Source organism: Schistocerca cancellata, chromosome 2, assembly GCF_023864275.1.
Source record: "Schistocerca cancellata isolate TAMUIC-IGC-003103 chromosome 2, iqSchCanc2.1, whole genome shotgun sequence".
NCBI lineage: Eukaryota > Metazoa > Arthropoda > Insecta > Orthoptera > Acrididae > Schistocerca > Schistocerca cancellata.
In genome coordinates, this window is record NC_064627.1 from 237,681,307 (window position 1) to 237,753,395 (window position 72,089).

Sequence of the window (72,089 nt, forward strand, 5' to 3'; positions counted from 1 at the left end):
GTAAAAACGGACAGTCGGGACCTTGCAGCCAGCCCAAGTGTGTACCACTGCGGATACCGCTAGCGCCACCGCACCACAATGAGCGCACATAGGACTTCAAACACTCCGTGGACTACAGAGGGATTACACAAGGCGCAGCGGTGGCGCGAATTCCAAATTGTTGAGGGAGGAGGCCAACTAGCACAACATGCTGGGTCGTAATGTTAGAGTCTTACGTCATAAAATTACCAAGATTGACCATGTTCGATTTTATACTTAGGACAAGCGGCAATCTTTGATTTTTTTTTAATTTCCCGTCAGTAGGATAAATGCCCATCTCGAATTGTTGAATTTGCCACCATTTTAAACTTAGGACAAGTAGGCCACTTGCACTGTGATGTCAGAGGTGTGAGGGAAACCCCGGAAGCTTGACTGGGCTATTTTGAAATTCTTGCCATTTTTGAGCTATTCAGAATTTCTTTTCAATTTTTAATTTCCCGACCATTTACACTACTGGCCATTAAAATTGCTACACCAAGAAGAAATGCAGATGATAAACGGGTATTCATTGGACAAATATGTTATACACGCAATTTTAGTGCATAGATCCTGAGAAATGAGTACCCAGAACAACCACCTCTGGCCATAATAACAGCCTCGATACGCCTGGGCATTGGGTCAAACAGACCTTGGATGGCGTGTACAGGTACAGCTGCCCATGCAGCTTCAACACGATACCACAGTTCATCAAGAGTAGTGACTGGCGTATTGTGACGAGCCAGTTGCTCGGCCACCATCGATCAGACGTTTTCAGTTGGAGAGAGATCTGGAGAATGTACTGGTCAGGGCAGCAGTCTAACATTTTATGTATCCAGAAAGGCCCGTACAGGACCCGCAAACATGCGGTCGTGCATTATCCTGCTGAAATGTAGGTTTTCGCAGGGATCGAATGAAGGGTCGTAACACATCTGAAATGTAACGTCCGCTGTTCAAAGTGCCGTCAATGCGAACAAGAGGTGACCGAGACGTGTAACCAATGGCACCCCAACCCATCGCGCCGGGTCATACGCCAGTATGGCGATGACGAATACACGCTCCCAGTGTCCGTTCACTGCGATGTCGCCAAACTCGGATGCGACCATCGTGATGCTGTAAATGGAACCTGAATTCATCCGAAAAAATGACGTTTTGCCATTCGTGCACCCAGGTTCGTCTTTGAGTACGCCATCGCAAGCGCTCATGTCTGTGATGCAGCGTCAAGGGTAACCGCAGCCTTGGTCTCCGAGCTGATAGTCCATGCTGCTGCAAACTTCGTCGAACTGCTCGTGCAGATGGTTGGTGTTCTGCAAACGTCCCCACCTGTTGACTCAGGGATCGAGAAGTAGCTTCACGATCCGTTACAGCCAAGCGGATAAGATGCCTGTCATCTCGACTGCTAGTGATACGAGACCGTTGGGATCCAGCACGGCGTTCCGTATTACCCTCCTGAACCCACCGATTCCATATTCTGCTAACAATTATTGGATCTCTTCCAACGCGAACAGCAATGTGGCGATACGATAAACCGCCATCGCGATAGGCTACAATCCGACCTTTATCAAAGTCGGAAACGTGATGGTACGCATTTCTCCTCCTTACACGAGGCATCACAACAACGTTTCACCAGGCAACGCCGGTCAACTGCAGTTTGTGTATGAGAAATCGGTTGGAAACTTTCCTCATGTCAGCACGTTGTAGGTGTCGCCACCGGCGCCAACCTTGTGTGAATGCTCTGAAAAGCTAGTCATTTGCATATCACGGCATCTTCTTCCTGTCGGTTAAATTTCGCGTCTGTAGCACGTCATCTTCGTGGTGTAGCAATTTTAATGGCCAGTAGTGTATATAGAGGACAACTGACTCATGACATCAGAGCGGTTGAGGAGAGGAGCGAGGGGAGGAGTAGAGGGAGGAGCATGTTAAGAAATGTGGCAACATTGCAGCCTATGCTCAAATCCCCAGGTGATCCATCTTGGTTTCTGATGGCATAGAGCTATGCTCGTATTTCTAGGTAAGCCATGTTGGATCGTCATCTTGAAAACTGTTAGAAAACAGTTTGGAAATGTCTGCAGTAGAACGTGACACGTCCAATAAAAATTTTATAAGAAAAATAGTCCCATACGACGAGACTATGAGGAAAATAATATAGAAATTTTTGTTTGAGACATTTTACAAAAAAAATGGCTCTGAGCACTATGGGACTTAACATCTGTGGTCATCAGTCCCCTAGAACTTAGAACTACTTAAACCTAACTAACCTAAGGACATCACGCACACCCATGCCCGGACAATTTACAGTTCAGTATTTTTGTAGCAGGTGTCACAGTAACTGACAATATGGTCAAATTAAGGCCAAACATTCCAACAATTAGCACTTTAGAAATGGAGGACACACTTAGATTGGAGAAGGATAGGATGGGAACCTTGCCGTGTACTTTGCAAACGAAGAGTCTCGGCCTTTACTTCAAGCGATTTCCCAAACCGAAGGAATAACTGACTCTGCCTGCAGGAAACAGATACGAAAACCATTCCTCCCAAAAATGAGACCAGTTGTAATGTAATAAAATATAATTTTTTTAATTTATTTTGTGACTATTAGTGTAATGTAATAAAATAAAATATGAGCCGTGACTTATACAAAAAAGAAACACACATTAACGCAATGGCTCAGCATAAAAGAGAAATAACTAATGTAGGAATATTATTAACAGTGTAATACGTTGTTTAATTTAGCCCGACGTGTATAAGCACTCAGTAAACTAGCTCAGTTCTCAGAGTAGTTACGTAATCGTCGATACATCGTGGTTTCGTCTTGATTCCTCTATACAAGATAACAAGAGTAGCCATCCACAAATGAAATCCTATAATGGAATTGGAATCTTGTGACCACACCTTTTCTGCCTGGGATGTTACCTCGTTATATAAAGAAAATCTGTAATTAAAATTGTTAAATTATTAGAAGCTGCCTCCGGTTTCGTGAGATCTGGAACAAAGTTAATCGTCCTAACTGACGGCACGTCTCGTAGATGAGCTAAAAGAAATATGTTAAAGATTTTTCTAAGATGGCGCCTAACAATGAAAATTCTTTGTTAACGCCCATATCTACTTAAGATAATAAAGGTATCAGATTTACAATAGATTGACCACATACACTAATTCTTTTGACAAAATAACCATTATCTTTTTCGGGTTTTTTAAGTACAACTTACGAGGTGCATTCAAGTTCTAAGGCCTCCGATTTTTTTTCTAATTAACTACTCACCCGAAATCGATGAAACTGGCGTTATTTCTCGACGTAATCGCCCTGCAGACGCACACATTTTTCACAACGCTGACGCCATGATTCCATGGCAGCGTTGAAGGCTTCTTTAGGAGTCTGTTTTGACCACTGGAGAATCGGTGAGGCAATAGCAGCACGGCTGGTGAATGTGCGGCCACAGAGAGTGTCTTTCATTGTTGGAAAAAGCCAAAAGTCACAAGGAGCCAGGTCAGGTGAGTAGGGAGCACGAGGAATCACTTCAAAGTTGTTATCACGAAGAAACTGTTGCGTAACGTTAGCTCGATGTGCGGGTGCGTTGTCTTGGTGAAATAGCACACGCGCAGCCCTTCCTGGACGTTTTTGTTGCAGTGCAGGAAGGAATTTGTTCTTCAAAACATTTTCGTAGGGTGCACCTGTTACCGTAGTGCCCTTTGGAACGCAATGGGTAAGGATTACGCCCTCGCTGTCCCAGAACATGGACACCATCATTTTTTCAGCACTGGCGGTTACCTGAAATTTTTTTGGTGGCGGTGAATCTGTGTGCTTCCATTGAGCTGACTGGCGCTTTGTTTCTGGATTGAAAAATGGCATCCACGTCTTATCCATTGTCACAACCAATGAAAAGAAAGTCCCATTCATGCTGTCATTGTGCGTCAACATTGCTTGGCAACATGCCACACGGGCAGTCATTTGGTCGTCCGTCAGCATTCGTGGCACCCACCTGGATGACACTTTTCGCATTTTCAGGTCGTCATGCAGGATTGTGTGCACAGAACCTACAGAAATGCCAACTCTGGAGGCGATCTGTTCAACAGTCATTCGGCGATGCCCCAAAACAATTCTCTCCACTTTCTCGATCATGACGTCAGACCGGCTTGTGCGAGCCCGAGGTTGTTTCGGTTTGTTGTCACACGATGTTCTGCCTTCATTAAACTGTCGCACCCACGAATGCACTTTCGACACATTCATAACTCCATCACCACATGTCTCCTTCAACTGTCGATGAATTTCAATTGGTTTCACACCTCGCAAATTCAGAAAACGAATGATTGCATGCTGTTCAAGTAAGGAAAACGTCGCAATTTTAAGTATTTAAAACAGTTCTCATTCTCAACGCTGGCGGTAAAATTCCATCTGCCGTATGGTGCTGCCATCTCTGGGACGTATTGACAATGAACGCGGCCTCATTTTAAAACAATGCGCATGTTTCTATCTCTTTCCAGTCCGGAGAAAAAAATCGGAGGCCTTAGAACTTGAATGCACCTCGTACATTATGAGCTGGTACAGCAAGATGAGCTTTACACAAGAACGTCCTCTTAGGTCCCAATCAACCGATAAGCGAATGACTAAGGAAAGATAGTTCATGCATAGAAGCGCAAGAGTCCATTGTAGTTCTGTCTCTTCTTCTTTGACGTACTTGTCGATTGTTTATAAAATTTGTCTTAATATTTAGTTTACATTTTTTAAACCCAAGTCCACCTAGGAGAAACAGCACACAGTGTCTTAGCTACGGCACTATCTCGTTTAGTCGGTACAAGCGTGGGGACAGATGGTGGGACAGGAGCATTTCTAGATTTTGCAGTTTGAAAATAAGGGTGAGTAGCTGGGAAAGAGACGGAGGAAAGAGAGGAAGTGGAGAATACTGAAAGAATAAGAACTGCTTCGGGAAGAATAGATAAGAGGAATTTGTGACAGGACGTATTTCATAGTAAAAAAACGAGATCTGAAGTGCGTGTAGATAAAAGAGTGAGGCGTGTACAGTCATTGCAGCATTCCTAGGCTAGAAATCAGAGGCAGGAAGGCCAGAGAGATTTAGGGGGATTGTTAGGGTGTTAAGCGTCCAGTTTGCGAGATGCATAGGATGTGTGTACGAGTTCCATATGATCAAGGAGGACGGGGAATTTGATGAGCTAGTAAAGGACTAGTGCAGGGAAAGGAAGTGAACGCTTTAGGGAAAGTTAAGACCTGTGTGGGATTTCAGAGGAATGCAGCTAGTATCTGTGGACAGTTTGCAGCCTCAGCCTTCTGTGAACTTTCTGTTGGGTGTGGCAGGTGACTTTTCCACGTTGTTTTGCTGTAGAGGGATAGTCCGTGGTATTTTAGTAAGAAGCAGTATTTAATTTCTTGTGGAAATGTAATTATGGCTGTTTTTCCAGAACTAGACATTGCCATAGACATGCTAGTAGGGGCTAGGCCCCGGAATGACATTCCGTCAGAACTGCTGATAGACTTGTGGGAGCATGGCATGACAAATCTGGTGTGTAAGGTGTATGAGAAAGGCGATTTACCGACAGACTGCAAGAAGAATGTAATAACTTCAATTACAAAAAAAACAGGTGCTGACAGGTGTGAAAATTGTCGAACTAGCAGTTTAATAAGTCTTGGTTCTAAAACACTAATACGAATTTTTTACGGAGGAATGGAAAAACTGGTAGAAGTAACACTGGGGTAGATCAGTTTGGATTCCGGAGAAATGTAGGAACATGCGGGGTAACACTGATCCTAGGACTTACCCTAGAGGATAGGTTAAGGAAAGGCAAAACTAGGTTTATGGCATTTGTAGACTTTGGCAAAACTTTTGACAATGCTGACTAGAGTACTCTCTTTAAAATTCTGGAAGTATCAGGGGTAAAATACACTCCTGGAAATGGAAAAAAGAACACATTGACACCGGTGTGTCAGACCCACCATACTTGCTCCGGACACTGCGAGAGGGCTGTACAAGCAATGATCACACGCACGGCACAGCGGACACACCAGGAACCGCGGTGTTGGCCGTCGAATGGCGCTAGCTGCGCAGCATTTGTGCACCGCCGCCGTCAGTGTCAGCCAGTTTGCCGTGGCATACGGAGCTCCATCGCAGTCTTTAACACTGGTAGCATGCCGCGACAGCGTGGACGTGAACCGTATGTGCAGTTGACGGACTTTGAGCGAGGGCGTATAGTGGGCATGCAGGAGGCCGGGTGGACGTACCGCCGAATTGCTCAACACGTGGGGCGTGAGGTCTCCACAGTACATCGATGTTGTCGCCAGTGGTCGGCGGAAGGTGCACGTGCCCGTCGACCTGGGACCGGACCGCAGCGGCGCACGGATGCACGCCAAGACCGTAGGATCCTACGCAGTGCCGTAGGGGACCGCACCGCCACTCCCCAGCAAATTAGGGACACTGTTGCTCCTGGGGTATCGGCGAGGACCATTCGCAACCGTCTCCATGAAGCTGGGCTACGGTCCCGCACACCGTTAGGCCGTCTTCCGCTCACGCCCCAACATCGTGCAGCCCGCCTCCAGTGGTGTCGCGACAGGCGTGAATGGAGGGACGAATGGAGACGTGTCGTCTTCAGCGATGAGAGTCGCTTCTGCCTTGGTGCCAATGATGGTCGTATGTGTGTTTGGCGCCGTGCAGGTGAGCGCCACAATCAGGACTGCATACGACCGAGGCACACAGGGCCAACATCCGGCATCATGGTGTGGGGAGCGATCTCCTACACTGGCCGTACACCACTGGTGATCGTCGAGGGGACACTGAATAGTGCACGGTACATCCAAACCGTCATCGAACCCATCGTTCTACCATTCCTAGACCGGCAAGGGAACTTGCTGTTCCAACAGGACAATGCACGTCCGCATGTATCCCGTGCCACCCAACGTGCTCTAGAAGGTGTAAGTCAACTACCCTGGCCAGCAAGATCTCCGGATCTGTCCCCCATTGAGCATGTTTGGGACTGGATGAAGCGTCGTCTCACGCGGTCTGCACGTCCAGCACGAACGCTGGTCCAACTGAGGCGCCAGGTGGAAATGGCATGGCAAGCCGTTCCACAGGACTACATCCAGCATCTCTACGATCGTCTCCATGGGAGAATAGCAGCCTGCATTGCTGCGAAAGGTGGATATACACTGTACTAGTGCCGACATTGTGCATGCTCTGTTGCCTGTGTCTATGTGCCTGTGGTTCTGTCAGTGTGATCATGTGATGTATCTGACCCCAGGAATGTGTCAATAAAGTTTCCCCTTCCTGGGACAATGAATTCACGGTGTTCTTATTTCAATTTCCAGGAGTGTACATGGAGCAAAAGGCTATTTACAACTTATACAGAAACCAGATGTCAGTTACAAGAGTCGACGGGCATGATCGAGAAGGGAGTAATATTCAATCTGTACACTGAGCAAGCAGAAAAGGAAACCAAATAAAAATTTGGAGAAGGAATTAAAGCTCAGAGAGAAGAAAGAAAAAGCTTTGAGGTTTGCCAATGACAATGTAATTCTGTCAGAGACATCAAAGGACTTGGAGGAGCAGTTGAACGGAATGGACAGTGTCTTCAAAGGAGGATATAAGATGAATATCACCAAAAACAAAACAAGGATAATAGAATGTAGTCGAATTAAGTCAGGTGATGCTGAGGGAATTAGATTAGAAAACGAGACACTTAAAGCAGTAGATGAGTTTTATTATTTGGGCACTAAATTAACTGATGATGGCCGAAGTAAAGAGGATAGAAAATATAGACTAGCAATGGCAAGAAAAGCATATCTGAAGAACAAAAATCTGTTATCATCGAATATAGATTTAAGTGTTAGGAAGTCTTTTCTAAACGTATTTATGTGGATTATAGCCAAATATGGAAGTGAAACATGGACAATAAACTGTTTAGACAAGAAGAGAATAGAAGTTTTTGAAATGTGGTGCTACAGGAGAATGCTGCAAATAAGATGAGTAGATCACGTAACCACGGAAGTGGTACTGAATCAGATTAGGAGGAAAAGGAATTTGTGGCGCAATCTGACTAGAAGAAGGGATCGTGTGAAAGAACAAATGTTGAGACATCAAGGGGGTTGGGGTTGGTGGGTTGTTTTGGGGCGGAGACCAAACAGCGAGGCCATCGATCTCATCGGATGAGGGAAGCAAGTCGGCCGTGCCCTTTCAAAGGAACCGTCCCGGCATTTGTCTGCAGCGATTTATGGAAATAACGAAAAACCTAAAGCAGGATGTCCGGACGCGAGACTGAACCGCCGTCCTCCAGAATGGGAGTCCAGTGTGCTAACCACTGCGCCACCTCGCTCGGTGAGACATCAAGTGATCACCAGCTTTAGTATTGGAGGGTAACATGGGGGAGGGATAAAAATCATAGAGGAGACCAAGAGGTGAATACAGTAAGCAGATTCAGGAGGACGAAGATGAAGAGTCTTGCACAGGACAGAGCAGCATGGAGAGTTGCATCAAACCGAACTTCGCACTAAAGACCATAACAACAACATGCTACAACAACAACGACATGCTATTAATTTGCAGCTGCATATTTTATTAGCACAAGACAACGAGGACGTAGTTCAAATATAGCAGACGACTTAATTGCGATCAGAACGAAACAGTGGTGGCCGCAGAAATTTATGCGTTGGACGGCAAGGTGATTGCAGGCACCGCTTGTGCGTCATTGGCTGTGCCAGGCGCCAGGTGACCATCTACTGCGTCACTGCCCTCTGACGTCAGCCGGCTTATGACGTCCCTGCGTCAAGAGAAAAGTCAGACTCCGTTGCCTACAATTCCCGGAAAACTGCCGTAGCAAAAACTGTGCTGCTGACTCAAGTGGCGAAGCTGTTCGCCTGCCAACACTCGGAGTCAGGTGTCGGTGCAGTTACCGTCTCTCCAGGCTCGCATTACCATACCTCTCACCTACTACAACGTCGAATAAGCTTTCATAAATGTTAAGCAGAGGAAGGTTTTTTCCCTGTTTAGTGTGAACTTCATGTCGATGAGATACTTACTGCTAGACTGGAAGATAAAAGTAATATCAGTCGGTTAAGAACTTTGCTTCCTATGTTTCTTATTTTCCACTGCGTTAGTTTGCAATTCCTGTCTAGGACGACCCATTATTCACTTTCAGTTCTGGAGTATTTATGCTATTTTTTTTTCTTCCTGCTCAGCAGCTAGCCTTACAGTCAGAAAAGAGGATGAGGTCTCTCTTCCTACAGTGGTTTAGTAAATCCTGCATCGTAACGTTAGCTACTACTTAACAAAAAAAAAAGTTCGTACACGAGACCCGGAAAATAGATGCCGTGATCGCTGACTTGCGTAACGCATTACCTACAGCTTCGCACTGCCGCACATTGAACAAAATTCGATCGCACGAAATATCAGACCAACTGCGTAACTGGACTGAAGGGTTTCTAGCAAACAGAGCATTCTCAATGGACAGAAGACTTCAAACCTGAAAGTAAGTTCGGGTGTACCTCAAGGGAGTATAATAGTCCATTACTTTTCATAATGTACGCTGGTGTTCAAAATTAAAGCAACAAACGGAAATTTTGCAAGGTTGCCTTTATTTTGCCACAAAACAGTATAAACAGGTGATAGCAAAGTAGAAACAACGTAAAGAACACAGAATGTGAACAGTTGCAACATACATAATAGACGCAAATGTTCTTCTTCTTTTTTTTTTCAACTTAACAGATTTGCACACACATTGCCCTAGTTAATGCGCTCACTATGGGATGTGACCACCTCTGGCAGCAATACAGGCCTGACAACGACGAGGCATGCTGTGAACAACGCCATCAATGTCATGTTGAGGCAACAGTGTCCATTCTTCCTGCGGAGCTGCTCGCAAGTCATGCAGAGTGGTTGGTGGACGTTGACGTGATGCAACCCACCTTCCTAGCGCATCCCAGACATGCTCTGTGGGATTCAAATTGGGGGCGGGAGTGAGCAGACCATGCAATGTGTGCAGCATCTTCTGTTCACAAGAAGACATCAAACACTCGTTCTCTGTGAGATCGAGCACTATCGTCCATCAATACGAAGTCTGGGCGCACAGCAACTCGCGACAACCATACATGGAGTCCCAAGACCGCGTCATGATACCTGACAGTAGTTAAACCTTTCCGATTCACCCTTTACATTTCATGAAGAGATATTTGAGTGGCCAGTATAATGCCTAACCACACCATTAGCGATCCTCCTTGATATCGGTCTCTTTCCGCAATGTTCTTGTCTCGAAATCGTTTTCAGATGCGAATCCGTCGAGAACCACTCTCCAGATCAAATTGGGACTCATCTGTGAAAGAATATTGGTCCACTGTTCGACTGTACAGGTGGCGTGTTGACGACTCCACTCCAGAAGTTCTCTTCTGTGTAGAGTCGTCAGAGGCACACCTACAGCAGGTCTCCGACAATAAAAGGCTGCTCCGTCGAAGCCTCCTCTTTTTATTTTTATTTATTTATTTATTGTTCCGTGGGACCAGATTAAGGAGAAGTCTCCATGGTCATGGAACGAGTCAATACATGAAATTATAACAAGATAGTAGAAGCAGATAAAATGAAATATAAGAAACATATTCAGGCGACAAGTTGTAAGTTTAAATAAAGAAAATCAACAATGTAACACTGGAATTTGCTTAATTTTTCAACTCTTCCAGGAGCTCCTCGACAGAATAGAGGGAGTGAGCCGTGAGGAAACTCTTCAGTTTAGACTTGAAAGTGTTTGGGCTCCTGCTAAGATTTTTCAGTTCTTGTGGTAGCTTATTGAAAATGGATGCAGTAGAATACTGCATTCCTTTCTGCACAAGAGACAAGGAAGTGCATTCCACATCCAGATTTGATTTCTGCCTAGTATTAACTGAGTGAAAGCTGCTAACTCTTGGGAATAAGCTAATATTGCTGAGAACAAACGACATTAAAGAAAATATATACTGTGAGGGCAATGTCAGAATTCCCAGACTAATGAATAGGGGTCGACAAGAGGTTCTCGAACTTACACCACATATAGCTCGAACCGCCCGTTTTTGAGCCAAAAATAACCTTTTTGAATCAGAAGAATTACCCCAAAAAATAATACCATACGACATCAGTGTATGAAAATATGCGAAGTAGACTACTTTTCGTGTTGAACTGTCACGTATTTCAGATACTGTTCTAATGGTAAATAAAGCAGCATTTAGTTTCTGAACAAGATCCTGAACATGGGCTTTCCACAACAGCTTACTATCTATCCGAAAGCCTAGGAACTTGAACTGTTCCGTGTCGCTTATAATATGCCCATTCTGTCTGATCAAAATATCGGTTCTTGTTGAATTGTCAGTTATAAACTGTAAAAACTGAGTCTTACTGTGATTTAGCATCAAATTATTTTCCACAAGCTACGAACTTATTTCATGAACTACATTATTTGACACTGTTTCAATATTACACACAACATCCTTCACTACCAAGCTGGTGTCTTCAGCAAACAGAAATATTTTTGAATCACCTGTAATACTAGAAGGCATATCACTACACCGTCTGCCTCGACACAGCACGTCCAGTGGAAGCTACGAGGTCAGATGCCAACTGCTGCGCAGTACTAAGGCGGTACCGTCGAGCCCTTACAGCCAGATAACGGTCCTCTCCTTCTGATGTCGCACGTGGTCGGCCACTCCCTGCTCTTCGGGATACAGTTTCGGTCTCTATAAACTGTCGCCACATCCGAGAAACGACAGAACGATTCACATTAAGCCATCGGGCCACATGAGTTTGCGACTTTTCTCCTTCCTCCGTTCCTTTCCCACAGGAAGAGAGGAAGGAGAAAAGTCGCAAACTCATGTGGCCCGATGGCTTAATGCAGGGGTGGGCAGGAATCCTACACATGTGCGGTGCACTTGCACGCGTGCAGTTAACAGGTGTTCCGCGTGCACACAGGGGCAAGCTGGCCACCCGCTTATCTCCCATCCCCACCATACCTTCTGTCCGCTCCTTTCTCTGTAATGCGTTTTGTTTCCTAGCTTGCTTTATTGAGTGAATGAGTAAGGTTAGTAGGAGTGCTTGAAAGAAATCATGGTTTGAAAGAGTACCTATTACCTACGATACGTTTTATTTAATTATCACAGATGGAGTTTACAATACGTTTAATATCTGGTACAAAATTTCTACATACAGACAAACACAAACAGTTACGTAAATTTTCATCACTGATGTTTGCTCTCAACCGAGACTTATTAATTCAGCAAATGGTTTTCCAGCTCTCGCTATATTAAGCGCAGTCTTATAACTTGCACATACCGCCGAGCTATTATTGTTGTCGTCCGGAAAACTTGAAAACAGTGCTCCATAAAATGTTAAATCAGTTAGATGAGAGACATGACGAGAAAAAGTCGCAGATCTCTCGTGACAACAGCAACTACGACAAATTCAAATGGCTCTGAGCACTATGGGACTTAACTGCTGTGTTCATCAGTCCCCTAGAACTTAGAACTACTTAAACCTAACTAACCTAAGGACATCACACACATCCATGCCCGAGGCAGGATTCGAACCTGCGACCATAGCGGTCACGCGGTTCCAGACTGTAGTGCCTAAAACAGCTTGGCACTCCGCCCGGCCAACTACGACAGATTCATCTAGTATCGTCAAATCGCTCTTCTTTACCTCAGTCAATTCCCCATCCGCTCAGAATCCGACAATAAATTGTACTCGTCGTTGTGAAATTTATTATAATGGCCTTCAATACTAAACTTCCGTTGACCAGCGAGAATACTGCCACATATTAAACATTTCGAATTTTCACTTTTTTGCACAAAGAAAAAATGATTCTCCCATTACTTTTTAAAAGATAGCAAATCTCCACTTCTCCGTTTCTTGAAATACAACGTTCACTACATAGTGCTCGCTTCGGATCAACGTCCGCAGCTTAGCCTGGCACTACACTACCGCAACCTGCCGGCTGTCGCCACAGCCCCGGTCGACGCCTGCACGCGAGCAGCACACGTGCAGCTCTGTGCGCTCATGAGCCGCGTGCAACGGTATCCCGAAGAGCAGGGCAGAGAGCCTGGGAGGCGTCTTCTCTGTGCTGTACTGCACGATCTGTGACAGTGTACACAGCGGCTGTGGATGTGGGGCTACCCGGCAAACACTACTCCGTTTGATAGGTGCACTGCAGTCATCGTTGGCGTGGTTTTTCTTTCACCAAAATCCCATCTTCCGTGCAGGATACGATCGTAGGGACGTCTGTTGTATGAATATATCGTGAATTAGACACAGGACGGGGAAATAGCGCTTCGTTGCTTTAATTTTGGACACAAGTATATATAAATGACACAGTAGACGACATCGGAAGTTCCATGAGGCTGTTGCACAAATAAACGCGGGCCCTGAATCCTTTCTCGGGAAACGGGGCCAAACTGATGAAGCTTTGGAGAGTCCCGTTGGCAATCTGGTATGTGCCTGCTGTGTTGCTCATATTTAATTCTTTCGTTTCGGCGCCTTACTTTTACACTTCAGTGGAACCTAGTCTCATAACTGAGCACTAAACGTGAAATAAAATTGTCATCATCCATTTCCACGCTCAAAATGAATTCTCAAAATTCTACTGGATGTTGTTTATCAGCACAATGAAGGACTTGGAGCAATCGCATCCTGTGTGGTTTGAAACATAGGCGTCGCCGTAAACAGCACCAGACAGGCACATCAACTCTTTTGTCTTCTCGACGGGTAGACCTATGTTGACTATGTGCGTAACACTGCTGAATGCGCTCTACGTCTTCGATGAGCACACAGGGGCAACCTGTGAATTTCCCCTCACATAAATAACCAGTCTAATGAAACTGCTACTGCGTTCGTAGAATGCTTTGACCTGCAGGAGGTGCAGAGCCGATCTCACGTCGAAAATTACATTGGACGGTTGTAACTGAATTGCACCTGTTAAACGGAGAAATCAAAATGTCTCTTCATGCTGTGTTGCCGCTGTCTCTAGTCAAAGCACTCTAGGTAATGAAAGAGTGAGCGAGCGACCGAGCAGGGTGCACCAAAGACCCATACTGACAACATGAACTGGCAGCTTAGAACTGGCGCCAAGATAAATTTTCAATTTGGATCTTTTGAAACGTCCCCTTAGAAAAATTATAAATGACTGTGCTGATAAACTTCTTACGTTATTTTATTTTCAGACAGCTGAGCAAAACTGAACGTATTCAGACATTTCTCTCTTTACTTATTCTGATCATCACTAAACTGACACACAATTTTTTTTTCTTAGCGCAACGCAATCTGACTTGCAATAATCCCTACAAAAGAATGGCCTGGCTAACAATAACCTTTACCTTTCATGAATCACTTACCTCACAAAAATCTTCGTTACTCGAACTACTGCAATACAGCGAGCAAAAATACTGCCAACTAAATAAAAGATTCTAACTGCTGAAGGCACTAACTACTGATAGACATAGATAGCAAATGAAACATTTTGATAGAGAACAAACAATGTATTTACCTTGATAATGTTCAAATATATATATCAGTTCATGACAACTAGTCTTACAAATTTCCTTTATCTGACGGACACACGTCCAGATCGTCCGTTCTCAAAACACCGCCATTTCTCTCCCCACATCCACCACTGCTGGTGGCTCACCTCCAACTGCATAACTCTACGCGCTGTTCACATCCAACTGCCCAACACTACAAAAGCGAATATTCCAAGAATGCCATCCAGCCACAGACTGCACACAGCACAGTGATTTTCATACAGAGCGCTGCGTGGTGTTACCAACATACAATCCTAAACAGCCTACTTACAGTTTAAGTTAAAAGCGACCTTAACTTTATATCTTAATTAATATATTTTTCTAAAACAACGCATTGTTCATGATGGGCTATACAATGTCCGGTTTGTCGTGTACAGCTTAGAACATAACAGTAAGGAAAGATGGGCTACAGAGTGGTGCAGCAACTGCTGTAGGAGGAAAGCTGGACAGGAGCAAAAATGATTAGCGAACAAGCTAACACAACAAAGATTTACTTGACTTGTATTTCTCCAAATGTTCGAAGACTCATTACAAATAATGCCGCAAGAATTACTGTCCAGCTCATAAAATAGCAACCGGAATTAGGCTTGCTGTACTAAGCACGAATGATGGTGTCTTGGTGATGAGGCTCCAAATGCGAGAGGGGCGTGGCTGTCGCCGGCGCTCCTACATTGCGGCGGCAGAGGGCGCACGCAGTCCAGAGCCGCTGGAGGCGTGGCTCAGCAGGCGCACGCCACTGGGTCCGCCAGTACCCGGGGGACCGCTGTCGGCGTCTGACGAAAACTCGCAGTTCCTTTGCTCTGACGTCTGTGGGGTGGTACCGTCGCGTGATACTATTACAGGCCAATCTTGACCTTGTACTCGTTATCAAGCAATATTCATATGACCTCTACGCAACATGTCACAACAGATCTGGCATACAAGTTGCACAGAGGTTATCTGAATGTTACTGAAGTAAAAATCTTCTGCGTTGTTAGGCTGTGTCATATTCCCTCTAAAATAATCGGCGTTTCGACCCCTCTGCTGGGATTTTCTTCAGGATCTTCCGGTGTCCACTATTGGTAGAAGAATGTTTTAGATCCTGAAGAAGATCCCAGCAGAGGGGTCGAAACGTCGATTATTTTAGAGGAAATATGACACGGCCTTAAAACCCAGAAGATTTTAACTTAAGCCACAATGGCCACAAAAGAATGCAGACATACATATCTGAATGTTTCTTGATGACGACTATAAAGTCTAAGCTGTCCAACAGCAAATAAATGGAAAATTATCGATCTTATAATTAAATTTTCCCCGAGACATTTAAGTCTGATCTATATCTACGATAACAATGCAAGCAGAAGAAATGAATTAAAATCTGTGTCGTGGTCGGGACTCGAACCCGATTATTCTTGCTTACGTTTGTGGAGCAAGGGTAACCATACTGCTGCGGCACTGTAATGGTTAGCATTTCTGCCTAATAAGCTAAAACACCCGGGTTCGAATCCCGTCCGCGACACAGATTTTAATTTATTTCTTCTGCTTTCATAATTATCGTAAATTGAAAATCGTAGAATCCATAATGGCAAATGTTATCTTTCGTAAATTTGTCGAGGTTGTGTACCCATGCCTGAACAAAACTATTAATTACTATAGAATCATAACATTATTAATTAACATCAAGTCGGATGAATCTTTTTGAAACGTTCTGTACAATGAGGTGCAGTGCAATATCCCACCACTCCAGTGACAGGGAAACCAACTCAGACAGTGGCAGCAATACTATCTGCGTAGCAGGTAGTTCCGTATGCGACGATCGCAGAACTTAGAAGTGACCGAGAAACATATCACACGCCATTGGTCGTTGGTAAACTACAGGAAAGTAATACCCAGTCCGGTGGCTATGTCGCTAGTTCACCTTGACACTAAGCCTATGTTACGCTGTCAGCAGAATACGACAGTTACCTTGATTTTCTGGACTTAAACACGGATTGTGTATTGCTGTTTAAGACGATATTGGTTTTGTTCTTTGGCACAGATTTAAGATCATGTTAGTAACAGTCGTAACGTGTTCACGAATCGGCTGAGTTTCGGTCTTCGTTTCCACATGTGACGTGATCCTCGGAAATTTATTGACTGTCTCCATGACATTCATGCACAATATCGGGGCCGGCCGCTACGGTCGCAGGTGCGAATCCTGCCTCGGGCATGGATGTGTGTAATGTCCTTAGGTTAGTTAGGTTTAAGTAGTTCTAAGTTCTAGGGGACTGACGACCTCAGACGTTAAGTCCCATAGTGCTCAGAGCCATTTGGAATGAATGAATTCTCGCCTCACAAGATAGCGACTAAATCGTCAAGTTTCGGTACAAGGGGCAATCAGTCTGTGAAGTACTGCATGTATTATGTTTTTCAGCTGCAGCCAAATGGTTCAAATAGCTCTAAGCACTATGAGACTTAACATCTGAGATAATCAGTCCTCTAGACTTAGAACTACTTACACCTAACTTAACCTAAGGAGATCACACACATCCATGCCCGAGGCAGGATTCGAACCTGCAGTAGCAGCAGCGCGGTTCCGGACTGAAGCGCCTAGAACAGCTCGGCCACAGAGGGGGGCTCAGCTGCAGCCCTGTAAAGAGTGTCTAGACTCTGGCCAACCACCATCAGCAGGGTGAACTGTCATTATAACTCGCGGCTGAGGGTCATAGTTAACTAACTCTGATTGTAGCAGCCTAGAGAGTATGGAGCACACCGTTCACCAAGTCACTGTTGCACATAATTCTGATCATAATCATCGTCACTACCGACAACAACCATCATAGGTGAGCAGCCATACAACAACCACTATCTTCTCGGCAACTGGTTTAGCAAAAACGGTCGTAAGCGTATAGTTGCCAAAGAATTGACATCTGGCGTCCCCCGAGGAAGTGTTATAGTCCATCTGCTGTTCCTAATTTATATAAACGATTTAGGAGACAATCTGAGCAACCCTCTTAGATTGTTTGCAGATGATTCTGTCATTTACCGTCTAGTAAAGTCATCAGAATATCAAAACCAACTGATAAATAATTTAGATACGATATATGTATGGTGTGAAAGGTGACAGTTGTGTCTCAACAAGGAAAAGTGTGAAGTTATTACATGAATACTAAAAGAAATTCGTTAAATTTCGGTTACACGGTGAAACGCACAAATCTAAAGGCTATCAATTCAGCTAAAATACCTAGAAGTTACAATTAAAATGAACTTAAATTGGAACCATCACAGAGATAACGTTGTGGGGAAGACAAGCAGACGACTGCTTTTTATTGGCAGAACACTTAGAAGACGCAAAAGTCTACTAAAGAGACTGCCTACACTGCGCTTGTCCGTCTTCCGCTAGAGTACTGCTGTGAGATATGGGATCCTTACTAGTCGGACTGACGGAAAACATCGTAAAAGTTCAAAGAAGGGCAGCTCGTTTCGTATTATTGTTGAATAGGGGAGAAAGAGTCACGGATGTGATAAGCGAGCTGAGGTGTTAATCATTGAAACAAAGGCAAAGTTGCGACGAGACTATTTCACGAAATTTCAATCACCAGCTTTCTCCTCTGAATGCAAAATACTTTATTGTCGCCAACCTACTCCGGGAGAAATGATAATCGTAATAAAATAAGAGAAACCACAGCTCGTATTGGAAGATATAAATGTTCCTCTTTCCCACACGCTGTTAGAAGGTGGTTCGAAGAACCCTCTGCCAGCCACGTAGTGAATGGCAGAGTAGTCTTCTAGATCCAGATGTAGATGTTGTACGTCGCAAGGTACAGGTGTATCATCTACATCTACAATCTGGAAGCCACCTTGCGGTGTGAGGTAGAGGACAACTGACATCTCTCGTACTACTGTCACTTTCCCCTTCCTCGTTCCGTTTGCAAATGGCGAACGACTGTCGGGAATTTTTTGTATCAGCTCTTGTGTATCGGATTTTCCGATCGTGGCCATTTCGTGAGATGGACTCATATTAAGAAGTCTCTGTAAGACCGTCTTTGTACGAGACGGTTGAGGGATTTCGACTGTTCGATAAAAAATATAAAATTAAAAACACCTTCGGCCTTCTATATTTTTAATGTAATTTATTAATGCCACCAGTTTCGGCGTTTCACTACGGCATCTTTAGTCCCCTGTGTAAAGACTACAACAATACTGACGTAACATTAAATTCTTCTTTTGATCAGTTTTCAGTAGTATATGGTACATGATGCACATAGGTAGTTAACGAGGGGCTGATCTCCGATAAATGGAATTACATTTTACCATTATATGACAACATACATACAGGGTGTTAAAAGAAGAAGTGTCGAATACTTTCAGAGGTAGTAGTACTCATCGAAACAAGAAAAGTAAGTCCAATAAACATGGGTCAGGAAATGCATATTTTCTGCGAGAAACGTGTTTACAGAAAGTGTTCAATGTCGCGTCCATTCACGACAATGCGCCCTTCTGCCTTACGGCGACAGAAATGACGCACTCTTTGAAGTACATCCGGTCGTTGTTGTACCTGCTAGCACGCATTGAAGACGCAACTCTGTAACGTCAGCACATCGTTGACTGGAGTGGCGTACACTAACTCCTTCAGGTGTCCCCATTACCAAAAGTCTAGGGGATTGAGATCTGAAGAACTTGTCGGCCGATGTGTGGGGACTCCCGACCAATCCAGCAGTCCTGAAATGTCAGATGCTCATGCAAAATGTTACGAAAGTGTGCTGGTGCGCCATCATACTTGAACCACATTTGTGATCGTTGCTGCAATGGTACGGTCTCCAGAAAGGTAGACAAAGCATTAAAGAAGAAGTCCAGATATTGCGTCACAGTTAACCTTTGCAGCAGCACGTGTGGTTCTATTAATCTATCGCCAAATAAACCTGTCCTAAGTTGATTGAAAATCGGTGTTGATGCCCTCCATCCTGAATTGCTTGAGGATTTACATTTGCCCATACATGCTGTTTACGGGAATTCACACATCATCTCTTGTGAATCCCGCCTCTTCAGTAAATAAAATCTTGGATGTGAACAGTGTGGATCTGCGGCACACTCGTGCAACAGCCATTGACAGAACCGCCGTCTGCGATGATGATCCTGTGGCCTTAGGGCCTGAAAGCGCTGTACATGATATGGGTGCAGCAATTTTTCATGAATTGTTGTTGTCTTTACACAGGTGCCCGCAGATGGCGTGGTGAAACGCCGAAACGGGTCGCATAAATAAATTGTATTTAAAGATAGACAGCTGAAGGTGTTTACAATTTTGTGGTGTCACCGCCAGACACCACACTTGCTAGGTGGTAGCTTTTAAATCGGCCGCGGTCCGCTAGTATACGACGGACCCGCGTGTCGCCACTGTCAGTGATGGCAGACCGAGCGCCGCCACACGGCAGGTCTAGAGACACTGACTAGCACTCGGCCCAGTTGTACAGCCGACGTTGCTAGCCATGGTTCACTGAGAATTACGCTCTCATTTGCCGAGACGATAGTAGCATAGCCTTCAGCTACATTTGCTACGACCTAGCAAGGCGCCATTACCAGTATAGATATTGAGGTTCTATTAATGTATCGTCAAGAGCGATGTTCTACAAATGTGGATTAAAGTTAAGTATTCCAGAAGCTACGTACTTTTCTTTATAGCATTCATTACGTATCCTGTTTCAGACCTCACGCCAGCCTGCGTGAGTTTAAGCGCGTGCCTTTCGGCTTCCTCTCATTGTGTCTAGGCTGTCTTGTCTAGACACAAAAAATTTTATATTTCATATTAAAAAGGAAATGATAGGTTACCTGCTTCGCCTTGCAGTGTTCGCTCTCGGAATTTTAAAAGTAATCCTCTTCCTGATGAACAACGTTTCTCTTACAGTTTGATAACCATCTCTGCAACGCTCTCGCGCGTACTAATCGGCCACAATGGTTCCAGGAAGGGACGTCACGTCATCGTGCAGAAGCGGCGATCCAACATTCTTCAAAGACAAATGAACCGCAAAGGCTTGAGCAGCCAACGATTGAACACCACATCTAATGCCTTCCCATGAGTTTTGGCCATGGGGTGTACTCGCTCATTTGACTTTACGCGATCTCTTGATCTCGTTTCTTTTGTAGTTCTGGCACTTGCCTACGTAACTGCTCTATTCGTTTGGGTTTTTAATTCTTCTCCTTTTGTGCGTCTGCTCAGGGTGTCATTCTTGTTTTACTAATCTCTTTCACTTAATGCTCGCTTTATCCACGCAATGTATCTGGTTGTCCAGGCTGGCTATTAATGGTTTTTCACACCGCTTTGCCTCTTCATAGAATTGGCGGGCGGTGTGTTTGATGCGGTCCTTCAAAATTGGAAATCCAGCCTGCTCGTGAAGCTGCCTAGTGGGAAAGCGTCCGGGTAGTTGCGGAGAAAGGAGTAAAGCTCTTTTCTGCACTTCCTGTAGTTTTTCAATGTGGATGTTGGCAGCATTTCCCCATGCCACGCCTAATAAGTGCGAGATATAGTGTTAATCCATACTGGCTGGACAACGTCGTTGTTGGGTTTAAGAACGAGTAAAGCGTGCCTATGCGGCACAACGCTTTTCCTCTTACTTCGCGGGCGTGAGGTCCCCATGTCGTGTGCCGGTCCAGGGTCACGCCGAGGTATTTCCCGGTTCGTGACCATGGGATGGGGCACGCTATGTTACGAAGCGGTATTAAATGTGCAGGAAGCTTTTTCCTGGTGATGACCAGGGCTTGGCTTTTAACCGCATTCTTCTTGAGTTGCCATTTGTTCGCCCTAGATCCAAGACTGTCGCATGCTTCTTGCAGACGACGCCTCATTATGTGCGCCCTGAAACTGCGCGCAAAGAGCGCTGTGTTGTCTGCGCAGGGCGCGAACTCTACTCTGGGAGTTTTCGGCATTCAGATGTATATAGAATGTACAGCAGATGACAGAGAACGAAGCCCTGCGGCACTCCCGCCCGCATTCGCCTTGCTGTGGATTCGAAACCGTCGGCTCGAACGTGGAAAGTACAGTCACTTCGGCAAGATTTGAGCTGACGGAAGTGTGACAGCGGTACCCCCAGTACAAGAAGCTTGTACAGGAGAGTGTAATTTCTAAATGTCTCTGAGGACTATGGGACTTAACATCTGAGGCCATCGGTCCCCTAAACTTAGAGCTACTTAAACCTAACTAACCTAAGGACATCACACACATCCATGCCCGAGGCAGGATTCGAACCTGCGACCGCAGCGGTCGCGCGGTTGCAGACTGAAGCGCCTATAACCACTCGGCCACAGCGGCCGGCGCGTAATTTCTATACGATATAATTATAGGCTGTAGACAGGAGACTGTAGTAATTTTGGAGTCTGAGCACGGACATATTGGTAGTATTTCCACCTGAGAGAAATTAGAGAAAGACATGAGCACAACAATTACTGAATAAAAATGAGCTAGTGTCGCGACATTCCGAATGTCTGCTTGAATTTGCGTGCACAACGACCTACTAGGCTAACTTCAATGCAAAGTAAATGAAACGGCGCAACGTATCGATTTGTTTTTGTCAACAATTATTTCTTAGCTCGATCTCCGCTGTAACACCCTTACCTGCTTTTCAAACTGTTTATGACCATCCTTTATATTTCAATCGTCTGCTTTCCATTATTCTTTCATATTCTATAGCGGTGAACAGAAAAAAGTATTTATGAAACATCTGTGGGCCCTGTTATGCGAATCATCCCTTTCTTCCGTTTTCAGATTACTGCGCAATGGCTTTGTGACAACGCGACGTCTGAATGAATCAGTGATGGCGCAGTATGAATAAATAAGTGATAGCGTAATCTAAGTGAATGAGGCAATGAATGAATGGTTGCGTAGCATGAATTAATAAGTGCACTGTGACAAGAATCACTGATTGACACTGCATTGTGAATTAGTTACTGAAGGTGCAATGTTAACGAGAGAGCTACCGAACATGAAACATCCTCTCGTAGCTTGAGAAGAACGCTTGTACGACGTGCCTGGTGCGGTCACCAATCCCATGTGTAATGCATCTAAATGCAAACCACATTCCCGCATTTACACCTCAGGCGAAAGTAAAATAACTAATGAGTAGTACTTTAGATTAAATGACGTCTATCAGAACTGAAGGGATTTAGCATAACGATAGAAAATCACCCGTCCATAACTCATTCCGACCACTCACGATACTACAAACAGATTCTGATATACCGAAGAAACCCTCGGCAAACAGTAGCAAAGTATGACTATAGAGTTCTCCCTGGGATTCATTCAAAATCATAAGCATTTTACCGTCAAATAGGAAGTCAGCGTCCTTTTCCCTAGGTTACGGACGTATAGTCTTGCTTGATGATTATGAGGGTGGAAACAATCACAGGGTTGAATTGTTTCGCGTCGACTCGTTACATTCGTTATTTTACACAGTGGACCCCCCCTCCCACCGCATTCGATCATTAGTGACACACATAAGCATAAAGTAGTACGATTCGTGGATCAATACGCACAACAAAAGTGACCATCGTCATGTTTTCATCCTTCAGCTAATGTTGAATTAAGCAGTATGGAACAACGCGGCTAGAACTTTTTCATATTAAAAGATAACTCCGTACGTTGTAGTGTAGTGAGCAAATGATGGGTATCCCATTTCGCACGATGGTTACTGCAGCTTTTCTGTAGGATACGTTTGTAAACAAACAGCCCCAAATTTGTCTCGACTACCGTACGTGAGTTTTCAGGCACCCGCACTTGCCAGTTACAAATATCGTAACCGGAGATACTAACCTATTCGCTGAAATGTACTGTCACTTTTAATCGGTCATTACCATTCGACTATCGTTAAACATCGCCTGTGTCCATTCCCAAGTACTTACTGACGTTTACTACTGGCGTGTAGGTCCCAGGTTCGATTTCCGATGACTGTATAGAAAATTTTTCAGATGGAAAGACCTGGGAGGGGTTCCAGCCGGTCTCGTGAGGCAAAATGAGATGCTGGTTGATTAAATAAAACTACGAATTCCACTTTAGCAAATGTCTGCGTCACTGTGTTTGGAACCCTCTAGAGGCGTTCTACGGTACTGAGCCGCGTCAGTTTCAATGTGCACTACCCTACCAAGATATTATTGCACTTGGCCCCCGTGACCGTTATCGGAACAACGAGGTGACATTAGGGTAAGCCAGGATAGTGGAGACTGATGATGATGATGATGATGATGTTTGGTTTATGGATCGCTGAACTGCACGGTCATCAGCGTCCGTACAAAGTCCCAATTTTTACACAATCTCATTCTTACACAGTCCAATCTTGCCGCTGTCACGAATGACGATGATGATGAAATGATTAGGACAACAGAAACATTTAGTCTCAGGACAGAGAAAATCCCCAACCCGCCTGGGAATCGAACCCAGGACCCCGTGGTCCAGAGGCAGCAACGCTAACCACTAGACCACGAGCTGCGGACAGTGGAGACTGAGGGAAACGTTTCTCATTGTGAATGATTTCAAGACGGTTATGCATATTCTATCATGTGATTCAGCGTGTCCTCGTGGATTCCGTATTTCTAGATTTCCGGAAAGCTTTTGACACCGTTCCTCACAAGCGACTTCTAATAAAGCTGCGGGCCTATGGGGTATCGTCTCAGTTGTGCGACTGGATTCGTGATTTCCCGTCAGGAAGGTCGCAGTTCGTAGTAATAGACGGCAAATCATCGAGTAAAAGTGAAGTGATATCAGGTGTTCCCCAGGGAATCGTCCTGGGACCTCTGCTGTTCCTGATCTATATAAATGACCTTTGTGACAATCTGAGCTGTTCTCTTAGGTTGTTCGCAGATGATGCTGTAATTTACCGTCTAGTAAGGTAATCCGAAGACCAGTATCAATTGCAAAGCGATTTAGAAAAGATTGCTGTATGGTGCGGCAGGTGGCAGATGACGCTAAATAACGAAAAGTGTGAGGTCATCCACATGAGTTCCAAAAGAAATCCGTTGGAATTCGATTACTCGATAAATAGTACAATTCTCAAGGCTGTCAATTCAACTAAGTACCTGGGTGTTAAAATTACGAACAATTTCAGTTGGAAAGACCACATAGATAATACTGTGGGGAAGGCGAGCCAAAGGTTGCGTTTCATTGGCAGGACACTTAGAAGATGCAACAAGCCCACTAAAGAGACAGCTTACACTACACTCGTTCGTCCTCTGTTAGAATATTGCTGCGCGATGTGGGATCCTTACCAGGTGGGATTGACGGAGGACATCGAAAGGGTGCAAAAAAGGGCAGCTCGTTTTGTATTATCACGTAATAGGGGAGAGAGTGTGGCAGATACGATACGCGAGTTGCGATGGAAGTCATTAAAGCAAAGACGTTTTTCGTCGCGGCGGGATCTGTTGTTGTTGTTGTTGTGGTCATCAGTCCTGAGACTGGTTTGATGCAGCTCTCCATGCTACTCTATCCTGTGCAAGCTTCTTCATCTCCCAGTACCTACTGCAACCTACATCCTTCTGAATCTGCTTAGTGTATTCATCTCTTGGTCTCCCCCTATGATTTTTACCCTCCACGCTGCCCTCCAATACTAAATTGGTGATCCCTTGATGCCTCAGAACATGTCCTACCAACCGATCCCTTCTTCTGGTCAAGTTGTGCCACAAACTTCTCTTCTCCCCAATCCTATTCAATACTTCCTCATTAGTTATGTGATCCACCCATCTAATCTTCAGCATTCTTCTGTAGCACCACATTTCAAAAGCTTCTATTCTCTTCTTGTCCAAACTATTTACCGTCCATGTTTCACTTCCATACATGGCTACACTCCATACAAATACTTTCAGAAATGACTTCCTGGCACTTAAATCTATACTCGATGTTAACAAATTTCTCTTCTTCAGAAACGCTTTCCTTGCCATTGCCAGTCTACATTTTATATCCTCTCTACTTCGTCCATCATCAGTTATTTTGCTCCTCAAATAGCAAAACTCCTTTACTACTTTAAGTGTCTCATTTCCTAATCTAATACCCTCAGCATCACCCGACTTAATTCGACTACATTCCATTATCCTCGTTTTGCTTTTGTTGATGTTCATCTTATATCCTCCCTTCAAGACACCATCCATTCCGTTCAACTGCTCTTCCAAGTCCTTTGCTGTCTCTGACAGGATTACAATGTCATCGGCGAACCTCAAAGTTTTTATTTCTTCTCCATGGATTTTAATACCTACTCCAAATTTTTCTTTTGTTTCCTTTACTGCTTGCTCAATATAGAGATTGAATAACATCGGGGAGAGGCTACAACCCTGTCTTACTCCCTTCCCAACCACTGCTTCCCTTTCATGTCCCTCAATTCTTATAACTGCCATCTGGTTTCTGTACAAGTTGTAAATAGCCTTTCGCTCCCTGTATTTTACCCCTGCCACCTTTAGAATTTGAAAGAGAGTATTCCAGTCAACATTATCAAAAGCTTTCTCTAAGTCTACAAATGCTAGAAACGTAGATTTGCCTTTCCTTAATCTTTCTTCTAAGATAAGTCGTAAGGTCAGTATTGCCTCACGTGTTCCAGTATTTCTACCGAATCCAAACTGATCTTCCCCGAGGTCGGCTTCTACTAGTTTTTCCATTCGTCTGTAAAGAATTCGTGTTAGTACTTTGCAGCTGTGGCTTATTAAACTGATTGTTCGGTAATTTTCACATCTGTCAACACCTGCTTTCTTTGGGTTTGGAATTATTATATTCTTCTTGAAGTCTGAGGGTATTTCGCCTGTTTCATACATCTTGCTCACCAGGTGGTAGAGTTTTGTCAGGACTGGCTCTCCCAAGGCCGTCAGTAGTTCCAATGGAATGTTGTCTACTCCGGGGGCCTTGTTTCGACTCAGGTCTTTCAGTGCTCTGTCAAACTCTTCACGCAGTATCTTATCTCCCCTTTCATCTTCATCTACACCCTCTTCCATTTCCATAATATTGTCCTCAAGTGCATCGCTCTTGTATAGACCCTCTATATACTCCTTCCACCTTTCTGCTTTCCCTTCTTTGCTTAGAACTGGGTTTCCATCTGAGCTCTTGATGTTCATACATGTGGTTCTCTTATCTCCAAAGGTCTCTTTAATTTTCCTGTAGGCAGTATCTATCTTACCCCTAGTGAGATAAGCCTCTACATCCTTACATTTACTATTTACTAAATTTCAGTCACCAACTTTCTCTTCCGAATGCGAAAATATTTTGTTGAGCTCAACCTACATAGGTAGGAATGATCATCAAAATAAAATGAGAGAACTCAGAGCTCGAACAGAAAGGTTTAGGTGTTCGTTTTTCCCGTGCGCTGTTCGGGAGTGGAATGGTACAGAGATAGCATGATTGTGGTTCGATGAACCCTTTGCCAAGCACTTAAATGTGAATTGCAGAGTAATCATGTAGATATAGATGTAGATGTAGAATATCACTATAAAAGCTCATGATAAGCCGACCGAAGAGCCCTCATTCGCCGACCGAAGAGCCCTCATTCGCCGACCGAAGAGCCCTCATTCCGGGGTGCAATAATATTGTCGTCGACTAATATTAGGAATGCAGACATGGATCTCCAAATAAACAAAAAATAATTACTTAACTTTAAAATAATTACTTAACTTTACGACTACAGCCCAAAGGCAGCACAGTTGACAGGCTTTTAGCTATCTTTGTGGCGTATACCTTTTCGAAGTTGGGAGTTTGCATTGCAGACGGTACATCCTGTTCCGTGGAAGAAATCTTGACAATAATTTATACTCAGTTTATGTTTTTCTATTTTCATTTTGTCGTATTATGTTTAGCTGTACTTGAAAGGTAAGGTACGCAAAACACTCGTATTGTTATTAATCAACGTCACCAAGGTGTAATCAGATCAGTTCCGAAAGTCTAGGAGAACACTAAAATAGTAACTTACTTTACATCCCATTATTGTTTTTCATGTGGTCTTCAGTCCGAAGACTGGCCTGATGCAACACCCAACGCTACCATATCCTGTGCAAGCCTCTTCATCTCAGAATATCTACTGTAACCCACATCATTTTGAACCTGCCTAGCGTATTCATCTCTTGGTCTCCCGCTACAGTCATGCCACAAATTTGTATGCCCAATTCTATTCAGCACCTCCTCGTTGACCACATGATCTATCTGTCCGATCGCCAGCATTATTCTGTAGCACCACGTTTGAATAGCTTTTATTCTCTTTTTGCCTAAACTGCTTATCGTCCAAGTCTCAATTCCATAGATGGCTATGCAAATACCTTCAGAAAAAGAGTTTCAACACCTAAATCTATATTTGATGTCAACAGATTTCTCTTCTTCAGAAACGCTTTTTTCCATTGCCATTCTACGTTTTATATCCTCTCTACTTCGACTATCACCAGTTATTTTAGTGCCCATATAGCAGAACTCTTCTACTACTTTCAGTGTCTCATTTCCTAACGTAATTCGTTAGGATCGACTGATTTAATTCGACTATATCCCATTACCCTTGTTTTACTTTTGTTGATGTGCATCTTATATCCTCATGTCAATACACTGTCTATTTAGTTCAACAGCTCTTCCAAGTCGTTTGCCGTCTCTGACACAATTAAACTGTCATCGTTACACCGCAAAGTTTTTATTTCTTCTCCCTGAACTTAAATTCCTTCTCCAGTTTTTTTGTTTGGTTTCCTTAACTGCATTCTCTATGTACAGATTGAATAACATCAGGGGTAGGCTATAACCCTGTCTCACTTACTTATTAATCACTGCATCTCTTTCATGCCGCTCGATTCTTATAATTGTCGTCTGCTTTCTTACTATCTGTATCCAAACTTTTGTTCCTTGTATTTTACCCCTTCTACCTTCAGAATTTCAAAGAGTTTATTCCAATCGAAACCGTCAAAAGCTTTCTCCAAATCAACAAAAGTTATAAAAGTAGTTTTGCCTTTCCTTGCCTTATCTTGTAAGATAAGTCGTAGGGTCAGCATTGCTTCGCGTTTTCCAACATTTCTCTGGAATCAAAAGTGACCTTCCCTGGGGTTGGCTTCTACCAGTTTTTCCGTTCTTCTGCAAATAAGTGGTGTTAATATTTTGCAAGCATGACTTATTGAAGTGACAGTTCGGCAATATTCTCACCTGTCAGCACGTGGTTACTTTGAAATTGGGATTATTACATTCTTCGTGAAGTCTGGGGGTATTTCACCAGTCTAATACATATGGCACAGCAGGTGGAATAGTTTTGTCATGGCTCGCTCTCATATTACATTCACCAAACGAAACACTTTAAAGTACTTGAAAAATTACTATTGTTGTTCGCCTTTACACCGTCCATGAATCCAAAGATAAACAAATACAGTATGGGTTTACTCGCTGCTTTCATCAATTACACGAAATTTTTCACAGAATGAAGCATTCCTGAGTTTTTAGGTGCATTAAGTCAAGACCATCTGACGCTGGGAATAATAGAATTAAAACTGATGGAGGTAAAAGAAGGGCTTTTGAATTCTAAGATGGTTACTGTATTTTTAGAGAATGTATTTGGATGTTAGACTGAAAAATAAAATAAAGTATCAACACCAAAGACAGAAAATCGGTCCTCTGATCTTCAGATGACATTACGTTTTTGTCAGAAGCTACGCAGAGCCACTGCTCGTGTTAAATAACATGTGCGAATGCTGCAAAATTTTTGAGTCATAATGAATAAAGCTAAGTCAGCTTCAATGAGAGGCAAATATGAGACAAATTTGCTGCTTACATGTGGATTACTTCTATTTAGAAAACAGATTCTTCCTAGATAAGGCAGTACACCTTGTCAGAATAAAAGTAGCAACTGTCAGTAATAAGATTCTCTAGCATCATTTTGAACAATTATTGATATGAACTGAGCTGGTAAGTGTTTCATTACAAAACCATTGGTTCGAGGTTCGACCCTCGGATTACCTTGTCATTTTTAGCCTCTTTCACCTTTGACTGTATTTTGGATTAAAATAAAAATGCCACTCAGAAGTGACGTTTGCACTCCTGGCAAACAGTTTGATGGTTAAGCCTCACGTATCGGTAGCTGAATTGGCTGGTAAATGCAATCAGACATCGAAAAAACGATTACACATTAATATGTTTACCTGCAATATGTACACTTAATAATTGAGATATGCATAACTTGGAAGTGCGGTAGTTTCGTCTGTGGTGCCCTGTTATATACACTGACGGAAAAAAAATCGCAACGCCAAGAAGGAGTTGTGCGACGTAAAGGAAAGTTGCTTCAAAAAATGGTTCAAATGACTCTGAGCACTATGGGACTCAACGGCTGAGGTCATCATTCCCCTAGAACTTAGAACTACTTAAACCTAACTAACCTAAGGACATCACACACATCCTTGATCGAGGCGGGATTCGAACCTGCGACCGTAGCGGTCGCGCGGTTCCAGATGTAGCGCCTAGAACCGCTCGGCCACTCGGGCAGGAAAGTTGGTAGGCGTGTTTCTGCACCTGAAAGATGATGTCACTTCAAATTTCGCTTCAGTCGCTTGAGAGTAGCGCAGATAGCGCCACTGTGAGGATGCAAAATAGGTTTGCTTTAATAATACGCTGTGAGTATTAAACCTGTAAATATTAGAAGTTTAATTTTAATTAATGTACATAATTTTATTGTTTATTGACTGAGGATCATTAAAATTAATGAAACTCAAGTTTTTCTAATTACATTTCTATAATGTTTTTATCTGACATGTTCCACACCCAGGAGGATCCTCTCTTTACTGGGTCTATAGAACGAATAATTAATCTAATCTAATTTAATCTAATCTAAAACGGTCGTCAGAGTTGGTTACCTTTGAGATTGATTGTGAAGAGTTGTGAGTTAAGAACACCTTTCAGGCGAAAAATACGCCGTTAAAATGGTTCAAATGGCTCTGAGCACTATGGGACTTAACAGCTGAGGCCATCAGTCCCCTAGAACTTCTAAGGACGTCACACACATCCATGCCCGAGGCAGGATTCGAACCTGCGACCGTAGCGGTCGCGCGGTTCCAGACTGAAGCGCCTAGAACCGCTCAGCCACCCAGGCTGGCATACGCCGTTATCTAAACCTCACTGAGATTGAACGAGGTCATGTAATAGGGCTACGAGAAGCTAAATGTTCCTTCTGCGGTACTGCAGAAAGACTTGGCAGGAACGTAGACACTGTACATGACTGCTGGCACCATTGGTTGCGAGAATATACGGTCGCAAGAAATCAGGGCTCTGGATGGCCACGTGGCACTTTCGAGAGGCAAGACCATCGTGTTCGGCGTACAGCTCTGGCGCGCCGTACTGCATCTGCTCCGAACCAGACGACCTGTGACGTGCATTTAACCGATCCCAAACCACCGCCGTCTGTTAGTTATAAAGAGGCCAGCTGAAGACTTGCAACCAAACTGTCTGCGTGCTACACACACTGGGCCTACACCTGGAGTTGTGATCAATCTGTTGATTCGACCTGTTCTGCTGCCATTCACGAGCAATATTCCTGGGGTGTTTTCCGACGGGATAACACTCGCCCACATACCGCTGTTGTAACCCAACACGCTATGCAGAGTGTCGACATCTTGGCTTAACCTGCTCGATCACGAGATCTGTCTCCACCGAGCACAGATGGGACATCGTGGAGCGACAGCTCCAGCGCCATCCACAAACAGCACTGACTGTCCCTGTATGGACCGGGCGAGTGCAACAGGCATGGATCTCCGTCACACAAACTGACATCCGGTTCCTGTGCAACACAAGGCGAGCGATGGAACATCGGGCTCTCCTGGCGGTGCGCTTGCGTAGCCGCGCGCGGCGCACCGGGCGCGGTCGAAGATGCCTTCGAGACCGCCAAGTCATTTCAAAGGTCCGGGAGGTCCATACCTGCTAAAGCAATGCGGTGTCCAATACAATTTTCCAGCTGTGTGCTGTAGTGTATTTTTGCACCTAGCGATAAGCTACAAAGACCAATGCATTTTTAAAATTAAAAAAAAAACCAAAATAACTATTGAAGAGACCAACAAACTGGGGCTGTGTCAAAGAGAAAGGATGGGAAGAAGTTTGAGTGTCCCCAGACATCGATTTGGAAAATGCTTAAATAGTGCTTAATTAATAGTGGTTGGTTTTAACTAAACTTCCCCTATTTAATACGCTATAACACGGAAACTAATTACCGTACGAGGACCAAACTTCGTAGCATGTATGTCATCAATATGGGGAAGAGAAATAAATCAGAATCAATTCAATTGAAACACTTTTAATGTGCTGCTACGGCACATTATACCATTACATACCATTACCGTTACTGGGAAAGACTTAAGTCGAAACAAGGCTCCCGGAAGTAGACAACATTCCATTACAACTACTGGCAGCCTTGGGAGAGCTAGTCCTGACAAAACTCTGCCATCTAGTGAGCAAGCTGTATGCGACAGTCTAAATACCCTCAGACTTCAAGAAGAATATAATAATTCCAATCCCAAAGAAAGCAGGTGTTGACAGATGTGAAAATTACCGAACTATCAGTTTAATAAGTCACGGCTGCAAAAAACGAATTCTGTACAGACGAACGGAAAAAAGTGGAAGAAGCCGACCTCGGGAAAGATCAGTTTGGATTCCGTAAAAATACTGGAACACGTGAGGCAATACTGACCCTAAGACTTATCTTAGAAGACAGATAAAGGAAAGGCAAACCTACGTTTCTAACATTTGTAGACTTAGAGAAAGCTTTTGACAATGTTGACTGAAATAATCTCTTTCAAATTCTGAAGGTGGCAGGGGTAAAATACGGGGAGCGAAAGGCTATTTACAATTTGTAAAGAAACCAGATGGCAGTTATAAGAGTCGAGGGGCATGAAAGGGAAGCAGTGGTTGGGGAGGGAGTGAGACATGGTTGTAGCCTCTCCTAAATGTTATTCAATCTGTGTATTGAGCAAGCAGTAAAGGAAACAAAAGAAAAATTGGGAGTAGGTATTAACATCAATAGAGAAGAAATAAAATCTTTGCGGTTTACCGACGACATTGTAATTCTGTTAGACACGGCAAAGGACTTGGAAGAGCAGTTGAACGGAATGGACAGTGTCTTGAAAGGAGGATATAAGATGAACGTCAACAAAAGCAAAACGAGGATAATGGAATGTAGTCGAATCAAGTCGGGTGATGCTGAGGGAATTAGATTAGTAAATGAGACACTTAAAGTAGTAAAGGAGTTTTGCTATTTGGGGAGCAAAATAATTGATGATGGTCGAAGTAGAGAGGATATAAAATGTAGACTGGCAATGGCAAGGAAAGCATTTCTGAAGAAGAGAAATTTGTTAACATCGAGTATAGATTTAAGTGTCAGGAAGTCGTTTCTGAAAGTAATAGTATGGAGTGTAGCCATTTATGGAAGTGAAACATGGACGATAACTAGTTTGGACAAGAAGATAATATAAGCTTTCGAAATGTGGTGCTACAGAAGAATGCTGAAGATTAGATGGATAGATCACATAACTTATGAGGAAGTATTGAATAGGATTGGGGAGAAGATGATTTTGTAGTTCAACTTGACTAGAAGAAGGGATCGGTTGGTAGGACATGTTCTGAGGCATCAAGGGATCACCAATTTAGTATTTGAGGGCATCCTGGAGGGTAAAAATCGTAGAGGGAGACCAAGAGATGAATACACAAGCAGATTCAAAAGGATGTAGGTTGCAGTAGGTACTGGGCGATGAAGAAGCTTGCACACGATAGAGTAGCATGGAGATCTGCATCAAACCAGTCTCAGAACTGAAGACCACAACAACAACAACCGTTACTGGTACAAAAGAGGCTCTGTATGGCACCCATCAATGTCCTAAAGAGTCTTTGTGTTCTGCACAGCAGAACAAAGCATGTCGTAGGTATGTTGGCTACCTCTCCTGATATGTTGATCAGCACATGTCTAATGTTCCCCTGGTAAACCCAGTCCTCCAGGTAGCCCACAACCAGAAATCACAGGTAGTGAGATAATGTGATCGTGCCGGTCAAGCGTTTGGAAACGATCGGCTGATAATTCGATCGTTTCCAAATGTCTTTCGGTGAAGCAGGTGAACTTCACGAGCGGTGTGCGGTGGGGGACCATATTGCATAAAAACTGTTGAGTTCAGTGCGTCTCTCTTCCGTAGGGCGGGTATGACATGCTGGAAAAGCATATCGCTGTAACGCTGGCCAGTCACACTGCGCATCTTTGACCACTGTGCGCCAGCCTGTTCAAAAACGAATGGAGCCGAATGATGAACGTAGCCACACCATACTGCGACACGTTCACCATACAGAGGAACTTCCTGCACATTGGAGATGAAGATCCCCACACTCTGCAATTCTGTATTTACATCTCACCCGTCACAGGAAAATGAGCTTCGTCTCAACATGGTCCAGGGACAGCCCTCGTCAACTTCAGTCCTTGCGGTGAAGTGGAGAGCGAAGTCAACGCGTCGTTGTGCATCCTGTGGTGCAAGATGCTGTACGATGTGGGTCTTGTACAGATAACATTTGAGAAGAGTTCGAAGCGCCTTCCGTACAGTGGATCACTGCATGTTCAGTTGTCATGACACAGTACGCGCACTAACTGACGATCGCGAATTGCGCGCAGCCTTGTCTGCCATCCCAACAGCGATTTCATCAACCACCTGTGGTGGCATCTTCCCGGAGCGACGCCCAGTTTTCCAGTTGATTCGAACTTCTTCATCATGTTCCGCACACCAGGTGCAGAAAGAGGACCCTTCCGTAATCCTTTCAATCGGCGACATTCTCGAAGTGCAGGTGCAGCATTGCTGTTGTTTTGATAATAAAGCTTCACCAATAATGCTCTGCTCCTTTTGTCCAAGCTCATGCTGACACGTCAACAAGAGCACTGCGACTTGTCAAATGTGTGAGACTATGAATCGCGATGACTGATCACGGCACCTGGTGGCCATAGTTGGAACTGGACGGCGGTGCTGTGACGCATGTAAATCACGCACCCTGTACTCTTGACATTAATGCTATTAAGTTTGGCAGCCGTACGGTAAATAGTTTCCGTGTTATAACGTGTTAAATAGGGCGTTTAATTATAATTACCTGGTACTTAAGTAAAGATGTAGTGCAAAACTTGGAGTTATGCTTGGCGCAATACTAATTAAGATTGTCAGAAATCGATGTAAATTGTCAGTCGGATGGTTCCCATTTAGATGAGCAATGTGCGAAAGAATGGTTATTAGCTGCATCGTAGAATATAGTGGAACCTGTTGGCGTTTGAATAATGTGAGAGGAAGACGGTTGTGCAAAGAGAGAGAAGCACCTTTTACCCAAGGGGGAGTGAACTGGCTACGGTGATGATAATGATAATTTTTGCATTTGCTCTCAAACAAGTTAAAAGAATGCCTCGCTTATCTCTGAGAACCTCTTCCCCTTTTTTCCTCCGTTGCTGTAGTTTCGCCGTGAAACACATACAATGTTGCTATCTTTGAAAGCTGATTGAAAAAATGTTTCTCTTTCGTTTGTTAAATGTCCGCAAATAAAACAAAACACGGCATCAAGAGTGCATGAATGTTGTGATGAAAATGTACTTTCCAGCAGCAAGTCAAAATCCAAACTCTCCCATTACATTGGATAATACAAAGTAGTTCACTAGCTTGTTGTTGTTGTTGTGGTGGTCTTCAGTCCTGAGACTGGTTTGATGCAGCTCCCCATGCTGCTCTATCCTGTGCAAGCTTCTTCATCTCCCAGTACCTACTGCAGCCTACATCCTTCTGAATCTGTTTAGTGTATTCATCTCTTGGTCTCCCTCTCCGATTTTTACCCTCCACGCTGCCCTCCAGTACTAAATTGGTGATCCCTTGATGGCTCAGAATATGTCCTACCAACCTATCCCTTCTTCTAGTCAAGTTGTGCCACAAACTCCTCTTTCCCACAATTCTGTTTAATACCTCCTGATTAGTTATGTGATCTAGCCATATAATCTTCAGCATTCTTCTGTAACACCACATTCCGAAAGCATCTATTCTCTTCTTGTCTAAACTATTTATCTTCCATATTTCGCTTCTATGCATGGCTACACTCCATACAAATATTTTCAGAAACGGCTTCCTGACACTTAAATCAATACTCGGTGTTAACAAATTTCTCTTCTTCAGAAATGCTTTCCTTGTCATTGCCAGTCTACAGTTTATATCCTGACTGCTTCGACCATCATCAGTTATTTTGCTGCCCAAATAGCAAAACTCCTTTACTACTTTAAGTGTCTCATTTCCTAATCTAATTCCCTCAGCATCACCCGACTTAATTCGACTACATTCCATTATCCTCGTTTTGCTTTTGTTGACGTTCATCTTATACCATCCTTTCAAGACACTGTCCATTCCGTTCAACTGCTCTTCCAAGTCCTTTGCTGTTTCTGAGAGAATTACAATGTCATCGGCGAACCTCAAAGTTTTTATTTCTTCTCCATGGATTTTAATACTTACTCCGAACTTTTCTTTTGTTTCCTTTACTGCTTGCTCAATATACAGAATGAATAGCATCGGGGAGAGGCTACAGCCTTGTCTCACTCCCTTCGCCGGCCGGTGTGGCCGTGCGGTTAAAGACACTTCAGTCTGGAACCGCGTGACCGCTACGGTCGCAGGTTCGAATCCTGCCTCGGGCATGGATGTGTGTGATGTCCTTATGTTAGTTCTAGGCGACTGATGACCTCAGAAGTTAAGTCGCATAGTGCTCAGAGCCATTTGAACCATTTCATTCCCTTCCCAAACACTGCTTGTCTTTCACGTCGCTCGACTGCCATCTAGGTAACAGACTGGATTTGTAATCAGAACGAATACATTCAAATGTTCTCTCTGGGCTGCTAGATTAGGGTTTCACGGCTTTTCAAAACGACTCTGAGCACTATGGGACTCAACTTCTGAGGTCATCAGTCCCTTAGAACTTAGAACTACTTAAACCCAACTAACCTAAGGACATTACACACATCCATGCCCGTGGCAGGATTCGAACCTGCGACCGTAGCAGCAGCGCGGTTCCAGACTGTAGCGCCTAGAACGGCTCGCCACTCCGGCCGGCCACGGCTTTTCCAAAAATCTTCAGGAGAATGTCGAGACGGTACTTTTGAGTACGCTAAACAGTGTTTCTCATGTTCACTCTTTCTGTGCTAGTGCTCTAATGACTTCTTCGTCGACGTTACGTTAAACTCCATCCTTTTTTAGAACAATAAGAAAGACTGTTGCGCTACATTTAACGCGCCTCAGACCGCACGTTTCGTCAGACGTAGAGCGGCGCCAGTGTCCGCACAAAACAGCGGAGCCATTGCCCAATTCCGAGGGGAACACGACGGGTGACAGGACGTCTAAAATGTTTACGACGGCGGCCAGTGCTTGGGACTCGCCGAGACACGACGAGTAGCCCCAGCGAGCAGAGGCATGCGCGACGCACCCGAGTCTCATTTCGCAAGAACATGAGGTGACGATACGCACGGTGCGTGCACAGCATGTCTACGCGTCTGCCCCGCATCTGGAATACATACATATCAACCAGGCGGACGTCTAAGAACGGATCCCAGCGTCCTACGGAGTTCCCAGGACACATCGCCCAGTGATTTAAGACGATGAACTCGCATTTGGGACGCCCGGCGGTCCAGATTTTGGCTTTTCCGTCGTTTCCTCATCTCTCTTACGGCAGAGTGGTATTTGAACTGTAATACTCTCGGCTGCGAGTTTAGCGCAGTCGTCGGGTTTTACTATGTAAACACTTTTCATAGTAAGAAATATTGACCACAGGTTAAGTGGACATCCAATACACAACAAAAAAATTTAAAGCACGCGTAGTGTGAGTAATGTACGTCCACGTATGTGTTTATGAACTAAAATACAAAGATCAAAAAAAGTTTTGCATCGGCCCGGTACCCAGAACTCCTGAAGACAGGCGTTGACTGTGGATATAGTACCACAGACGCTGTCCTTTTGACTGTTCAGAGGTGTCACTAAACCCGCCCAAAGATGTAAACAACCGTGCATGAGAAGCGCCTATTAGACGGAGAGGATCCGACAGCCGATCAGTTCCAGTCAGTCCCCCAGGAAGGAGGTACACGGCTCGTGTTGTCTGTAATTCAACCACGCCTATAAGGTCAATACTGCGGTTCGATCTCGTCCGCATTGTTACTTTCTGCCAGGAAGAGCTCTCGACAAGCGAAGTCTCCAGGCGTCTAGGAGTGAACCAAAGCGATGTTGTTCGGACATGGAGGAGATACAGACAGAGAGACAGGAACTGTCAATGACATGCCACGCTCAGGCCGCCCAAGGGCACTGGATGACCGCTAACTACGGATTATGGCTCGGAGGAGCCCTGACAGCAACGCCACTATGTTGGCCGGCAGGAGTGGCCGAGCGGTTCTAGGCGCTACAGTCTACGGTCGCAGGTTCGAATCCTGCCTCGGGCATGGATGTGTGTGATGTCCTTAGGTTAGTTTAGTTTAAGTAGTGCTAAGAAGTTCTAGGGGACTGATGACCTCAGAAGTTAAGTCCCATAGTGCTCAGAGCCATTTGGACCATTTGAACCACCATGTTGAATAATGCTTTTCGTGCAGCCACAGGACGTCGTGTTACGACTCAAACTGTCCCAATAGGCTCCATGATGCGCAACTTCACTCCCGACGTCCATGGCGACGTCCATCTTTGCAACCACAACACCATGCAGCGGGTTACAGATGGGCCCAACAACATGCCGAATGCACCGCTCAGGACTGGCATGACGTTGTCTTCACAGATGAGTGTCGCATATGCCTTCAACCAGACTATCGTCGGAGACGTGTTTGGAGGCAACCCGGTCAGGCTGAAAGCCTTAGACACACTGTGCAAAGAGTGCAGCAAGGTAGAGGTTCCCTGCTGGTTTGGAGTGGCATTATGTGGGGCCGACGTACGCCCCTGGTGGTCATGGAAGGCGGCGTAACGGCTGTACGATACGTGATTGCCATCCTCCGACCGATAGTGCAACCATATCGGCAGCAAATTGACGTGGCATTCGTCATCATGGACGACAGTTCGAGCCCTTATCGTGAACATCTTGTGAATGACTTCCTTCAGGATAACGTCATCGCTCGACTAGAGTGGCCAGCATGTTCTCCAGACATAAACCCTATCGAACATGCCTGGGATAGACTGGAAAGGGCTGTTTATAGACGACGTGATCCACCAACCACTCTGAGGGATCTACGCCGAATCGCCGTTGAGGAGTGAGACAATCTGGACCAACAGTGCCTTGATGAACTTGTGGATAGTATGCCACTACTAATACAGGCATGCATCACTGCAGGACGTGCTACTGGGTATTAGAGATATCGGTGTGTACAGCAATCTCGACCACCACCTCTGAAGGTGTCGCTGTATGGTGGAACAACACGCAGTGTGTGGTTTTCATGAGCAATAAAAAGGCCGGAAATGATGTTTATATTGATCTCTATTCCAGTTTTCTGTACAGCTTCCGGAACTCTCTGAACCGAGGGGATACAAAACTTTTTTTGATGTGTGTAATTCAAGCTACTCCTGTAACATATCCAAGACTGACGAGGCTATAGTGAACCACCAGCATTGCATTGGATGCATTGATTAATAAAGAAATTAATATAGCCACAGTAAAGTATTCACACACACACACACACACACACACACACACACACATACACACACACAAACACACAGCCGGCCGCGGTGGTCTAGCGGTTCTGGCGCTGCAGTCCGGAACCGCGGGACTGCTACGGTCGCAGGTTCGAATCCTGCCTCGGGCATGGGTGTGTATGATGTCCTTAGGTTAGTTAGGTTTAAGTAGTTCTAAGTTCTAGGGGACTTATGACCTAAGATGTTGAGTCCCATAGTGCTCAGAGCCATTTGAACCATTTTGAACCACAAACACACAAACACACGCACACACGAACTCTACGTTATTACTAAGAAAACAAAAAAGAATAAAGTAAACTTCGAAAACAATGTACTATTGACAGTACTGGTTAGCTACTACAATGATGAGAATAGACTGTGATGACTTTTCAGTGCAGACTACGCTGTCAGCCCAATTAATCAAGCGAAAACATGGCCCTTTAAAAGGAATTTTAGTATAAAATCTCTAAAATGAATTCAAATTACACTACTCAAAGTTATTGTTTCATATCTGTGCTACAGTTAATTTTTTCAGTCAGCTAGTATTTCGCCACGCATAAGAACTTTATCATGATGGGTAAAACAGTCACTAAAGCCATGAATTCACTCACAACTATCAATTAAAAAATTAAAATTGTTTAACGAATATCGACAGCTACAATTTACAGAGTTTGTGACATTTAATTCGGTTGCTTGACGTATGCGCCGTCGAAGTACGCACAATAATTTTAGTGGTACACTGGTATTTTCCTCTCTGCCTCTCGCGGGTCTTCCAGTGTAATTTTGTGGCTAATAGTTCATGGTATGAAACGGCTTGCCGGCCGCTGTGGCCGAGCGGTTCTAGGCGCTTCAGTCCGGAAGCGCGCTGCTGCTACTGTCGCAGGTTCAGATTTTGCCTCGTGCATGGATGTTTGTAATGTCCTTAGGTTAGTTAGGTTTAAGTAGTTCAAAGTCTAGGGGACTGATGACCTCAGATGTTAAGTCCGATAGTGCTCAGAGCCATTTCAACCATTAAACAGCTTCTGCCCTCCTCTCGCCCTGTTGCCTCATTACGCTACAACCATCCACGTCTCTTCTTCTGGGTGCCACCACTGCAAACACTGCCGTTCGAGAAAGTGCTCGCCATTTGCTGACCATTCGTCTCCCTTCTCAACAACAAATAATGTATTTATTCCGCATAGTGCATCTCTCTTTCATCAGTTTACAGATGGTTATTATCTTTCGGATTATACCGGGTCGTTATAATTAAAGGGCACCTACTCACAGAGGTCCAATGTGAGCTGCGAACACAGTGTGGCAGCAGAATTTGACATACATTCTAATGCATTAATGCAGAACTGATTTACGGTGGAAAAAAATTAGTTCCAATTTTGGTCACCAGGGGCAAATCGTGCGTTGTGTATGCAAGAAAGACGTATAGAAATGTTGCCAGGTGTAATGGATTAGGGACAGGAAAGGTCAAATACATGAGAAAGGCATAATGCTGATTTTATATTGTTAATCACCAGATAACACAGTTTGCTCAATATAAATACCGGAGTCGCCTACGAGATGCTTTACAGCGGCAGATTTGCAACTGGTGGTCAAAGGAGGAACTATTTTCTTCCAGTGTAAATCAGTTCCGCATTAACGCGTTATCGCATCTACCGAGTTCTGCTGCCATATGATACAGTTCACTCTGCACCTCCGTGAGTAGGTGCACTTTAATTAAAACCACCCAGTACATTCCACTATTTGGATAAAATTTAGATATTTAATAAAACGACTGAAAATGTGTCACAGAAAAATAATAAATAAATAAATTTACAATTTTACACAGATAATACAAAAACTGAAACAGTTTCAGACGCCAGTAACAGTTTGCACTAGTTTTTACTCTGCCTACACACTGGCGCATACACTGACACGTTCCGAAGTAAATTGTATAATAAACTGAGAGACAAGGAAAAGAAAAAATTTGTGTCAGTGGCATTAAAGGCTCCAATCTCTTGCCACTACATCATCTCACAGCAGTCCCCAATTTGAGATTGCGCTGCAGATCTCATGACCTCGAAGGGACGCTTACCAAAATCTTGCTTCCTTTCCAAAACTGAGATGTATTTTGAATTGTTTCAAAAAGGGGAAAAATTGTAATGTCAAAATTCCTAAAATTAATACCCTTCGAAAAAATAGGCCGATGGTGAAAAACGGCCAATTTCTAAAAGTTCATATAATCTGTAAGTATATTTCAAATGCCAAGAGGAATGTGCAGTTGACTGCGGTATCAGCAGTTCTCCGCTCGCAGGTGTCGACTACTGACGAAAATTTCTCGCAGCTCCAACTTCTCTGCAGACGGTTCCAGCATTAGGGTATACCTATCTATGGAGTGAGCATCTTCTCAACATAAAGCGGAGCCAGTCACGTGACTCTGGGAGGAAGCTGCTTGTGTACAGTTTGCAGTAATAGCGCAACTTGAATATTACACTATTCGCCTTCTTTTACATATGTTTCTGCACGTTTGAGTTTTAGTTCCAAAAAATGGTTCAAATAGCTCTGAGCACTATGCGACTTAACTTCTGAGGTCATCAGTCGCCTAGAACTTAGAACTAATTAAAACTAACTAACCTAAGGACATCACACACATCCATGCCCGAGGCAGGATTCGAACCTGCGACAGTAGCGGTCGTTCGGCTCCAAACTGTAGCGCCTAGAACCGCACGGCCACTCCGGCCGGCTATGAGTTTTAATAACAGTTACGGTGCAGTTTTGTCGTTGTTACCGATCTCAAGAGAAGTATTTGAAAGGAGAACCTGTTACTTTTCGTATATAGCCCGCATCTCGTGGTCGTGCGGTAGCGTTCTCGCTTCCCACGCCCGGGTTCCCGGGTTCGATTCCCGGCGGGGTCAGGGATTTTCTCTGCCTCGTGATGGTTGGGTGTTGTGTGCTGTCCTTAGGTTAGTTAGGTTTAAGTAGTTCTAAGTTCTAGAGGACTGATGACCATAGCTGTTAAGTCCCATAGTGCTCAGAGCCATTTGAACCATTTTGAACTTTTCGTATACGTGTACAAGAAATGAATAATTGTAAATGTCATATTGAGATGAAGCACTTTATTTGTTGAAAAATATCGAGACATGGTATGTAGAGATAATTTCAGCGATTTTATGGCCATGTATTTACGGGACAAGCGCTAGATACATGTGAAACTGTGTTTGAGTAAACTGCCACTCAGTGTATACACACTTGTGTTATGTTCATATGCAGATAAAATTTGTAGATAACAGTCTGATTAACTTCCTCAATTTACGCGAGTTTTCAAACCCTTGTGTGTATCGAAGTATTTCTGCATAAGGTAGGTTCCTATTCAGTGTCACTGTAATGTAAGTCATTAGAACACATTCGACAATATGATTCAGTGCAATGGAATACCTAAAAAATAATTATTGTTTGCTGTCACTTATTTTATTACTCCAGAATTCGAGCACTAATCTGGTATGCTTTAGTTTTTTCTGCATAGTGTATGGTTTACCTTTCTGCTGAGATGGCGAAAAAATGTTGTAGACATTTTACTTGCCTGTAAAAAGCAGAAGGATAAATAAAGAAAAATTGAAAATAATAATGGATAAGCAGGTGGTGCAAGCCGCTTACCATTTTTACTGTAACAATTTCGTAGTTCCAAAAGCGTCGTTTTCTTGTGGCACTTCAACGCCGTCTACAGTTTTATTACACGGAAGCGCCAAAGAAACTGGTATGGGCATGCGTTTTCAAATACAGAGATACCTAAACAAGCAGAATACGACACTGTGGTCGGCAACGCCTATATGAGACGAAAAGCGTCTGGCGCAGCTGTTAAATCGGTTACTGCTGCTACAATGGCAGGTTATCAGGATTTAAATGAGTTTGAACGTGGTGTTATAGTCGGCGCACGAGCGATGGGACACAGCATCTCCGAGGTAGCGATTAAGTGGGGATTTTCCCGCATGACCGTTTCACGAGTGTACCGTGAATATCAGGAATCCGGTAAAACTTCATGTCTCCGACATCGCTGCGGCCGGGAAAACATACTGCAAGAACGAGACCAGCGACGACTGAAGAGACTCGTTCGACGTGACAGAAGTGCACCCCTTCCGCAAATTGCTGCAGATTTCAATGCTGGACCATCAGTAAGTGTCAGCGAGTGGACCATTCAGTGAAACATCATCGATATGGGCTTTCAGAGCCGAAGGCCCACTCGTGTGCCCTGCACGACACAAAGCTTTTCACCCCACCGTGCCCCATCAACACTCACATTGGTCTCTTGATGACGAAGCAAGTTGCCTGGTCGGACGAGTCGCGTTTCAAATTACATGGAGCGGATGGACGTCTACAGGTATGGAGACTACCTCATGAAACCATGGACCCATCATGTCAGCAGGGGGCTGTTCAAGCTGATGGAGGCCCTGTAATGATGTGGGTAGTATGATACATCTACACATGACTATGACAGGTAACACGTATGTAAGCATCCTGTCTGGTCACCTGCAGCCATTCATGTCCATTGCGATACCCCACACGTCCAGAATTGCTAGAGTGGCTCCAGGAACACTCTTCTGAATACTTCCGCTGGCCACCAGACTCCCCAGACATGAACATTATTGAGCATATCTGGGACGGCTTGCAACGTGCTGTTCAGAAGAGATCTCCGCCCTCTCGTTCTCTTACGGATTTATGGGCAGCCCTGCAGGATTCATGGTGTCAGTTACCTCCAGCACTACTTCAGACATTAGTCTGGTCCATGCCACGTCGTGTTGTGGCACTTCTGCGTGCTCACGGGGGCCCTACATGATATTGGGTCTTCAGTGTATAACGTAATATTAATTAGATTATAGAATTGACAATAAAATGAAATAGAAAACGTTAAAAAAATATTGTTATCCTTCTCTTCTTATCTCGTTATTGGAGAAACGTAACTTGGGGTCTGAGCTAAGATACAGCGGCGAATATGCACAATACCATATCGCTTCACATCTTTCAGCAAAGCTCAGTGCCTTGTATCAAATAATTAAGATGTCTGTAAAATACGTATGTGAAGGTGTTCTATCTGTAACAGAGAAGTAATAATACTCCAAATACGCTAAGCGCTGTACAGGCTAAAATGCACCGTCCCAAAATCACGTGATCTGCGCTGCAGGACCTGTTACCGACAGAATTCTCGCTCTGCGCATTCGAATGCTCGCTCTATAGTTATTTATCCTCTGTGGTCTCGGCCAGTCGTTTTCTTCGCACTACATAAGTACCTCACGGAATGTGTTGTGCCACTCGTGGATTGTTTTGTCTGTTGAAGCTTTTGCCTGTTATTTGATACGAAATCGTCGGCTGAATCAACACAACTGACTCACATTTAGCGAATTCAAGGGCACAAAACACACTCATAGCTCCATTATACACCAAGTGCTGCCCCTAGTGGTGTGCTCTGTAACTACACCATGGCGCGTATAGCATTCTAAACTTGGAGTGATGCTCTACCTACTGCTATACGTCAGTTTTCTGCATATCTTGTAGTTTTCGCGCTGTTGTCTTCTGACGCCACAGAGGTACTTATGTATAACCCAGTATAGTGCGAACCCAAGCTCCAGTGAAAAAATTTCGGAGTTGTTCATGGATATTTTCTGACTATTTTGGTATAAGGGATAAGTGATCTCCCACGGTTCGTTATAGAACAGTTGATTTCTTACACCCATTTATTTGTATGTGTATTGCACTGCTAATATCTGCTGAACAGTGAAAATACAGACGGTATGAGATGTGTCTTGTTTCGAAACAAAATGATCCCATTCAGTACTTTCCTGCTCTGTCTCGGGTGCGTTTTCTGCAGCGTTAGTTGTACGTAAACATTGATATACAACAGTGTGGATAGGTTTACTGGTGTGGAGTTGGCAACTCGTGTATGGACACACGGAATGCATTGGAAAAGCGGCACAACGACGCTATGCTTAGATATTCCCGCAGCGTGGGCAAGCACATTGCGCAACTTTCCCATCTGCAACCTTGCACCTCTTCGTGAGTAAATCTATCCGCACCGCTGTGTATCACTGTTAACGAACAGCTAACATTGCGGGAAAACAGATACGAGAAAGAAGTGACCAGTACTCAATGGAAGTTAGAGGTCAAATAGGAAAGTGGGCATTACTATTCTCGACAGCAAATGCCGTGTGTGAATAGAACAAGTTTGTTCACCAACAAGGCACGTAGCGCACTGCTATACAGATATTATCAGTGCAATACAGATAGAAAGGTAAAGAAGGGCAAGAAATAAAACGAAATATATTTACTCTTTAACGAACCACTGGAGATTGTGGGGCCCTTATACCGAAATACTCAGAAAATAAGTGAGTTTTAGCCATAATGGGTGCAGATGAGCTCCGTGATTGTTCCTTCATAAGTTTTATAAAATACCAGCTGTCACTCACAACAGAAGATCATTTACTTAATGAACGACGGGTTTCGTCCTTGTTCCTATCTTCAGGTGGTTCATCGTCGATTACATGTTTGAGTACTCAATGTTGGAGATCACTGTTTAAATAAAAAAACAACTGAAACTACTGGACGATACTGAGCGACATGAGTTGGAAAGTATTATAGCACTTACATACAGGTAAGGTATCCGTGTCCTTACCACATTAAATTCATCACATTTTTTACATAAATATCTCGTTTTTTTTAGATATTAACTGTATATGTTAAAGATTGGTACTTCCACACTATGCCTTTGATATAGCAGATGTTAATAACTTATTATGTAAACTTCTTAAGACGCGAATGTTTGTGCTGCCGCTGTATTCTGAACAGCCACATTGATACTGCCTTGCGATGGGGAGCTAAGGACGACAGCAGAGGCGGACTCATCCCAGCCACCATTATGGGGAACCCATTTAGGCGGATGTCCAGGGCAGCAACGCTGAGGAAGATCGGGAAGTGGTCACTACCACACAGGTCATCGTGGAGCCTCCAGTGGATAGATGGGAGAAGACCAAATAATTCCGTGTGCCACACTGAGTTCAAAAGGCAAAGATCGAGCTGTCTTCACCACGCCCAGTGGTCAGTGTACCACAACAGAAAGGGTTGTGGACGTTGAAGTCGCCCAAGACTAGGAAAGGTGGGGAGAGGGTGGGGAGTGGGGGGCGGGGGGGGAGAGCTGAGAGAGTAACACAGACAGAACATCCTGGGCGTGACATCATCGGGAGGGAGATAAACATCGCAGATGATAAAATCCTGGTGTGCCCTTACCATCACAGCCACAGCCCCCCCCCCCCCCCCACCCAAGGTGTACCAAGAGACACTACATCACTGTATACAGAGCCCAGCAGATAATACAAACTCCATCCGATACCTTCTCATAGTCTGTATGATTCTTAAAATACCTCAGTAGCTACAAAGGACGGGGGTTCGATATGCTGGAATGCACATTTCCTGGATGGCTGTACAGAATGCATGACCCAGGGTCATGTCCAGCCTTCAGTTGAGATGTCAGGGGATCGACTGACATAGGTTCTGTGGCACATTGCCTGGGGTGAGCCGGTATATCGGGGGCCAACTTGGGCGCAGAAGGAGTACATGCAGAGTCTGATGGCATGGTGGCTATTGAAGTTTCCTTCGTCTTAGAGGACTTCTTTTCGTTCCTCCTGTCCTTCTTCTCCTTAGAACATGAGGTCTGGGAAGGTGTCAGTGATTTAGTTTCAGAAACAGAGGAAGAACGATAAGTCCAATGGCTAGTAGTCCATGGCTGCCAACTGGCTATGGACCAGAAGGAACTGTGGATGGAAGAGTCCTGAGGGACCTCTTCCTAGGCAGAAAAGCTAGAGGAAGATGTGGCGCCTCCAGCTGGGGCTTGGGGACCAGCGTCACCAGCAGTTGGGGGGGGGGGGGCAGTGCTCCTGAAGTGAAGGTGGTGGAATCACCACAGAAGGACCCTCGACCGCCTGGGAGCTTTGGGGACCCACTGTAAGAGACGCAGCAGAGGAAGGCACCATCGACAGAGAAGCCGACGACTTTGAAGCTGTAGCTTAAGTTTCATTTGTATGGATTAAGACGCTTATACTTTTTCCAGGAGAGATCAGGTGGGAAACAATCTTCATCTTAGAGATGGTTGCAGCATCCCCAAATTTGTGTTCAATTTGTTCCACAACAAATAAAGGCTTTGTGGCCAAAAAGGTGACCCTGTCAGTCCTGGTACAGACCAGGTATGGGGGAGGGATTTTGCTCCTTTTCATCTAGTCCTGTGTTTCTCCCATGGTTTGGCCAGGGAAGGGAATGGGTTGAGATCGTACTTCATTGCATCGTACAGCACCTTTCTATTCGAAGAGACTGCTGGAGCTGTGTGACTATCAGCACGACAAAATTTAACTCGCTTCGTGTGCGAACTATCCGCCATGGTGCCACTCACTCTGAAAGGAGGCTCTCCCCATGGGCGCCACCCAGCCATAGCAACGGCTACTTGGCCAGTAATCCGTTGCCGGGAGTCTCGCGCCCCAGTCATGACGGGCACATATTCCATGGGATACATGGGGAGCGGGCAGCGCTGGCGTGATCAGGGAGCTACAATCATGCAGGTACAATAACAACCACAATGGGATGAGTACCGTGCTGGGTTTTGGGTGTACTGTGACAACAGGAAGGAAAGATGCCAGCGTGGAAGGGAACAGAGGCGGAGCATACACCACAGTGGGCAACCTTCCGTACACGACACGTACTTCTGTAAAACATGGAAACTATGGCAGGTCAAAACCAATAATGGGGTCATATAATCGTTAATGGATGGTGAAAATAGCGCCGGGAGTGAATTTAGAAATCAGGACCAAGCTCGTCAACCTAGTCCAGGCAGGGTTTGCACCAAAAGGACCATCCGACAGAAAGTTTGAAGAGGTAAGGAATAGTCGAAGTGTAGGTTTGCAGCAGATAAAGAGAAGGAGTACTGCAAAGGCTGGGGCCCGGGGTAGAGCACGTACTCACTGAGGAGTGGTGAGCCTCATGCGGGGGTGCTAGAAGAGGCCAAAATGTACAAGAACTAGATGATGGATGACTAGAATGAGGTAAATAAATTATAGCATCATCTTACTTGTTTTTTATGGTAATACCACAAAGATCGGATAGTTTAACAAGTCAAGGATCTTCTATCAGCAATGGTTTATTCCGTAATAAGTAGCATAGGAAATGGACGCCTTTATATTGTGAAAGGGACGATGCGTAAAGATCGATACAGATCAGTGCTGGAAACTCGACTTCTCGAGTTCTTCCCTAGGTAAAGGAATAGTTTCCCGACAGAAATTACATCTTTATGCACGATTTTGCATCGTGTCACAAGCAAAATCTGTGACTAGAGCCAACGGCCTTGCCGCAGAGATAACACTGGTTCCCGTCAGATCACCGAAGTTAAGCGCTGTCGGAATGGCCAACACTTGGTGGCAAGCGGGGTGCACTCAGCCCTTGTAAGGCAAACTGAGGAGCTACTTGATTGAGAAGAAGTGGCTCCGGTCTCGTAATCTGACATACGGCCGGAAGAGCGGTGTGCTGACCACATGCCCCTCCATATATGCATCCAGTGACCCCTACGGGCTGCAGATGACATGGCGGCCGGTCGGTACCGTGTGGCCTTCATGACCTGTTCAGGCGACGTTTAGTTTTTAATATTTAAACGAAACTGGAATTCATGTTTTGGACTGTGCAGGGAACTCCCCAGACATGAACCCGACTGAAAATGACTGCCATGGACTGAAGAAGGAAATTGCAAAGGGATGTACACCGACAGATAAGATCAGACACCTGGTAAAACTTACCAGAGCGTGGCATCAGACACCTGAATTGGAGAATATACCGAAGAAATGCATTATGAGTGTGCCAAGGATAATCATATATCTGATCGCTGCTAAAGGAGGACACACCATTTGCTGAACACATTGTTCATCTTCGTAATTTTGAATAAAATTTTGTGGTTTAAATAATTTTTTTCTTGAAAATACTTCAGTGCATTCACAGAAATGTAATATTAGTGATGCATAAAATTTAAGTTCATAAAAAATGGCACAATAAAGCTGCGTAATAAAATCGCGGTGTCCATTCAGTGAGTATAATAATTTGGCACCCCACTTTACACTAGCCTTACATGAATTAATCGTACAATCTCCTAAGAGATTCCGCGTTGCGCACTTAAAATTTTGTTATTCCTGTTTTATCGTATCACTCCCCTCGGCCTACACTGGCAAGAGGTGTCGTCTGTATCTTGTGAATGTATTATCTTGGCAATGGAAGTAAGTTCTATCTTGGCGTTTAAGAATCTTTGGGACGTATAGACCTGAATGTCAAAGTGTTAAGTGAAGGTGTTGTGTTTATTCTTGTGCTCTGTGTGCCAAACAAACACTGATTTAGCAAAAATGCACGTAAGTAAAAATATCACTGAGATGAATTAAACATAATAAGATTTACTTATACACAATGAAATAAACCAGCCTTTCTGTAGAGGGAAAATTACCCCATTGCATACCCAGAAAATAGGCCTCACCACACTCCAAAACAATCTAGAGTTAAAAATTAATGTTCAGGTAAATGTAAAGTACCTGGCTACTTTTCGCAGGTGGATTGTAAGAATGGAAACGAGAGTGCTGTTTTGTATATTTGGATTAGTTATAGTTTTTTTGTGCGAGTAAATGTACTATTAATGTTACATCGATGTCCTATACGAAGGTAGCAATTGATAATGTATGCTTCCCATATAATTTGCTGGAAACAAATGTAACAACAGTGAAAAATTGGACAAGTGTGCGATGTGCTTCCACCGTATACTGTAGATCAGTGGTTCCCAACAAGTGGTCCGCGGACCCCTAGGGGTCCGCGAGCTATGCCAGAGGGGTTCGCAAGATGCTATTAGGATAAAAGACCACATAGATAATATTGTGGGGAAGGCGAGCCAAAGGTTGCGTTTCATTGGCAGGACACATAGAAGATGCAACAAGTCCACTAAAGAGACAGCTTACACTACACTCGTTCGTCCTCTGTTAGAATATTGCTGCGCGGTGTGGGATCCTTACCAGGTGGGATCGACGGAGGACATCGAAAGAGTGCAAAAAAGGGCAGCTCGTTTTGTATTATCACGTAATAGGGGAGAGAGTGTGGCAGATACGATACGCGAGTTGGGATGGAAGTCATTCAAGCAAAGACGTTTTTCGTCGCGGCGAGATCTATTTACGAAATTTCAGTCACCAACTTTCTCTTCCGAATGCGAAAATATTTTGTTGAGCCCATCCTACATAGGTAGAAATGATCATCAAAATAAAATAAGAGAAATCAGAGCTCGAACAGAAAGGTTTAGGTGTTCGTTTTTCCCGCGCGCTGTTCGGGAGTGGAATGGTAGAGAGATAGTATGTGGTTCGATGAAACTTCTGCCAAGCACTTAAATGTGAATTGCAGAGTAATCATGTAGATGTAGATGTAGAAATATATTTCGTATGATATCAGATTTTTTGTTTTGGCCGCTTCCTGCATGAGCAGAGCTTTAGCGAACGCTAACTTCTGCGTCTGGAGGTTCCTAGACGCAACTGACACTAGAAAATATAACTCTGATTACCTGCAAATCGGTTTTACGTTCACTGGACCTGAGCAACAGCCTGAACCTCAGTGTGTAATTTGCTATGAAAGCCTTTCGAATGAATGTCTACTCAATCCAATCTCAAGTGTAGTACACTTAAAAGACCAATACACTCAGTTTTAATTGTTTCCTGTCATTTTCAGTTAATACTAAATTTTTATTTTTTTAAGGGGTTTGTTATACTAAACCCCCAGATTTGAAGACACAAATTTGAGCAATAATCAAAAATTTAACAATAGCAATGATGGCTAAATTGAAAAAGTTTTAAGCCCAAAATTTTTTCAATAATTAATATGTCAATTTTTTTCTAAGTAACAAAAATAGAAAACGTATAAAAAGACTCTTAATTTGGTTGTTTTAGGTACTTGATACTGTGATATGACAACGTACCAATCATGCTCGATGAGGGGGTCGTCGAGAAAATTTTGTTGGGAACCCCTGCTGTAGATAAAAACCCAATAATATGTAATGCACAAGAGCGATGGGAATCTTTAATTTTAACTAGAATCCTGAATTATTGAACCGGGGACGCAGCTGCAACCCTCGGCCGCTACAGTATTGCGTTTGGAGGCAAGTGGCTGTCGCATTACGCCTGTGGGTTTTGTCCCCCGCAGACGTGCTGACGATTATTTCCTTTGTTGCGAACCTTGTTTACATAAGTTACGGCCCAGCCAGTGATGCGCACTCAGCCACAAACAGCGCGGCCCCGTACCCCTCGCCGTTGCGCACCCTCCACCCCCACGCCTGCCCCCACCCTCGCGGATTACAGGCCCAGACGGCCGCGGGCGATTCTCCCTTTTTCCCTTTTTGTTGCGCCTGCGCCCGGGGGGTGGTAACGAGGCGGTGTTAAATTTTCAGCCGACATTTGGGGCAACCCCCGGCCGGCCATTGTGGTGGTCCCCGGCACAATACGGCACGGCGCAGCGCCCACCTGTTTTTGCAGCATCCGTCCATCCACCTGCGCGCCCGCCGCAGCTCGGCACAAAAAGCAGTCGCCACCTGCGCTGACGCGGCACGGCGTTGCAGCGCACCTGTTTTATTCGTGGTATTAGGTTGCTCCCACAGCTGCGGAAGTGCCGGCGCGTCGCAGCAGCACTAGCGGCGGAAACTCGTTGCAGCAGTGAGGTACAACGTCTCTGCAAATCAGGGAAGCTCTAAAAGCAGTGGTTGTCGAACTGCGGTCAGAGAGTCGTAATAACAATATGCATCTAGCAACGAACAGACGAATGCAAAAACGTCAACTACCATTAACAGTCTCATTATGACTGTAGTTTTCCGCTCGGTTATAGAGTACAGTGCTTAGAGAGACAGGAACATTTTAAGACGTCCCCAGAATGTGATTTTCACTCTGCAGCGGAGTGTGCGCAGATATGAAACTTCCTGGCAGATTAAAACTGTGTGCTGGACCCGAGACTCGAACTCGGTACCTTTGCCTTTCGCGGCCAAGTTCTCTAGCAACTGAGCTACCCAAGCACGACTCACGCCCCGTCCTCACAGCTTTACCTCTGCCAGTTGGTAGAGCACTTGCCCGCGAAAGGCAAAGGTCCCGAGTTCGAGTCTCGGTCCAGCGCACAGTTTTAATCTGCCAGGAAGTTTCATATCAGCGGACACTCCGCTGCAGAGTGAAAATCTCATTCTGGAAACATACCCCAGGCTGTGGCTAAGCTATGTCTCCGCAATATCCTTTCTTTCAGGAGTGCTAGTTGTGCAAGGTTCGCAGGAGAGCTTCTGTAAAGTTTGGAACGTGGGAGACGAGGTACTGGCAGATGTAAAACTTTGAGGACGGGGCGTGAATCGTGTTTGGGTAGCTCAGTTGGTACAGCATTTGCCCGCGAAAGGCGAAGTTCCCGAGTTCGAGTCTCGGTCCAGCACACAGTTTTAATCAGCCAGGATGTTTCATTTTAAAACGTTCTTAATTTTAACTGACGTTGGTGAATTCAGCGTGCATTAAACAGAGTGTCACCGCCAAATACCGTACATGTTTGTAGCAAGGAATATCTACTTAAATTTAGGCTGTTGTAATACAAAGCAGTGAGTATCAGAAAAATAACATTCAAAGTATTTGGTAAACATTTATGGTCGTGTCTCATATTTCATAATGCAATTAAATAGAAGTAAAATTCCTGTTATTAAAATTTTGACTGCCAGTCCTGTCAGTTGGTGGGGTGCTAAGATTTCGTTGGACTGCCGACCCCGTCATGTACCGGGGTACACTTTGTCCCGCTTTTAAATACAAAACCACGTACACTACTGGCCATTAAAATTGCTACACCAAGGAGAAATGCAGATGATAAACGGATATTCATTGGATAAATATATTACACTAGAACGGACATGTGATTACATTTTCACGCAATTTGGGTGCATAGATTCTGAGAAATCAGTACCCAGAACACCCACCTCTGGCCGTAATAACGGCCTCGAAACGCCTGGGCATTGAGACAAACAGAGCTTGGATGGCGTGTACAGCTACAGCTGCCCATGCAGCTTCAACAAGATACCACAGTTCATCAAGAGTAGTCACTGGCGTATTGTGACGAGCCAGTTGCTCGACCACCATTGACCAGACGTTTTCAGTTGGCGAGGGATCTGCACAATGTGCTGTCCAGGGCAGCAGTCGAACATTTTCTGTATCCAGAAAGGCCCGTACAGGACGTGCAACATGCGGTCGTGCATTATCCTGCTGAAATGTAGGTTTCGCAGGGATCGAATGAAGGGTAGAGCCACGGGTCGTAACATATCTGAAATGTAACGTCCACTGTTCAAAGTGCCGTCAATGCGAACAAGAGGTGACCGAGACGTGTAACCAATGGAACCTCATACCATCATGCCGGGTGATAAGCCAGTATGGCGATGACGAATACACGCTTCCATTGTGCGTTCACCGCGATGTCGCCAAACACGGATGCGACCATCATGATGCTGTAAACATAACCTGGATTCATCCGAAAAAATGACGTTTTGCCATTCGTGCACCCAGGTTCGTCGTCGAGTACACCATCGCACGCGCTCCTGTCTGTGATGCAGCGTCAAGGGTAACCGCAGCCATGGCCTCCGAGCTGATAATCCATGCTGCTGCAAACGTCGTCGAACTGTTCGTGCAGATGGTTGTTGTCTTGCAAACGTCCCCATTTGTTGACTAAGGGATCGAGACATGGCTGCACGATGCGTTAAGCCATGCGGATAAGATGCTTGTCATCTCGACTGCTAGTGATGCGAGGCCGTTGGGAACCAGCACGGCGTTCCGTATTACCCTCATGAACCCACCGATTCTGTATTCTGCTAACAGTTATTGGATATCGACCAACGCGAGCAGCAATGTCGCGATACGATAAACCGCCATCGCGATAAACTACAATCCGTCCTTTATCAAAGTCGGAAACGTGATGGTACGCATTTCTCCTCCTTACACGAGGCATCACAACAACGTTTCACCAGGCACGCCGGTCAACTGCAGTTTGTGTATGAGAAATCGGTTGAAAACTTTCCTCGTGTCAGCACGCTGTAGGCGTCGCCAACAGCTCCCACCTTGTGTGAATGCTCTGAAAAACTAATTATTTGCATATCACAGCATCTTCTTCCTGTCGGTTAAATTTCGCGTCTGTAGAACGTCATGTTCGTGGTGTAGCAATTTTAATGGCCTGTAGTGTATATCGACGGACTCGATCGATCTTCATTGTGTTACGAGGGACATGTAGTTTCTAAAGGAGCCATTTGTTGTACGAAGTCAAGCTGCAGGAGTGCTGCAACTGTTCCTTCAATACGTAAAAAATCGAAAGACATTTTGCTTGAACTTGGGCAAAATTTTGATGACAATGACAGTGAGGATAACGACTGAGATGAAGATCCCGACTTTGAGCAAGAAGAATAGTATCCATTTCTGGCTTTGATTTGTAAAAGTTCATTGAGCGGTAGCATTCTTTTCGACCGTTACTTCATTTTTTGAAGCAAGAAACACTGCAACAAATGATACTATATATGAATTCAGTGAGTGCAAAATAGCCGTGTGCAAGAAACTTTATTTCACACAAAAAACTATACACTGTGAAAGACATGCATAACAATTTGTATACGTGATCCAGAAGTAGTAGCTTCAGACTTTTGTAAAAGGTAAGTATTACACATAAATCTTAGTTGTGTTGTTAATAAAAAAAATTAAATAATCATAAAAATGGCAAGCATTATAAGAAACTGCAAGGTTTACATGGCCAGCAGTTACGGTGTTAATCGGTTAATCAACCGCTGACACAGCTGACACAGCACTTGGTTAGGCGATTACAGCGTCGTAACTTTGTGGTCACTGAGGGTGGCGACAGTCTGAGACAGAACAATCGACATGAAGCGTTCCGAATGGTGCCGACTTCTAGCGATCAGTACTTGGCGACCGGCAGCCAATTTGTCGCACTCTTATTGTAGCTAGTCTACTGGTGGCTCGTAACATGCTAACTCATATAGATTACCAATTAATTGTAAGACCGGTATACATGATGCCCGACGTACCTCCCCACAATGTCAGTATTGGCTTTTGAACTGGGTAACATTAATTATCTATTGACCAAGGCGACTGCGCGGCCTTTACTGTGCTAGCATCTATAAAGGTCCCTGAGAACTTCAAAAACAACTTTAACAAAAGATATCACAGACTGAAATTTGACAATTTCTGAGCCGCTAAATAAAACAGTGCCTACTCTCTCCTCCCCCCCTACCCCTCCCCCCCCCCCACCCCCACCATAACACAGGTCGGTGCAACGCGGCGATCTTTGGCAGCGTTTTGATGACGTCAGGAAGCGACTTGCGTGGATACGTATAGGCAGTTCGGCTGGCTGATCTCAAAAAATGGCTCTGAGCACTATGGGACTCAACTGCTGTGGTCATCAGTCCCCTAGAACTTAGAACTACTTAAACCTAACTAACCTAAGGACATCACACACATCCATGCCCGAGGCAGGATTCGAACCTGCGACCGGCTCCGTGTTTTTCAACCAATTAATTAAGCTGGGTGTGAAAGTGAACAAGTCGTCGGGAATTTCAGGGTATGAATGAAGTGGACAGCGTTGGACTAAATGTTCAATTGTCTGCTCTTCTTGATTACATTCACACATTGGTGAACTGATCCAGCTCCATTTGTGCCTGAAGTAGCTACAACAACCACGTCCAGTCCTTAACCTGTTGAGGTGGTACCAGCGTTTCCTCGCTATGTCAAAACCTTTTCGCTTCTTTTTAGGATCAAAGTGATGGGCTCTTGTTCCCAATGTTTTTGTTGACCATTTATGCTTCCAGCTTTCATTTAGATCAAAACCATCCGCGGTGAGTTGTCCTGCAGTAACACTTGCTGGTCTTCTTGATCGCAATCGACATGGAGAATTTAATGAAAGTGCCTAAGGCTGTACATTGGACAATATAAATTGCGCCCCTTCTAAGAGTCTTCAACCGCATTTTCCTTGGTGTTTCGGCAGATTTTTGCAATTTCGTTTTTGCAGTGTGTTGCTGGGGCAGCCCAAACAAATACTGCTCATTAGGTCTCTCATGTGACGTCCAGTATCACCAGAAAGCGTCGATTTGTTTCCCGTTACAAAGAAAATGATTTTTAAAGCGGGAACCTATGTGGCCATTTGATAGCACAGTCCAAAGAGTGTAGTTGAGTATCTGTTTTATCGATGTGTATTAACAGTGCCAGTAAAACGAAGAATAAGCGATACTCCAGCAGTTACAGTACCGCCCTCGCCTGCGCTAGCTGCTACAGCCATGCATCAGCGCTGCTCCGTCGCAGCTGAGTACTCGTTATTCTTCGTTTTTTTTCTATCCGCTTCACTATGTATCGATCAAACAAATATCGCACTAATTAGGACTCTTCTAACCAATGGACGTGTCAAATTTCGCTTCAAAATGCTATTTGATCGTAAATTTGTTTGTGATGGGAAACAAACTGGCGTTCTCCGTCGATAATGAGCGTCGCATAACAGACGTGATAAGCTATATATAGGATCTAGTTCCTTATACAGGAATAAGTAAGGAATGTCTAGTACACATGGGCTCTAAAATGAAACAGATCTCTTCTGCTGCAAGGTATTTGCTGCCCATTTTTTTTTTTTTGGGGGGGGGGGGGGAGGGAGAAAGTATCGACCAAAACAAGAATAAAGTGTCTATTGAACATAGGGTCTAAAAGCATACTTTAAGAGCTATAAGCACTTGTTCATCTCTGCTAGTGTGAAACACATCTCTTCTACTGAACAAGTGCTTACAACTCTCAAACGTACATTTTAGACACCATGTTCAATTGACATGGCCCACGTTTACTAGGCATTTTTTTCCTCGTTTCCGTCTGTACTGTTTCCTCCCAAAATATGAAAAGCAAAGATCTTGCAATAGAAGAGATGTGTTTCATAGCATCAAAGGTGAACAATGCTCATATCTCTTAAGGTATGCACTTTAGAGCTCTTGTTTACTAAACATTTTTTTCTTGTTTTGAAGTAAGGAACCTGTCCCTTCCCCGTTCGCTTTATACGTGGATGGCCAGCTCGAAAGCTCATCATCGCAGACATATATACTCCCACTTTTAAAGCGGTTTATACACTTGTAATTTTTTCGTTCACTAAGACACCTATTACAACACAGGTTTCTGAGCGTAATCTCCACAGCTTTAATCCCTTCAGAGCACGAAAAGCTAATTACTTCCCTCGTTTCTTCCTTGGTGCATACGGACAACGAGACACTCCTAATAAAATGCTCTGAAATCGCTACGGATAGAGCTATTCGCTATCCCAGCAAAAGCAGTCGGCCGGCGTACACAGCGAAAATGCCGACTTAAGCCTTCTCAAAATTCGTAAACAGCACAAGCTCGTGTGTTCAGTGGCTCAGTGTCTGATTACAGATGTAAATGCTTGATGTTCGATTCCTGGTCAGCTGTAGGATTTTTACTTGTCAATTATAACTTCGTTTTCCCGCTGGCAATGTTTGTTTATGTAAAAAAATGCCAAGCCGCACCATTGTTTGGAGTCCACGTTAAACTGTAGATCATCCCGTAACTAGCTGGGTCAGTCAGTTCAAAGATCATAGGAAGGCAACAGCGTATTATCTCTGATAGGCCCATGCCTAATAAAGCACTATGTTTTTCCAACCAACCTTTGAGTTTAAGACAGAGCTGTCTTTTTATGGGGGTCTGTTCAGCGCAAGCACGTACTGTTCTAGGTAAAGAATTCGACAGTATCATATGAAGTAAATCCATCAATTAGTGCTTAGGAGGGTTTGGTATGTAACACAGGATATTGGCGTAAAGTCCCACAATAGAGGACTTTGTGTTATCTACATCAACATCTACACACATACTCAGCAATCCGCCGTACGGTGCATGGCGAAGGGTACCAGCTACCACTACTAGTCATTTCCTTTCCTGTTCCACTCGCAAAGAGAGCGAGGGAAAAACTAGCGTCTAGAGGCCTCCGTAAGACCCCTAATTTATTGCATCTTATCTAAAATGGTGCACCGCTCAATCTTTCGACCAACTTTGTTGTATGGGAGCGAAAGCTGGGTGGATTCAGGCTACCTTATCAACAAGGTTGAGGTTACGGATATGAAAGTAGCTAGGATGATTACAGGTACTAGTAGATGGGAACAATGGCAGGAGGATGTCCACAATGAGGAAATCAAAGAAAAACTGGGAATGAACTCTATAGCTGTAGCAGTCAGGGCGAACAGGCTTAGATGGTGGGGTCATGTTACACGCATGGGAGAAGCAAGGTTACCCAAGAGACTCATGGATTCAGCAGTAGAGGGTAGGAGGAGTCGGGGCAGACCGAGGAGAAGGTACCTGGATTCGGTTAAGAATGACTTTGAAGTAATAGGTTTAACATCAGAAGAGGCACCAAAGTTAGCACTGAATAGGGGATCATGGAGGAACTGTATAAGGGAGGGGGGGGGGGGGGGGCTATGCTCCAGACTGAACGCTGAAAGGCATAATCAGTCTTAAATGATGATGATGATGATGATGATGATCTAAAATGGTTCAAATGGCTCTGAGCACTATGGGACTTAACTTCTGAGGTCGTCAGTCCCCTAGAACTTAGAACTACTTAAACCTAACTAACCTAAGGACATCACACACATCCATGCCCGAGGTAGGATTCGAACCTGCGACCGTAGTCGTCGCGCGGTTCCAGACTGTAGCGCCTAGAACCGCTCGGCCACCTCGGCCGGCGCATCTTATCTTCGTGGTTCTTACGCGAAATGTACGTTGGCGGCAGTACAATCGACCTGCAGTCGGCCTCAAATGCCGGTCCTCTAAATTTCCGCAAAAGCGCCTCGCAAAGAGAGCATCGTCTTCCCTCCGTGGATTCCCATTTGAGTTCACGAAACATTTCCGTAATACTTGCGTGCTGATCGAGCCTGCAGGTAACAAATCTACCAGCACGTTACTAAACTGCTTCCATTTCTCCCAAACACTGTAGCGCTGATCAAGAATGTATTGCACTGTAGCGCATTGTAAATTAGTTGCGACTCTTGACTTTGGCTCGGCGGAGGGGGCGTGACGCTGTTGCCCAGGTAACAACAATGGCAGTCAAGCTTTCCCTACCTTGCAGCCAGCCATCGGTTCGTAAAGCGCCTCTGTTGCCACATCGTGGATAAACATTACCACATGGTGTCGCGCTATAGATGCATCTATGTTCGTAATCTCTCGTTGGACCGTGGTATTTTCTGATGCTGAAGTGTTATGCCGTCATCAGGTATTGTGAATAAGTGTTTTATGTTCGATTTGTATTAATAAAAACAGTGCACCAAGTCTGAAAACACAAGATTCACAATGAAAGTGGACGTTCAAGAACACATTCCATGGCTTGGAAGATAGTGTTCTGTTGCAAAATATTCCTCCGAATTCGACAAAAAATAATGAACTTTGCGCCATACCACTCTGTTGTGATGGATAAAGCTACAACAATCCAGTGGATGAACGCGGATATTTTGCTCTATGTACAAAGAAATGTTCCACATGATAACGTTGATCGTAGCATGTATAAGGCGAAATTAATGGAACTTGAAGTGCTGTACAAGCCAAAAACCCAACGGTACCTGGTCCTCTGTATCACGGTAATTCAAATCTAGCTGAGGATACGCTCAGTGAGGCTAAAATGCTGAAAAAAGAGGCCATTTGAAACGTTGCACCGCAGGACAGGTCTCGAGTTGTCAGAGACTTGAGGAGAGATGCATTCACGAAGGCCTATGTCGAGTTTTGAGTAATACGTAACTTCTCTTGTTGCCATGTTAAAATCTGCTTCTTTTCTCAAAACAGAGAATATTTTACAAATAAACATCTCACTAACATTCTAACTCAGTTAAAATTGCGACAGAATCATGTAATATTGTGTTATTAAACTAGTAACTGTGGGCACATCAGGTCAGCAGTTCATGAAACAGCCCATTCTCAGAATAAAATAAACGCCTAACTTCACTTACGTTGTCACAAAACCCATAGCAGTTCTCATTTAACTGAAAAAATCTGTAGTTGCTTGATTAACGCGGCGGACATGAAAGTTTTGCATATTAATCATATGGCAAAATACTCTGCTCTTTGTGTGTTATCATTTGCCAAAATCTTGCTTCGATACCTCGAACGGTTCATTCGATAAAGGTACTATTTCGCTGCAACTGCCGGCCGTAGCGTCGAAGAAAGGTCTTCACGATGACGACGACGAGCAGTTAGTGGAGTATGTGAGCAGAAACTCTATACTGTAAGATAATACGCATACAGATTTCAGAAATGTGATGGCAAAGGATAAGTTGTGGACGAAGATAGGAGAAGCAATGAAAAAAGATGGTAAGTGTTTTGCATATACACATTCATTTATTTATGATTTTTTCCTACTGTCACAAATTGTACAATATGAAGGCTACAGCTATACTTCCATTCTTTGTCACCAAACGACTACAATAGTCGTTACGAGTAGTAACAATAATTTATTTCCTTTATTTGAGCCTTAGCTCTTTTCCAGGTTGTAATCATTGATTTGTAGGGTCACAGAAGTAATTCTTAAATGTATCTCGTACCTGAAACCCCTCAGCTTGGTAGAATCCCACTGTTCGGGGCAGGGGAATAATGTTCTGTGGTAAACTCACGTCATGGTCAAGTTTATAAAAAGGTCGTCCTCCTTTTTCTAAATAGGCGTCCCTGATGAGATTGTGTAGACAGCAACAAGCTGTAACGAATTTATCACATGTGTTAGGTTGCAGATTCAGATTTGTGTAGAACACTCGAAATACCTGACAGAAAAGTCGAAAAGCGTTTTCAGAAACTCGGCGCGCTCGTGACAATTTATAGTTGAAGGTCGCTTTTGATTTATCTTGCTGGGCAGACGAGCGAGTATAAGGCTTGAGAATATGCTTTCGCAAGCGGAATGCCTCGTCGCCTACTATAACAAATGGCATCTTGATGTCAGTTAATGGAAGCTCTTCATCTGCTGGAAACACGTCTCCTTTCATGATCATTTTCCCCATTGCCGACTTATTAAATATGCCACTGTCTCCTTCCTTCCCATATGAACCTACGTCTATCGCAACGAATTTACAGTTCGCATCAACCAATGCCAAAAGTACTATGGAGAAGTACCCTTTGTAATTCCAGAAAAGGGAACCACTTTTTCCAGGACACCGTATCCTTATATGTTTCCCATCAACCGCAGCACAGCAGTTAGGGAAACCCCAAAGAGTGTAGAATTCTTTCGCACCTTTCCTGAAAGATTCTCGAGACGGAGGAAGCAGGAAGATAGGTGCCAAGTGTTGGCACATAGCTTCTACTGTTTCACGAACTATGATGCTCACGTAACTTGGTGATATCCGGAAACCATATCCAAGGGACACAAAACTCTCCCCTGTGGCTAGAAATCTGTAACACAAACCATAATTATTATTAATACATGAAACATAAATGTCTTGTCCTAATTACACAGCTAAACAAATATCGTTCCGTTTTAGGTAACCAGTGTAAGAAGAGATGGAAAGACATCCGAGATAACTACTGGAAAACAGTTCGAAAAGAACAGCTGCAAACAGGTTCTGCAGCACCAAGTTCAACAACAAAATGAGCGGTGTTCAACAGACTAGGCGTTTTGAGAGCTGTAGAAATGGAGCGGTCGTCTTTTTGCAGTGATCCGTTAAAGGAGCCAACAAGTGTTGAAGGACTGCTATCTGATGAAGACGGACAAAATGCCAATGAAACAGGGCCTTACATTCCAGAAGCCATTGCTTCCTTGTCCTCTGGTGACGCATTTGCTGCCAACTCTTCCATCTCAGCTCGCAGATCGAGGAAAACACACTGGGATTCAATCAACCAAAGGGGCCAACAACGATTGGAATTGCTGCAGCGCTTGGCTAATAATCGGGAGCCGGAAGATGATGTGGGGCTGCTCATGAGAAGCATCGCAGCGTCCACTAGGAAACCACCACGCCACCTCATTAATAAAGCGAAAATTGACATTTTAAGCTGTGTTACGGGACTTGACAGTTCTTCAGAATCATCTGTTGTGCCACTACCTGTCAGCATCAGTCCTTCCGGCTCGTCTTTCCTTTCATCCCCGTTCGAACGAACTTCATCGGTTGGAGACGGTACGTACACTTTCACCCCATTAATAAACGTCGAACCACAAGCAGGTGATACTACTTTTGAAAATAATTACTAATCATAATGTAAACACAGTGTAAAGATAATGTAAACATAAACAACAAACTGTACAGGCCCTGAGTCGTTTCCAAATAAACTTATTATTTTAATAGAAATTCATGTTATTTCATAGTGATACAAAATTATCCATTTTAAACCATTGTTGATGAATACGTATGCTTTTATACAGCTACTTACAGTAAAGTCACTGCCATTTTTTCGTCGGCTTCTATTGGAGTTTGCACTGCACTGGTAGCTGTTCCTGCTATATCTACTCTCACCAGACTTAAAACAAAATCAAACTGAGATGGGTTAAGTCTAAAGAAATTTCTGAACCTCTCTTCATCGTTTCGCAAGTGACCGGTTACTAAGTTAGCATAAATTCCTTCACTTTTCCGTGTTTGGAAAATGCTGTGGGACAAGATCTTGTAAGCATTGCAACAATTTCCTCTTCTTCTTCCTCGTCCACCAAAAAACCTAGAATGGTATTAGCATCCACGTTGCGAACTCGCGTGCGTGTTCCCTTCACAGAGATAACTCACTGAGTGGCTTGGCCGCTGGGATCAGCAGTCTCAACGAAATACACAGGCAGTGACGGTCGGCAGTTACGGCTGGCAGGGCAGTCGCAGCGAAATAGTACCTTAAGTGGGATTCATAACAATTTCTTTCTGGCTTTTTCGCTGGCGCGTTCTTTCATGACGGAGTAGTTTACATGCATTCCATTTTTCGAGACTGCAGACAGATCCCTTCAAGTTTAAATAATAATTCAGTATGTTTCTACATTTCATATGAGGCAACATATGACCTAACACACACAAAACGCAAATTCATAGCGATCTTTATTTTTCACTGCAAACTTTAAGAATTTCTCGCAGTAATATCGAAATACCACAATAACTATGAACGTTAACGAAATGATATGCAGTTCACCTTGAAGCTGACGATTAACCAACAAGATGTATGAGAATCAGATTTTTTAGCTGATAGTTTCTTTACAGTCGTTTGAGAAAGATACCAGATTGGTCAGCTTGCGCGGCTTGCTGGTCACCCAGTCAGCTGCTGACGCGCCCAGCTCACGTTGGCAACTACGCTTCGCTCCACTCGATCCACGCTGAACTGTAAAAAATTGCAACTAATTTTAAACTCACTATAGTGCTCTACACACCGTCTCCTTCATAAATGTGCTACACTTTTCCAAAAATTTACCAAGCATTCGTTTTCGTCGCCCGCTGTGGCCGAGCGGTCCTACGCGCTTCAGTCTGGAACCACGCGACTGCTACGGTCGCAGGTTCGAATCCTGCCTCGGGCACAGATGTGTGTGATGTCCTTAGGTTAGTTAGGTTTAAGTACGCTATTGGCCATTAAAATTGCTACACCAAGAAGAAATGCTGATGATAAACGGGTATTCATTGGACAAATATATTATACTAGAACTGACATGTGATTACATTTTCACGCAATTTGGGTGCATAGACCCTGAGAAATCAGTACCCAGAACAACCACCTCTGGCCGTAATAACGACCGTGATACGCCTGGGCATTGAGTCAAACAGAGCTTGGATGGCGTGTACAGGTACAGCTGCCCATGCAGCTTCAACACGATACCACAGTTCATCAAGAGTAGTGACTGGCGTATTGTGACGAGCCAGTTGCTCGGCTACCATTGACCAGACGTTTTCAATTGGTGAGGAATCTGGAGAATTTGCTGGCCAGGGCAGCAGTCGAACCTTTTCTGTATCCAGAAAGGCCCGTACAAGACCTGCAACATGCGGTCGTGCATTATCCTGCTGAAATGTAGGGCTTCCCAGGGATCGAAGAAGGGTAGAGCCACGGGTCGTAACACATCTGAAATGTAACGCCCACTGTTCAAAGTGCCGTTAATGCGAACAAGAGGTGACCGAGACATGTAACCAATGGCACCCCATACCATCACATCGGGTGATACGCCAGTATGGCGATGACGAATACACGCTTCCATTGTGCGTTCACCGCGATGTCGCCAAACACAGATGCGACCATCATGATTCTGTAAACATAACTTGGATTCATCCGCAAAAATGACGTTTTGCCATTCGTGCACCCAGGTTCGTCGTTGAGTACACCATCGCAGGCGCTCCTGTGTGTGATGCAGCGTCAAGGGTAACCGCAGCCATGGTCTCCGAGCTAATAGTCCATGCTGCTGCAAACTTCGTCGAACTGTTCGTGCAGATAGTTGTTGTCTTGCAAACGTCCCCATCTGTTGAGTCACGGATCGAGACGTGGCTGCACGATCCGTTACAGCCATGCGGATAAGATGCCTGTCATCTCGACTGCTAGTGATACGAGGCCGTTGGGATCCAGCACGGCGTTCCGTATTACCCTCCTGAACCCACCGGGTCCATATTCTGCTAGCAGTCATTGGATCTCGAACAACGCGAGCACCAATGTGGCGATACGATAAACCGCAATGGCGATAGGCTACAATCCTACCTTTATCAAAGTCGGAAACGTGATGGTACGCATTTCTCCTCCTTACACAAGGCATCACAACTACGTTTCACCAGGCAACGCCGGTCAACTGCTGTTTGTGTATGAGAAATCGGTTGGAAACTTTCCTCATGTCAGCACGTTGTAGGTGTCGCCACCGGCGCCAACCTTGTGTGAATGCACTGAAAAGCTAATCATTTGCATATCACAGCATCTTCTTCCTGTCGGTTAAATTTTGCGTCTGTAGCACGTCATCTTCGTGGTGTAGCAATTTTAATGGTCAGTAGTGTAGTTCTAAGTTCTAGGGGACTGATGACCACAGATGTTAACTCCCATAGTGCTCAGAGCCATTTGAACCATTCGTATTCCCGACTACCAACATGACGTCCTCATTCCATTTCGTATGTTACCAAGTATCGTTTCTGTGCCGGTCAACATCTGGCGACGAGGACTGGAGGATGACCATTTCTGATAACTCAGATGTCACTTCATATTTTTATTTATGTATAGATTTATCCTATACATGTAAAATAATATTTGTCTTTTGCCTGTGAACTGAGTGCCGCTATGTCGTAGCTGTACCATTATAAAGGTACCCTATAGAAAATAAATTCTTCAACACAGTATTATGCAATTTCTGTTGCTGTTCACGTGATTTCAGTGTGAAACGCAGGTAGAGGCACACTGCTAGAGGGAATCTACATTGCTGTGACTTGGACGATAGCAGTGAGAAGATACAGTTGGATATGGATGTCACGGGAATGCGTGCGAAGATCTTATAAAATAAACATTTGGAATAGGATGTAAAGGATGCACGAAATATATGAGTATTTCAAGTAAAATAATGAAACAAGTATATAAGTAATTTCAGTGTTCGACAAAGTGTCCAACTTGATTCGTTAAGATTGTACAATCGGTATAGTTTCGTAAGTTTACAGTTGGAGCCGAGAAGCAAAGTGAACAATAACAAGTTACAGCTCAAAAATGACTAATTGTGGGTTCCTTCTCTAATTTAATTATATTCCCACAAAAATTACTGCAACGCTTATTTACAGTAACGCCACCATGAAAGAGCGACGCACTCAACCATGGTTCGCCGCCATGAAGCAAGCAAAACAGAGCACATTACTGGCATGCTTCAAAAACATTTTCTTTTGGGGTCAGATTAAACCATACAAAAATAAATCTGTTGCCAAATAAAAAGTAAAACATAACATTTACAGAGCCATAAACTTTTTATGCTAGAGAGTAAACATATAATAGGTATGCAGCTAATTAATTAAACATGAACTGCAGTAACAACTTTACTTTTCAGAATTGCATTCAGGAAGCCTAGTGTACAGATTTCAACCCATCCCTCCCCAGAAAGAGATTCGCAACAGGGTCACTGAGAATCGAACATGAAACTCTACCATCGGTATCCAGTAGGCTTGACCAGAAGCAATTACAGGGTGTCCATCATTGAAGTGCCAGTTTCAAAACGCTGTAGGACGACTACCATTCCACAGAATGACGTCAAATTTGAACAGGGTATTATTGGCGGTAAGGGGAACGTAATGGATTTAATAAAATTTAACAAATATTTTACCAAGCTGGCGCTGTTAATGTTTCAACGTAAATGGAGACGGATGGAAATGACAGATGAATCGCAGTACGGCGCCCATGGTTTGAATTGCACAATACATCATCCGTACTGTTCAATGTGCATGACTGCACGAGTTCGACAACTAACAGTTGCGGCACTATTATTTAGGTCCAGGGCAAGTTCGTACCACATCGGATACGAATAATTGGATTGACCTCAGACAAAAAACCGCACAAAGCAACAATTAGATCACTTTTTAATTGCACTGATGTCAAAAAAAAAGTTCAAATGTGTGTGAAATCTTATGGGACTTAACTGCTATGGTCATCAGTCCCTAAGCTTACACATTACTTAACCTAAATTATCCTAATGACAAACACACACACCCATGCCCGAGGGAGGACTCGAACCTCCACCGGGACCAGCAGCACAGTCCATGACTGCAGCGCCTGAGACCTCTCGGTTAATCCCGCGCGGCACTGATGTCAAAATTCGGATGACAAGCAACAACGATACGGGGTTTAACTGACGTAAGACTGGCGCAAGACATGTTCAGTAAGCTATCCACCGTTTTCTGCCACAGGCTGAAATCGAGAAAAAGGACCCACATCAGATCTGAGTGTTTCAGGGGTCACGTTCCGAACGCATTACGTGATACGTTGCTTCAGTTCAGCTACGTTTGAACATAGCATCTTCCACATAACCCCAAAGCCAGAAGTCACACGGATGAAGATCAGGTGATATGGACGACCAGGCAGTAGGCAAATGATGGCTGATAAATCTACCATTTTCAGAGTGCCTCTGCAGCAGCTGCTTCAGTGGTTGTGCAACTTGCGGAGGATGCCATCTTTCATAAAAATGATCCTATCCACACATTTACGTTGCTGAGGAATTGGAACGACGTTGGTGCGCAAAAGACTCTCAAAGTGTTTAGCAGCGGCGGTACATTAACAGGACCCGCAGGACTCATCTCCTTGAAAAAATACGGCCCTACAATAAACGATGCCGTCAACCCGCCCCACAAAAGTCACCTCTGCAGCATGAAATGGTATCGGTTGCTGTGCGTGCAAATTTTCTGCACTTCTGCGCATTGATGTGTCCTTCGAAATGGGCTTCATCTGTCTACACAATGTTCCATGACCTTTGATTGTCCAGTTCCATGACGGCAAGAAATTCCAGAGCGATCGTTTGTCTTGCTGGAAGGACAGCAGGAAGCAACTCGTGAACATGGGAAATTTTGTATGGATAGCAGTTCAAGATGTTTCGTAGGTTTCTATGCACCGTGCTCGACAGGCAAGGCCAATATTCGGGCAATTCGCCGTGTACTGGATGTTGGCACACCACCGCTCGACCCCTCGTGCAGTGCTGTACGCACATCTTCGACAGACGTCAGGTCAATTGCTTTCCTCCCTGTGTCACATTGCGCTTCAAACAAACCTGTCTTTTCGAATTTTGTAATCGTTTCCTCCAGCAGACATCGGACCTATGTCTTTTTTCATGCCCTTGAGTGTCCGAACTTCTGCAGGGCTATTGGCGCAAGGACACAGTTCTCGTAAAAGAGCCATCAGTAGCGAGCAGTCCTTAATGGACATAGTCGTGTTGGTCGTCTCGGACGCAAACTAAGGAACAGATGCGTGCTGCGAGTCTGCTGGAGTGCATATTCTGACGTTTACAGTGCCATCTATTGGTCAGATTTTCGTTTTGTTTTTTCCATGGCCTTTCGCCTTGCGTCAATAATATACTGTTCGTATTTGACGTTATTCTAAGCGGTGGTTCTCTTCCTACAGCGTTTTGAAACTGGAACTTTAATTATAGACAACCTGTATATTTCTGGCGTTCAGTAGTACAAGTGTCGCACATCACGTCTACATATTTATTACAGTGAACCATTCCATTGCTGTGATATTTTAACGAGTTAAGTACGCCCATAAAACTACACACCGTTATGGAAAACGCGAATAATGGAATATAGTCGAATTAAATCGGGTGAAGCTGCGGGAATGAGATTAGGAAATGAGACGCTGAAAGTAGTAAATGAGTTTTGCTATTTGGGGAGCAAAATAACTGATGATGGTCGAAGTAGAGAGGATATAAAATGTAGACTGGCAATGGCAAGGAAAGCGTTTCTGACGAAGAGAAATTTGTTAACATCGAGTATAGATTTAAGTGTCAGGAAGTCGTTTCTGAAAGTATTTGTATGAAGTGTAGCAATGTATGGAAGTGAAACGTGGACGATAAATAGTTTAGACAAGAAGAGAATATAAGCTTTCGAAATGGGGTGCTACAGAAGAATGCGGAAGATTAGATGGGTAGATCACGTAACTAATGAGGAGGTACTGAATAGAATTGGGGAGAGAGAAATCTGTGGCACAACTTGACCAGAAGAAGGGATCGCTTGGTAGGACATATTCTGAGGCATCAAGGGATGACCAATTTAGTATTGGAGGGCAGCGTGGAGGGTAAAAATCGTAGAGGGAGACCAAGAGAGGAGTACACTAAACAGATTCAGAAGAATGTAGGTTGCAGTAGGTACTGGGAGATGAAGAACCTTGCACAGGATAGAGTAGCATGGAGACCTGCATCAAACCAATCTCTGGACTGAAGACCACAACAACAACAATGGAACAAATTTTGGGTGCATGGCAATTTATTTAATATAGCGAAATGGGCGAATTCGGTTACAGTTAACGACAGGCTGCCCTCCTCCAGAAGTTTGGCTCTAAGCGCTATGGGACTTAACATCTGAGGCCATCAGTCCCCTAGACTTAAACCTACTTAAACCTAACAAATCTAAGAACGGCACACACATCCATGCCCGAGGCAGGATTCGAACCTGCGACCGTAGCAGCAGCGCGGTTCCGGACTGAAGCGCCTAGAACCGCTCGGCCACAACGGCCGGCTCAAGAAGTTTCCTTCCTCCACGTGTAAGTTATGAGTTTAGCCTTCCTACAAAACGTTGCTGCTCAACTCGTCTAAGAGCATGAATAGTTCCAGGTGCCCCACACCCAGCTGTAATTTTCTCTCTATGACGCAGACCACCAAGATAGTCTATGACGTAAGACAAGCGAATCTCACACCGCTCTCTGGAACCCTCAACACATCTGCAATGGCTGTTTCGGATCAGTTCTGCATCTGCACTCCACGAACCCTTTACGGGGCGTGGCGAAGTGTACTTTGTGCACTGTTATCGCTACCTCACTTTTCTGCTCCAATTCCGATTGGTGAGCGAGAAGAATGTTGGTAAGCCTCTAAAAGACGTAGAAGCTCTCTAAGTTTACCTTCACACAAGATATACGTAAGACAGAGGTAGCAGCATCTTGATAGACTCTTCAAAGAACAGCAAAATACACGTGATGCACAACACCTCTCTTGTAGAGGTCGTCTTTGGTGTCGGATGTGCAACTCCGCAACGCTTTCCTGCTTACGAAACGAACGCGTGACGAGACTCTACTCGTCTTTAGATATTCTCTGTTTCCTCCGTCAGTCCCGATTTCCTGGGAACGAAAGGCTTCGATTCTCGCACTGACAGGAAAATAACAGTACACATTACTCAGTACGAGGATTTAAACTAATATAAGCAGTATGAGAAATAAAGTCTGATATTTACCTGCAATTGTCACCAGCTGTCCTTACAGTCTTAAGGCTATCTGCTTGTTTACTGCGATTTGTAGCTTCGACGCTAACGAAATTATCCGTATCCAGAATGAGATTTTCACTCTGCAGCGGAGTGTGCACTGATATGAAACGTCCTGGCAGATTAAAACTGTGTGCCCGACCGAGACTCGAACTAGGGACCTTTGCCTTTCGCGGGCAAGTGCTCTACCATCTGAGCTACCGAAGCACGACTCACGCCCGGTACTCACAGCTCTACTTCTGGCAGTACCTCGTCTCCTACCTTCCAAACTTTACAGAAGCTCTCCGCTGCAGAGTGAAAATCTCATTCTGGAAACATCCCCCAGGCTGTGGTTAAGCCATGTCTCCGCAATATCCTTTCTTTCAGGAGTGCTAGTTCTGCAAGGTTCGCAGGAGAGCTTGTGTAAAGTTTGGAAGGTAGGAGACGAGGTACTGGCAGAAGTAGAGCTGTGAGTATCGGCCGTGAGTCGTGCTTCGGTAGCTCAGATGGTAGAGCACTTGCCTGCGAAAGGCAAAGGTCCCTAGTTCGAGTCTCGGTCGGGCACACAGTTTTAATCTGCCAGGAAGTTTCGAAATTATCCGTGTCTTAAACAGCCTCAAGTAAGAATCTTAAACACAAATAGCCTCAAGTAAGAATCTGAAACAAAAGAATAAGTTTTCCATTTAACCGCTCAGGAAGGGTGAAGAATACGCATCTTCAACTGAAATGAGATGACTCTATATGAAAAAAAGCATCACATCGGTTTGCTGAAAGGACGAGTTTGTCGGGTCATGTGTGACAGTGGTGCTTCTTTGATGGCCTCTTCGTGATTTAGTTTCCTATCTTCAAGCCTCAGAAAGAAGTTTCTAAGAATTTTTTTACCGCTTGATCCAAAACTAGCGGAAAGAATTAAAATCAGTAATAATTATAATCGGATTTTTGTGTTAGCAGAAGAGCCAACACCGTGTTACGAGTGGAGGCCGAAATGCACACGTTTTAGCTCAAGCAGCCTAGCGTGACGAGGGAAGAACTATACTGACGTGAGGTCTGGAAAAAAACACGGAATGAGAATTCAGAAAGCGGACGTAATTAGTTTGATACTTAACTTTAATACATTAATGATGGACGTCGCTCTTGACGGTATATGACTCACAATATTATCTGTTCAGAATACATTCTTGAAGTAATTATAGTAATATGGTGCCTTGCTAGGTCGTAGCAAATGACGTAGCTGAAGGCTATGCTAAAGTGCCGTCTCTGCAAATGAGAGCGTATGTAGACAGTGAGCCATCGCTAGCAAAGTCGGCTGTACAACTGCGGCGAGTGCTAGGGAGTCTCTCTAGACTAGACCTGCCGTGTGGCGGCGCTCGGTCTGCTATCACTGATAGTGGCGACACGCGGGTCCGACGTATGGTAACGGACCGCGGCCGATTTAGGCTACCACCTAGCAAGTGTGGTATCTGACGGTGACACCACAGGATAAGTATCGCCAGTAGCGTGATGCAGTCATAGTTTTCAGCTGTGTGTCGTGCCAGAACTGTTGGGGAGCTTCTGTCCCTTTTATGGTTGCTACAAATGCATAGCGAAGAGGCCTGGCTGTTAGAGGACCCATGGACAAGTAAGGAGCATTTTACAGTTAATAGAAGCGTGGATCCCCACAAACGTGAACTGTACAATGCAACAATGGAAACTGTTCTCTTAACCTGTAACATATCATTACCTGGCCATTATTAGTTCTGTTCCCTGTTGTTATCGCCAGGTCCAGTTTCTGTGAAAGGAGTTTTTGTTCGATCTAAAGATGATGGACCAGTGTTTCGCTAAACCTCCTAAATAGTCGATGGGCGTAGCCGACGACAGACGATGTTTGCAACACCCATCGCAAAGAAACTACTGAAAATCCAGGCACGAAGTATCGCCTTACAGAAGCGTTATATGCGGGAGCAAAAAATAGTCATTGAAGATTCCTACTTTCAGCCCGTGATTGTGATTGGCGGCAAGATCTAAAAGTCAAATAATTTCGTAGATCGTTTTGGAGGTTCAGGAAACCGTCAGATC